This window comes from Bidens hawaiensis, unplaced genomic scaffold (assembly GCF_021521415.1).
Source record: "Bidens hawaiensis isolate Kalapana, Puna unplaced genomic scaffold, B.hawaiensis_p1.1 tig00007455_1, whole genome shotgun sequence".
NCBI lineage: Eukaryota > Viridiplantae > Streptophyta > Magnoliopsida > Asterales > Asteraceae > Bidens > Bidens hawaiensis.
The window spans coordinates 430643-502731 of NW_027491522.1; the positions used below are offsets into that span (position 1 = coordinate 430643).

The 72089-nt window shown below is 35.6% G+C and overlaps 4 protein-coding genes and 2 pseudogenes across 6 annotated transcripts; 4 read left to right on the forward strand and 2 right to left on the reverse strand.

The window, feature by feature from the left end:
- The first annotated feature begins 9812 nt into the window (after positions 1-9812).
- On the forward strand, positions 9813-11503 carry LOC143635359 (upstream activation factor subunit spp27-like; annotated as a pseudogene). Its single transcript, XR_013154042.1, has 2 exons — positions 9813-9995; positions 11305-11503. The product of XR_013154042.1 is annotated as an upstream activation factor subunit spp27-like (transcript).
- Positions 11504-11977: 474 nt separating this feature from the next.
- LOC143635376 (uncharacterized) lies at positions 11978-13219 on the reverse strand. Its single transcript, XM_077103228.1, has 3 exons — positions 13093-13219; positions 12381-13025; positions 11978-12018 (listed from the first exon to the last, which is right to left on the reverse strand). Exons 1-3 carry the CDS (start codon positions 13217-13219, stop codon positions 11978-11980), a joined length of 813 nt encoding a protein of 270 aa, XP_076959343.1.
- Positions 13220-22931: 9712 nt separating this feature from the next.
- Positions 22932-44808, forward strand: LOC143635377 (nudix hydrolase 3-like; annotated as a pseudogene). Its single transcript, XR_013154047.1, has 20 exons — positions 22932-22976; positions 23117-23256; positions 23413-23485; positions 23569-23642; positions 23735-23840; positions 23932-24103; positions 24757-24834; positions 25219-25337; positions 25453-25534; positions 29737-29802; positions 42124-42201; positions 42270-42365; positions 42431-42537; positions 42621-42753; positions 43187-43221; positions 43806-43889; positions 43969-44063; positions 44138-44228; positions 44315-44459; positions 44692-44808. The product of XR_013154047.1 is annotated as a nudix hydrolase 3-like (transcript).
- Positions 44809-45645: 837 nt separating this feature from the next.
- On the forward strand, positions 45646-49610 carry LOC143635358 (F-box protein SKIP31-like). The gene is made up of 9 exons (XM_077103213.1): positions 45646-45708; positions 45769-45879; positions 45966-46039; positions 47273-47348; positions 47495-47605; positions 47672-47846; positions 47912-48030; positions 49196-49250; positions 49334-49610. The coding sequence occupies exons 1-9, from the start codon at positions 45646-45648 to the stop codon at positions 49402-49404; spliced, it is 855 nt and encodes a 284-aa protein (XP_076959328.1). The 3' UTR covers positions 49405-49610.
- A 2547-nt stretch (positions 49611-52157) lies between these two features.
- Positions 52158-56024, forward strand: LOC143635364 (ABC transporter E family member 2-like). The gene is made up of 6 exons (XM_077103217.1): positions 52158-52398; positions 53901-54096; positions 54181-54366; positions 54438-54707; positions 54787-55032; positions 55741-56024. The coding sequence occupies exons 1-6, from the start codon at positions 52313-52315 to the stop codon at positions 55858-55860; spliced, it is 1104 nt and encodes a 367-aa protein (XP_076959332.1). The 5' UTR covers positions 52158-52312; the 3' UTR covers positions 55861-56024.
- Positions 56025-56473: 449 nt separating this feature from the next.
- On the reverse strand, positions 56474-58407 carry LOC143635360 (protein MODIFYING WALL LIGNIN-1-like). The gene is made up of 4 exons (XM_077103215.1): positions 58288-58407; positions 58002-58195; positions 56906-57303; positions 56474-56535 (listed from the first exon to the last, which is right to left on the reverse strand). The coding sequence occupies exons 1-3, from the start codon at positions 58405-58407 to the stop codon at positions 57084-57086; spliced, it is 534 nt and encodes a 177-aa protein (XP_076959330.1). The 3' UTR covers positions 56474-56535; positions 56906-57083.
- Between the last annotated feature and the right edge of the window lie 13682 nt (positions 58408-72089).

The following is a 72089-nucleotide window of genomic DNA, read 5'->3' on the forward strand; positions in this document are numbered from 1 at the left end:
TAATGACAAATTAAATTGTAAAAGACTAGTAGGGATGTTAAACTAACCTTGAATTGGGATTTCACACCTTAAACTTGGCTGGAAAAAAGAAAAAATGGTGCCTAGGCTACTGCTACCTGCTGCGATCGGCCAAAGGGGGAGAAAGGGTTAGGGTTTTGTTATAATATAGAAATATTACACTCTAGCCCCTTAAGTTTGAAGGATGGAGCAACTTGGAAAAAAGTTAATTAATTAAACTTATGGGAGTGACAAGGAGTTCCTCGAAGCAAGTTGGATCAAAAACCGAGAATTATACAAACTCTACATAGCTTCTACCGTTAAACCGAAATTAACAGGCGTTACACATTATTAGCTCAAAATAAACATGGGATTTTCCGGGATGTTACATCCTCCCCACCTTGAAATGAATATTGTCCTCGAGATTCGATGTCTTAGGTATGGATGTTCTTTCTTGATTAGATTCTATCTAATCTAGTTTTCAAGTTTAACCGTGAATGCCGAATGATTAAACTTTCTTTACTATTGCCAACTTTACATCTTAATTGATATAATCAGCCAACAGTTCATTATATCATAAGTAATTGTTAATTGCTAAGCATGGTGGCCATTTATATTTAATTATTTACCTTGCCTTTTGTATTCTAAACATTTACTGATGTTAGCTATATTTCTCCTTAGATTCAATCTATTGAATCTATTCCAATTCTGATCGTGATTATTTGTTTTCTTTGTATTCTGATAATACCTTTGTACTTTTGCTCAATCATATTTGATATGCTATCAATTGTATCTCTTGAATATTCTCGAGCTCTTTTTCTTTAACTTTTTGATCAACTATGTTTGATAGTTTAGAGTTAAGTGCCATTTTAGTATCTGTCCAATTACGCAGCTCTAGTACCGTTTTTGAATTTATTGCAAATAACTACTTCAGTTTTCTAAAACTTGCAATTTTAGTACTTTTTTATAACTCCGTTTATTTTTATCTGTTAAGTCAGTGGTAGTTTGGTAACTTCATTATTGTCCTTATATATTTTATTTTCATTTAATTGGACGAATATAACATGAATATAATTATGCATACTTTTAGCACGAATATAATTATACATACTTTTAGCAAATTTATAACTTCAAGGATCATTAATGTAAATATGAACTTTAATTTAGTTTTTAAAAGACTTTGGAACTAGAGGGACTGGCATTGTAATTTGCCTAAAGTAATAACTATTTTACCAAAACAGCCCAACCCCCCTCCTAGCCAAACCCCGTATTCCCGTTCAAATTCTGGCCGCCAGAATCGGCGCCGGAAAAACGTAAAACCCGGTATTTATTTCCGTTTGACCTGTTTATTTGGTTTAACGATCTTAGACTTTGATTATAAACGTGAGTCAACATATTAATTGCATTATAACGTATTAACCGCCGGTTTAATTTCGCAATATCCGCTGGAAATTCGGCCAAATTAATTAACAACCATTAATCGACTTTCGTTTCAATTTTTAGTATAACTAGCATCCTAAAACGCGTCTAAACTCGCTCACAACTTCAAATCATTATAATACATACTCTAGAACACCAAATTTGTTCGTCTAAGTTTGTCCTCTGATCATCATCGTTCGCCGTCATCCCTTAACCATTGCGGGTAATTTCTATATGCTTTTGATTAGTTTTTAGCCGTAGAACAAAACCCCTTCGTCAATTTCTTCAAACTTGGAACTGAAATGGTAGATTAACCTAGGTTTATGTGGAGAAGACGATGAAATTGAATATTAATATATATAAATATGTTTCTATTTTAACACCAACGAACAAGATAGTTCAACTAGTTAGTTCTTGGATGTGTGGAGATGAAGACCCGGGTTAGGCCATTTTAATGTTTTAATTTTTTAAAAACCGTCTTCTTTTATATTAACCCATTTTAAAACATATTATAAATTGTTTAAAAATTAATTATAAATCAAATTAAATATAATAAGATTTTTTTTTAGTTAAATAAAATACTTTTAAACTAACTTTCCCGATTTCCATCCAAAAACCCAACCTTTACATATTCGTAACGTTATGTGAAAACTAGTTAATAAATTCCGTTAACTTTACAATTCGCTTAAATACTTGTTTTCAAATTTACTTTCTGACAAAATCCCGTAAGCAATGTGATATTCAAATTTAGTCTTAATCTTGCAATTTAAATTAAAATATTAATAAATCTTTAACCGATATTATAAATTCGATCACTTTTAGTAGTTAAACTTTAAATCAATTGTTTTAATTCGATAACAGATATTTCATCGACCGCCAACCCATTAACTTTAAAATTGGCTAGTTTATATTTCGTTGACTGATTTTTAGTTTTTAAGCCGTTAACCTTAACCCGTTAGAATTTTAATTTTCTAGCTTTAAATTCGTTATCTTTTAAATAGTTAACTTTAACTCAAGAACTTAGTAATAATATTGAAATAATATAAACCATTAAAATTTTCGTTAAGACTTAGAATGATATTAGAATAATCCACGCCTTAGAATAATAAGATATATAACATGTCATTTTTAACACCAAATAATTTACCCGTATAATCCCGTTAGCTAGTCTTTAAATTTAAATATTTAATCTTTATTTATAGTTCGAGAAGTTCATTCGTTTCGGTTCCTTTGACGCGTTTCGGTTTTATCTTTATTTCCGCTTCGATTGCAAAGGTGAGGTTACTTTTACATGTTTTGGGGTGTAGCACGTCCAAAATTGGTTTTCTTGTGTCAAACTAAAATTCACATGCTTGTCTTGTATGTATTTGTTTTGTATCATATTGCTTGTAAACTATGTGATTATGTGCTAGTTGTTTACTGTTTTTGTTGGTGGAGACTCATACTCATAGTGGGAGGGTCCAACGGGACGTACCTGCACCGTCCATTTTTAAATGGTGGTATCATTATCATTATTCTATACTCTAAGTAGCTCGACGAATGGGGTTCCTTAGTAGATTTGACTTATGTCAAGCGAACAGGAATATCATGTATTTACTTTTCTTTTGCTTTATGATTGAGACGATGTATCTTGACTTGTGAATTTTTACACTTTTCGTATTATATATATGCAAAACTTTATGAATTCTCACCAACATTATTATTGACAAAATATATTATTTTAAACGTGCTGCAGGTTGAAGTTTAAGGATTGAAGACTAGAGTAGTTTGACCATTAGGTTACTAGAAACGAAATTCAAAGTTTATTGTATTATTATTTGATTGTGTATTTGTGATGTATTGAAATGAAATAAATATAATTATTGTCGCTTTAATAGCGTTACGAGCTTATGAGTGATCTGTACGTCACACTCAGGCGTATTCCGCTTCAGCCGAGGTTTTACATCTCCCATTGCTTCTCTATACATATTCGAAAGAACCCAACTACCGTTCTTCATCATGAGATTCAAATTCAACGACATTAGGGTTTTCTAGTGTTGAGAAGGTGCATATGGTACAAGCCCATTGATATTGTGGGGAAGGGATGGTGGATCTAAATCAAATTTTAGGATTATGGGTAAGTTAGATTATGATCAGATTATAAGGTTATGTCAGGTCTGAGAACACAAATCGAATTCTAGGATTACGGGTTTGGATGGATCTGAACCCCTTCATCTAACAACCAGTTTATGGATGTTGTGGGTGAAGGGGTGGTGGTGATGTTTAGATTTAGGGTTATGAAGATACAGTGAGGGAATGTGATTAAAAGAAAAAGGAAAATAAATAAAATAAATAAAATAAACAAAATAAAGGAAATTATCAAAATACCCTTGATTTAACGGGCACAAATAGACGAGGTAAAAAAAGTACTAAATTTGCAAGATTTAAAAAACTGAAGTAGTCATTTGCAAAAAATCCAAAAACGGTACTAATGTTGCGTAATTATACAAACCACATGTACTAAAATTGCACTTAACTCGACATTTTATCAAACATTTCTTGAATGTCTTGTGGTTGAGCAAAAATTCCTTTCACTGATATATTCTCCTTGTATATTTTGATGTCTACTAACATTTATCTTTTCCTTTCTCCTTATCCTTTGAGATGATAAATTAAATCAATATGATATCTATACTGAGTTTCAGAAACTTTTCAAATTTAGACACTCGATTTTCTTCCTTTTAAGATAATGAATATTAGCATTCTTGTGTACTGACACGATCTGTATGCTAATGTCCCATTTATAACTTAGGGAATTAAAAACCCTTTCTTGGTTTACAAAATTTCTCATTTAATAACGAGTTAAACTAATGTACAAAAGTTAACTAGTCTTTCTGACATTTCCTTTGATATGATCTTGTTTTCTCTTTGACTTAATTGTTGTCAGATATTAGTCTTGACTATTTCTTTTCGGGAAATCTGTGAAGTGGCCCGTTTCTCCATATATAAAACATACTCCTAGTTTTTCCTGCAATCTTCTATTGAGTATCCTGCTCTATTGCAATATACACACTTATCTGTGTCTTTTAGTCAGCACTTTCCAACATGCTTTCTTCCACAAGTTTTACAGGCTAACTTTGGAGTACTTTCTTCTTTTTCTATCTTCTCGTAATCTTTCAGTTTCTTGGTTTCTTTTTCTTCCTTCTTTTCTTCCTCTTGAAAATAATAATTACAACTCTAATTGTCGTTCCTCCAGTACACCCCTGGTTTCCAGTCAAATCTAAATCCTAACCGGGGGCAGGATCAGTCTTTTAGTGGGGATTAGTGTAGTCAAGTTGTGAGTAATGGGCAGGATTTGAATGGTGGAATGGGTAGACTAAAGGAGATGATGAAGCAGATACTTGTTAGAGATCAGGATAATCAGAAAATTTTCACCGATCATTATTTGCTATTGAGGAATCACAGTCCGCACTCTTAGATCTTCAGAGGTCTGTAGTGATATTGCCCGTCGTCTAGATGAGAGACTCCCCGGTTAGTTTTCGGATTCCACTCAGCAAAATCTAGCTGCTCGGTTAAAAGCCATCTCCACTCGTAGTGGTAGGGTTTTAGGTCCGGAGAGAGAGGTTGAGGTAGAAGAGGAAGATGAGTTAGTTGATGAGGAGATAGTGATGGAGACTCCTGGGAGGGTGCAACCTAGGCTACGGCCAGCAAGTACCGCACCAACCAGTGAGCCTATAGTAAAGGGAAGTGTAGAGAATAAACCGAGAGAGGTTAGGCCATCATCGCTTATAGATCATGCTCGTGTCCCATATCCAACCCGTCTTAAGAATCAGAAATTCACTAGAGAGTATGGGAACTTCACTAGAGAGTATAGGAACTTTTTATACATGTTCAGGCAGCATAATATTAATCTTCTTTTTATCGAGGCACTCCAGCATATGCCGAAATATGCCTAGTTTTTGAAAGATCTTCATAAATGAAAGGAAAGTCTAGAGGAGCTTTCGACCGTTCCACTGAAGGAGAGTGTTCTGCGGTAGTTCTCAATAAGCTATCAAAAATTACCCGATCTCGGCGTTTCACTATTTCATGTTTATTCAATATGGACACCACATGTCAAGCATTGGCAGATCTAGGAGCTAGCATAAACTTAGTACCATATTCGTTTATGAGAAGCTAGGCCTAGGAGAACTCACCCTGATCCGTATGTCATTGTCCTTTGCTGACCGCTCGGTGAAGTACCCTAGGGGAATCATAGAAAATTTGCTTGTTAAAGTCAATAATTTGGTTTCCCCATAGATTTTGTTGTTCTAGATATGGAGGCCAACGAGAGAGTTCCTATCATTTTAGGTAGTCCATTCTTGCGTAATTCTAGGGCACTCATCGATGTTTTTGAAGGAAAGATCACTCTTAAAGCCGGCGACGATAGTGTCACGTATATTGCTAAATCCATAAGACATCTGAGTGGTCAAGACGGTCTCATTGATCCATGCCATCCCATTTACTCAACAGATTCTATTATTCCGGGCATGGATCCACGTCTTGATCATTTCCGTTCCATCAGAGTTAGTATGCAGGATGAGGGAGAGGTTGCGAGTTCTCGAGAGAATATGGAGTGTGATAGAGAGAATGGTGGTGGTAAGCAAAAGTTTGTGGAGATTGAAGAGGTTAGAGATAAGAGAAATAGGATTGGTTAGTGGTCAGATCGTGATGCAGTATCTTGGAGGGCACTGGAGTTTTACCAAGGTGGAGGAATCTCCACTCGAACAGCCGAGTAGATCACACAGCAGAGTGTTTTGAGTGAAAACTCAAATGTAGAGTTTGTATATTTATCCCATTTTTATTTTTGAGTCTTGTCGAGTCACTAACGTAGTTTTTTGTAGTTCTTCTTTATTTTCCTGTTTTTGTGTTTTTAAATTTTGTAGGTTTGAAGAAAGATTGAGTGAGCTAAAAGGAGGATCCCCAAGATAAGTATAATGAAAAAGACAAATGTGAGGATGGAACAGCTGAGCCGTATACATTATGTTTATTATTTGCTGCTATCTATTCATGTTTTATTTTATATATATGTTGGTTTGGTAAAATACTTTGAATTCTTAGTATCTATCAAATTGATAAGATATAATTTTAGATATGATTTGATGTATTTTTGCCGCTTCCGTTCGTGTGTTGGAGAATGAGGTACTATTTGCTGAGCACGTTCGAAGATGGAGGGAATTCATGGAAGCAGACTTTTGCATCATATTTCATGCGCATATTATCAGCTAAGTCTTTTCCATTATCTAGCTTGTTTATTTTTATTTTTGTTTTTATTTGTAGGTTTTTAGATTTTTGTAATCCGACTTTATTATTTTTTTTTCGTCCTTATCCTCATATTGAGGACAATGCAAAATTTAAGTGTGGGGAAAGGATATTTGAGTCGTAGTTTATTATTAAAAAAATTGAAAAAGTTGTGAAAAAATGTCTCTTGGAATATGGTTTTTTGCATTAAAATGGAAGATGATGATAATTATCGAGAATTGGTTTTTCAAACTACTAATAATAAGATTATAAAAAGAAAACCCACTTAACTTGAGATGTGTCGGTAGGCTTAGCCTTAAGAATGAAAGGACGGTTTGATAGTTGGTTATAAACGATAAATATGATCTTAGGGGAAACATGTTAGTCCGTGGAAATTATGAGATGAATGGTAGGGCTATGCTCAAGCCTCATTTTTAGTTTGATTATGAAAAATTTATAAATTTTATAGAAATTTGAATACGTTATTATACGGTGCTTGGGTAGGTTTAACGTTAGAGTATGCCAAGTAGCCGGTGATATAAACTAAATCACACACTTCTAGCTTTAGTGGTTAACACTTCATAGGCGTATGATTTTATAACCTTAATTCTTGTATTGATGGGATGCCTTGTGTTCGGAGACCACGGGTCATTTTACGGTTATTTCATCCGGGTATCTTAGGATATTTAAAAATTAAAAGCTTTTAAGCATAAACCCCGCATTTTACTGACTTCACACTCACTTACATCAATTATAGTGAAGTAAAATCTATATGATCCAGTGATCATCCCGCTGTTAGACATACGTGGTCCTATTACTTGCGCCCATACCATTAAGAATAGAATCAACTAGAGACACGACGTATGTAAACCGACAGATGAAAACTTGTAAAATTATGGGTGGTGATGGGTCCGAGGTGTTGCTTGATAACGGGGGTATGTCATGTAGTGGGGAACACTAGCTAGTTAGTTGAAATAATTATACCTTAATCGTATCTAATGGCTTCTTTGGTAGACTTTGATGCTTAAATTTAGGTGGATAAACAATATCCTTGATCGTATTAACTATTCATAAAAAAATTGCAACAAAGTTTTAATCTGTTAATTATGAGGTTTAAGTCAAGTTGGGGTGGCTTGATATTGGGTTTTACTTGTCCTAGTAAAGACAAAGACATAGGTTAATTGGACAACAATATCGGTGATTGCAGTTTTCTAAGCTTTAATATAACCTATATGTTTTTAAGATCATATTTCCGATTTTGATTCCATTGCAATTAAACTTTTTCAGGGACGAAAAAATAGTAAGTGTGGGGATATTTGATATAACGCGAAATATATATCATTCCCTTGTATAGTTTGTATATTATTTTATTAGTTTTTGTTCGGTTTTTATTTAGAATTTGTATGCTACTAACATATTTGTGTAATGTAGGTTCCGAAACTTGATCGTGGTTGAAAAGGGCGAAAAAGAGCTAAAATGAGCTAAAACGGAGAACCGGAAGGATTAGGAATGAACCGAAGCGAACCAAGATTGAACCGGACCGGAACCCCCCCCCCCCCCTATTTGAAGCACGCCGCGCTGCGCGATCTAGGGGGCTAAACCTGGCCGCGCGGCGCCTAGACACCCTTATTCCAGAAAATTCCACGATTTTGTCAGTATTTTGGGCCATGTGCACTATGTAAACACTTTTAACCCTAAACCTTCGACCACTAGCCGTTTTTGGAGCTTCTTGGAGCTTAGGATTGCGTATTTTGGCGATTTTGAAGGTAAGGAATCAGACGGTGAAGTGCTACTTGATCAACAACGAAGACTACAGGTTTTATCGCCTTTAATCTTTCGTTTCTATTGTTTTTCACCATGATTTCTTTTATGATTGTTTTGTTTGATTTTTCGATGCTAGGCTAAACGTTATAGACTGCCTAGGCTATTGATGAACCTTTGCTAAATGTTTTATTTTGATTGGGATTTATTTTTCATTATGGTATTATGAATCAGTAAAGAGTTTAGTTATATTTAATTGATGCATATGTGTGCTTAGGATTGTTTGATGAGATTTACTGTTTCACAGTTTTCTTGGTGATTGTCTGTCATATAATAGGATTCTGTTAGGCACTCTACTGTATGTTTTTGACTAGTTTGTGGTTGATATGCATTAAAACCATAGGAACAATTTAATCAAGTAGACCTAAGCGTGCTGCTAATATAATTAGCTGTAAGGTGATAGATTATTGATAGGTCTTTCTTGATTAAGATTGCTAGATTTAGTTCTTCGTAAGGAGTCCGTCTAGGTTTGATTTGTCAACTTTGTCTATCGAGTCAATTGAATTTATTAAGCTACCTTTGATTTTCGCGATGTAATAGGATTTCATATAAAGGTACTCATTCATAATTAATTAGGTACGCGTAAGAAAGTCTAATATTAAAACTGGTGTTTTTAAGAACTTAATAGAAATCCACAGGTGCCTTCTTAAGAAGGGCAATGGCGGAGGATAGTTAGGGCCCGGGGTGGCCCCGGCCCCCTCGGTTTTTTTACGTAGTAGTGTAAATTTACCCGGTTTTGTCCGAAAATTTTTATACGTAGTGTAAATTTAGCCGTTTTTAGCCGAAATTTTTTATATGCAGTGTAAAATTTAGTCCTTTTCGAGCGAAATTTTTTATTCGTAGTGTAAATTTAGCCGTTTCTGGCCGAAAATTTGAGCACGGCCCCCTTCGTTTGTGAAATTTTGTATACATTTTGAGTCCCCCCCGGTATCTTAGTCCAAGCTTCGCCACTAAAGAAGGATCAGGGGTCATGTTTGGGTGCTTTTTTAAGTGACTATTTTGTACAAAAGAGTGTAGAATAGGGGTCATGTTTGGGTGTTTTTTTAAGTAAATATTTTATTATCCAAATTTCATAACTTAGCATTTTCCTACCATTTAATAATTGACGCATTATACAAGTTACCTGTTTATACCACCGATACCTACTTCCATCACTGTTACTATACCGGAGATGGCATGTATCTGGAGTACTCCATCTTCGTGAAAGACCCGATAGAATAAACATAAACAAGGAACCTCCTAGAAACAGCTTCCCTCCACTGTCATCAAACAAGTGTTTTTAGGGTTGCTTCTTTCTTTCTGTAATGGCGTGGGGTCACAGAGTTCTAATGGCGGCCGCCGTCACGGGCACGGCTAGCGCAGCCAAGCGTGGGCGGCCTGTGGGTATTCTGAAAGTGGTTCCGGTGTCTCCGTCTCTCGGAGAGTTCTTAGGCGTCTCTGAAGCCTCTCGAACAGACGCTGTCAAGAAGGTTTGGGAATACATCAAGCACAATAACCTCCAGGTATTATTATTATTATTACTATTACTATTATTATTTAATTTCATCTATCTGTAGAAAATGAATATAGTTAATAATCAGATGAGTTTGGATTATTTTTAAGTAATCTTCATGGATATGTAAACCTAAGGTCCTGTTTGTTTCAAGAATTTAGAAGGAATTCTAAGGAATGGGATTTTAAATCCCATGAATTGATACGTTCGTTTCATTAAATGAAAGAATGGGAATGGAAATTAAATCCCATCAAATCCCACATTGCATGGGATTTCAAAATCCCTCCTATGTTAAAGGATTGTTATGGAAAATCTTCAAAAAAAATTCAAAAAAATTAATAAAAAAATCGTGACTCAAAATATAAATCAAAAACGAAAAATGTAAAAAAACTAAAATGTTTCCTTCGTTGTCCTCGTTCTTCAAACAAAAAAAAAAACGAGAATGAAGAAGATTCCAATTCCAATACATATTAACCAACCAAACACATGAAAGGGATTCTCAAACATTCCATTCCAATTCCAAATCCTTTAAAAAAAGTCCGTGAAACGAATGGGCCCTAAGGGTAGGGTACAGCAATTGGTTTCACCGGTTTGCCATTTCAGTTTGTAGGACCCAATTGTCACCTGTAAACGAGCCAAACGTTCGTCAACATCAACACATGTCTCGTTCGTTCATTTATGTTCTTTTACATATTAATAGAAAATAGTTCAATATTATCTCTACTTAATTGCTTTATATTTGTCCGTCTTTGTTAATTTAAGTGTGTTCATTCATGTCCGTTGTGTTTGTTTTTGTTCATTTACATTTGTTCATATATGTGCATTTATGTTCGTTTATCTTTGTATCTTTGCTCAGTTATGTTCGTGAACTGTTCGTTTAGATTTTAAACAAACGAGCACGAACATGTACATTTTTTAAATAAACGCACATGAACACAATTATTTGTTCGATTAAGTGTTACGTGTTCGTTTAAAGTTAAATGACCGAACACAAGCATGCCCTTGTTCGTGTTCATTCGGTTCGTTTACAGGCCTACATGTGAGGGTATCCGAGATCGCCTTCATCGGCACGTGTCCTATTTTATTCGGGTACTGCAGCATGCGGCCAGAGTACCCTAACCCTAATTTCTGTATTGGTTTGGGTGAACAAATTTGCTTTTAATATCAACAACATTTTTGCTTCTTAGCCATAATGGCTTTCAATTTAAGTGAGGATATGAGTTTGCTTAGTTAATATGGTTTAATGCTATTATCAATTTATAATGCATGAATAATGTAACCCGTTTTGCGTTTTTATAATAATTATAATTTGTTTGCAGAACCCTTCTAACAAGAAGGAGATTGTGTGTGATGACAAATTAAAAACTATATTCAGCTGAATGAATCGAGTCATGTTTCTGGAGATTGCCAAGTTGATGTCACAGCATTTTGTCAAGTCTAGCTGATTGTGGTAATGAGATGATAGTCTTTTGAACTCGTTGCGTGATTTCTATGTTAGCTTTTGCGTTTGGTAGTCATATAATGTTCACTGTGCACTTGTTTTGTATGGTAATGTTCTACCACTATCGCTTTGATGAAAAATGATGGATCGGTTCTCATAGACCTGGGTTTTTGTTTGCCTTTGTTGACCTTAATGTTTCTAGTGCTGCTTCCAACTATCGTCAGCTTGGACTCCATTGCATTTAAAATACGAGTTCTTATGCGTGGCTGAACCACCTCGTTTGGTTTTAAAAAGCGCGTCTCAGGAGCAAGAGGTTCATCGCTTCTGAATGCTTGAGGCGATGGGCACGCATGAGGGGCAGGTCAATAAGACATGAGGCCCTTGAGCAAATTTAATTTATGTAAATTACACATTTAAATATATCTTGCGCCTTGTGCATTTTAAAACCAAAACCAATATGATGGGATATATGAGTTACTTTGAGAAAACATTAATGTTGACTTTCTTAAAAAATAAAATCCTTCTAGCCTTTGAACCCTAATAAAATCCTTCTAGCCTTGTATTTGCAAGCCTTTAAACCCACCACCTTCATCTTCATTGTGAATGTTAACTATTAACGTCATATTTAGGCTAAGGGTAGTGAGGCTTGATCCAAGCCCAAGTGATCCAATATATTTACGACACGTAGGCGGTGACGTGGCATAGGATCAAGCCCCAGAGGGTGTAGTGGTCCAGGTGATCCGGAGCTTGATTAAATTAATAGTAATATAAAACATTACATTAATAATAATTTAAAATATTACTAGTCTAATACAAGATTATCGGGTCTTCTATCCCAAAAATGCTCGACCAACTCATGCCGAAGGTTGTCGTGTATCTCACGGCTCTTGATGATATTTATGTTGTCGAGTCGTTGTTCATTGGTAATCGTCGATTCTTGTCTTGGAATATCACCTTGGTAGTTTTGACAAATAGCGTGACCCTCGTCTTTTAGTATCATGTTATGTAGGATTACACACATGTAGACGACTTCCGTTATCTTCTCGTTTGTCCAAAATTTTATTGGATTCGCCAATATTGCCCATTTTTTCTTTAGGACTCCAAACACCCTTTCAATATCTTTTCTGGCCGATTCTTGTCTCTTCGTGAAGTACTTTCGTTTGTCAGAAAGTGGAGACACATAAGCTTGAACTAGTGTCCCCCATTCACTGTAAATACCAGCAACGAGGTAGTACCCGTACTTGAAGTGTTCTTCATTTGCAAAAAAAGCCTGAGGGGGTTCAACTCCGTCAATAAGGTCATCGAATATCAGTGATTGATCGATAACATTGAGGTCATTATTTGACCCGGCAACCCCAAAGAACGCATGCCAAAACCAAAGATCCTGTGATGCCACCGCCTCAAGTACAATAGTAGGGCCAGGGTGATCACATTGACCTCGCCAAGCAGTAGGACACATAGCCCAACCAACATGCATACAATCGAGGCTACTGAGCATCCCGGGGAAACCATGCCTTTCACTGTGCACCTCGTATATGCGTTGGATATCATGCATTGTTGGTTTACGTAAGTATCTCCGCTTGTATAGCGATATGACCCCTAAATATAATTATTTAAAATTATATAAATAAATGTAAATAATAAAATTTTAAATAAAACTATATACCTTTACAAAAGTGGTTAAGCGAATCGCGTCTGGTCTTTTTAGCCATTTGTAGATACTCGTCCAACATGTCCGAGCCAACACCATACGCTAGTTGCTGAAGAGCGGCGGTAATTTTTTGAGTAGGCATGAACCCGGGATGACCTCTAGCGTCATCCCTTTATTTAAAATACTCAAAGTGCTCCGGCAAGTCATTTGCTAGACGCATGAATAATCGTCTAGTCATTCGAAAACGGGTTTTAAAACTTTCCTCACCATATGCGGGATCGGGGCTAAAATAGTTACGTATCAAAGTTTCATTAGCAGTCTTTCGATCACGAAGATGTGGTTGCCGGAATAATGGGGCTCGAGGGCGTCTTTGATCGATCAAAAAATTTATCGTCATTTGAACCGCTTGACAAATAAGTTCGTCTTCTTCGAAAGAATTGGAAGACGAAGACGATGAAGACGATGCCATTTATAAAAATGGAGAGAAATATAGTTTTGGTAGAGGGAAAGTATGGTTTTTTAAGAGAATAAGAGAGAATGGGGTGAGAAAATGGAGTGTGTGGATTGGTATTTTATAGGTTAAACAAAAAAAAAACTTTTTTTTAAAAAACCACCAGAACGGCTGTATTTCCCACGCGGACTGCCCCGCGCCAGCCAACCGCGCCCCCATCCGCGCCAAGATGGTAGCGGTGTTCGCGAGCCAGGTGGCCACGCCAGGCCTTCGCGCCCCCCATCCACGAGACCATTACCCTCAGCCTTACAATTAGGTCATGGGTCCTAAATCTATGAATAGGTAATGAGTTCTGGTTTTGTATTGTTACAAGACTCTCTATTTAAAAATTGAATATTCACTCGAATAATTATGTTATCATGATTGAAATCACTTTTATCAATATGAAAAGCTGATAAATCTTACATCAACTTATAACGAGATATAAACTCTATTTCTTGTAAAGATTTAGTTGAAATTGTAATAAAACTGAAAATTACAAATATGAAATTATTAAGAGTTTTCGAGCCGGGGGTCTCACCGGAAGCAGCCTCTCTATCCCTATGGGGTAGAGGTAAGGCTGCCTACATCTTACCCTCCTCAGACCCTACCATAGCTTTGCTATTGGTGTGATATACTGAGTACGATGATGATGATGATGATGAAATTATTAAGAGTTTAGTTGAATTGTAATAACATTTTTGGATGAAGAAAAATGAAATTAGAATAAATCTTTCAAATTCTTCAAATATAATAAATATCTAAAATTCTTTCAAATAAGCAGTTAACGTCATTTGCAAACTAGTAAAAAAAAAGTTAACAACCCACTTGGGGTGTTTAAAGTAGGATATCCGAAGTTTCGGATATTTGAACATTTCGGATAGTAGATTTCACTATTCAAATCCGTATCCGAAATTTCAGATATCTGAATTTTGAAAAATAAATAATTCTATACAAAAAGTTAAAGAACTACTATTAAAAATATTTTGAATATCCGAAAAAATACCCGAAATTTCCCAAAAAAAATTATTTGAAGTATCCGAAATATCCAAAAATTATCCGAAGTATATAAATAATATTTATTATTTAATAATTAAAAAATATTTCAGATAGACCCCAAATTTTTCAAAATCACTATCTGAATCTCGGATATTTCGAATATGGATTTGAATTTGGATTTTTTCCCCTCTACCACCCACTACAACTTTTATTACTCCATATGGCTTGTATTAGTGTCCTTTGTTAGTTTGTGTTCAACGACACAAGCATACAAACCCTTATAGTGTACATGGCCCGGATATTTATATATATTTTTTATTTAAAAAACATTTTAGTAAGGGATATTGGTATTTAATATTCACAATTTTTACCCGTTGGTTGGCAGCACTTCTAACTTTTGATTTATTACACACCACTTTCAACTTTCACCTTATTTGTTTTTGTCACTCCTTCAGTAACGGACGACTAACGTCTTTAGTGGAATCCTGTCGAAACTCATACCAGATTGCCGGATACACTTCACAATCGTTGGAACACCCTTGTATCTTGTCCGGGGTGACGGATGTAGTGTAATACGAGGGGTAGCGGTAGCTTAACTTCTCGTCGGTAGTGTAAAAAAATAATTTTAGGTCAGGTTTCGTGTTTCGTTGCCCCTGAAAAAAAAATAGCGTTACTCCTATGCGTTTTAAGCCCAACCGATTAAAAAATTAAACCCAACTAAAGCCCAAACTAAGGTGTAAAGTCCAAACCAATAGGACCCATTAATCCTTAAAATAATATATGTTACACTTAAAACAAAATTGTCTGTTCTCAATCAATCAAAAACTCCACGTCACCACCGTGACTAGACACCGCCAGATACCACTGCGATGCTGCGGGCTACCCTCTACCGGTTTGCGCTTCCTCTCCAGTCACCTAACCACGCTGTTGCCGAGAAGAGGTGAAATTACGACAGGAAAATGATTGATCCAAGAGGTTTTCCTTGCACGAGCCGGAGACACACGATGGGTTCTCATCGTAGAATAATAATTAGTTTGTTAAAATTATTCCCGGAAGTTGTTGAGGTACTTGCCTTTATTAAAGAAGATGGATAGAGTGTGCAACAACGACCTAATGTGGAAGGTATTCTTAAGTATTTTAAGAGTTTTAATTTTGTGTTTTATATACACTTGTTAGACGATATTTTATGCCTCACAAATGCTCTATCAAAACATCTTCAAAAAAAATCAGGACTTGTTAGATGCGTCTAAGTTGATAAGTGGGACAACCCGAGCTTTGAATAATCTAAGACAAAACGGGTTTGACAAGATGTTGGCTAGAATGACATCTTTTTTTGTGAAAAAAACAAGATTAAGATGTTAGATATGACAGAAAGTTATGGTAATCAACGATACCGAAAGAATATCATTATTAATCGACATCATTTTGAGGTTGAAGTTTTTAATACCGTTTTGGATATGCAAATTCAAGAACTTGGAAATAGATTTAGTGAAGTCTCAACTAGTTTGATATAAAATACATCCGGTTTAGATCCTTGTGATTCGTTTTCTAAGTTTGACATATCGAAAATAGTGGCATTTTCTGATATGTATCCGAATAATTTTAGTAATGAAGAAAGAGGGTGTATTTCAGGTGATCTTACGACCTTTTATCACACTTTAAAAGAAGATGATAAATTTGCAAACTTGGGTGAAATGCGTGACCTTGATCGTGTAGTGGTGGAAACCGGAAAACACACCATTTTTCCTTTGGTTTATTATATATTGAGGCTAGCGTTAGTTTTATCGGTTGCAACTGCAACCATTGAAAAATATTTTTTTCTAAAATGAAGCTTCTCAAGACAGATTTGCGCAATCAAATGGGTGATGAGTATTTGAACAATGTTTAATTTTTGCAGTCGAAAAAGAAACGCTTGATAAAGTAAAAGAAGCGGATGTAATGGCTCGATTTCAAGCTTTCAAAAACAGAATGGGAGAAATATGCAGCCCATGTGTTTAAATTTATTTATCATCGTGCTTCTACTTTTATTTAGTTTACATTGTATGAAATACAGTTAAAAAAAATTTTTTGAGCGTTACCCCTGACATTTGGTTCTAGATCCGCCACTGATCTTGTCGATTGGTTCTCTATTTATGTCAATCGGACATTGGAGTTGCTGCATCTGCCTTCGGTAGATGTTCGAGCCACCCTGAACCAAAGGCCTCTACTGGCTACAATGGAACCCTAGTCATGCCGCCTTCCCCCTCTTTGTTTTTGATTGTCTGCTTCGCCGGGAAATCAGGATTCGCCAGAAACCCTAGTTGCGCTGCCTCCCTCTTCTCTGTTTCCGATCGTCTTCTTCGCCGGAAAATCGGGATTCTCCAGAAACCCTAACGACATTAATCGTCCGTTAGTGAAGGAGTGACAAAAACAAATAGGGTGAAAGTTGGAAGTGGTGGGTAACAAATAGAAAATTAAGAGTGTTACTAGCCAACGGATAAAAGTTGGGAGTATTAAAAACCAATATCTCTTTTAGTAAAATTAAACAACCGATTATTTAATTTTTTAACTTAACTCTTTTAGTTACTTTTGTAATAAAACTAAACAAGTGTGCAAAACTTATCAACTTTTAATTACCTTTTCTTTTAAAGTAAGCAAATTTTGTAACTACATAAATAGAAGGCTCTCGGCTTAAATTTACACATCTGGCTTATTTGAAAAAAGGGTTATTTGTTTTTAATACTCTCAGCTTTCACTCATTGACTGATAACATTTCCGATTAACGATTTGTATCCCACCACTCCTAACTTGTAATTTGTTTTCTTCTATCACTCTTGAACTTAACGACCCCTAACTCTGTTAGTTTCTTTTTTTTCTTTTTGCTGACATGACAACGTGGCATTTTTTTTTGCTAACATGACATGTTTTTATTGATGTGGTAATCAAATGTTGCATTATTTTTAAGAAAGTTGTGGGTTCATACCACCATTTCATCATCTGCACCACCATTCATTCCCCCCCCACCCCCACCCCCCACACCCTTTCTTGACCCTAAACATGATATAATTCCTTCGATTGCATTTTATCTTTTAATTTTGAGCTGCTCATCGAGCCACGCGTGAAATAGCGACTCACACTCATCCCATACTTGCAATTCAATCGTCTGCTTGTCCTCTATGCCACTACAAAATAATGATTTCAGTAGATTTATGGCGAATTTGAAAACCACTAAACCATCATTGTTTAAGGAATTTTTGAGAACCGTAGCGTATCTCCATTCCAAGCGACCTTAGTACCAAATTATGAACCACTACAGTGAGCTTGATTAATATGACTGCGACTTTGCTTCACAATCAAGTAGCAACATGCTCTTTCTTTTGATTTGATTAGTTTTAATTACCCCTGGCACGGTGGTTGTAATTAGGGTTCATGATTTGGGGGAAATAAATGGTGGTACCACGGAGCTGGTGTTACCAACGGTGGTTAGAGGCGATATGGGTGGGTGGGCAGTGGTGGTGGAGGTGCATTTGGCTTTTTGGGTGGTGTTGGGATTAGAGGTTTGGGATTTATGGAGAAAATGATGAAGTGGTGGCATGGGTACACAATTTTTTTTTAAAAAATGCCACATATGATTGCCACATCAGTAAAACATACCACGTCAACAAGAAAACTAATGGAGTTAGTGTTCGTTAAGTTCGGAAGTGATGGAGGAATTCAAGTTACAAGTTAGGAGTGGTGGGAACAAATCGTTAGTCGGGAGTGTTATCAGCCAATGAGTGAAAGTTAAGAGTATTAAAAGCCAATAACCCTTTCAAAAACTTAAAATATGGTAGTTTCTATCTATCTCTGTATGTTGTGACTTCGACGATTTGTTGACTAATTTCAATTAATTCTTAAAATTAAGCAACATTTATTAAAAAATAGAAGGCTGATTTTCATTTTAATACGTCATAAACAACCATGATAAGTAAACAATCAAATAGCGTTTACACAAATTCTTTTTATATTCATACAAAAGGCAAATTAGCAACAAGCTACGCAGCTAACCTTTTTTATGTAGCAAAAGAAAATCTTTTAAAAATAACGTTCATAGAATGTGGGATCATAACATCACTACTATTAATGACCCGCTAGACACGACTAAACCGCTCTATAGCCTTTTGGTCATTTTGTATGAAGCAGCTTTAATGCAGCCTGACCCCGCGTGAGATCTACACATATGTGTTTCTGCCATATCAAGAACAAAATATCAGTTGGTCTAAGAGTTGACATTCCATCCAATGAGTCAGTCAAAAAATTTACAGGTATTTCTTTCTTTACAGAAACCTTGGCGTGCCTAAATTTGTCAAAGAGAACATCTCTAACCAAACTGCGTTGGCAATTCCCCGGAAGCTTTCTACAATGTATTGCATGCTTCCCAAAAAAACTCCAAACCCGCCTTGCGACAAACATGGCATCTCTCAACCCTATTGAAGAAACACGGGTCCGAACTGGATAGTCCAAACTCGGGTTTGCCCCAAATGTGAGTCTACTGAATAATAATGGCGTCAGATCCAAGCTGCTTGCCTGCAAAACAGATCACCGTGAGTCTCGTTACGGGAAGGACAAGGTGGGGGGTCTTCCCGTAACCACCCTCCGGCGTGAGTGTGACATTTGTCAATTTCGGGTTATTTTATACTTGTATTCTTATTGTAAACCCGACCCGTTTTGTATCCCGAACCTTTCGATATTATCAAAATGATGAATTGTATGTTAAATATTTGTTTTATAGTTGTTGGATAAAAAAAACACCCTTTTCGGTTCTTAAAATTCCCCGAAAACGCTCAAAACGAACTCCAGGGACTAAAACTACCAAAATGGAGACTTGAAGGACCCATTTGTAGTTTGTGCTTTCTTGGGTCTATAACCAACCCATTTTCAAGAAACACCCTTTATGAAAGACCCTTTCAACTTACCCTATATATACACACCTATCTTCTTCATTTGTGCTTGCTCATTTCTTCATTTCTCTCTCAAATTCTTGAATTCTAAGGTTGTTCTTCATAAGCTAATCTTTCATTTTAACTAACTTCTCAATACTTAAAGCTTGATGTTACAACATATATATAATATACACTCCTTGTTTACCTTCGGTCTTTCATTTCTCCGGTCTCGGCCGGTTGAAATGTCGGGCTAGTAAGGCAAGGTTACATGGAGGACTTTGTAGTCCTTGTTTATATATTTAACAAATCTAACCATATAACTTGTTATACTTGCTTAACTTCTACATATTTTAGTTTATTATTCATATTTGTCAAGTTCCATGGTATTGGGTATGTGGTGACTAGCCTCGGTTTCATCCCGAGTTGAGAACCGAACCAAAAACCGAACTTTTGTTTAAAAGCATTATTGTTAACTTTTTGAATGTAAAACTTGAGTATTATTATTTATAAGTTATTTTACAAGTTCCATGGTAATTGGGTATGTGGTAACCATCCTCGGTCTTATTCCGAGTCAAGGACCGAACCAAAAACCGAACTTTTGTTTAAAAGCTTTATTATTAACTTTTTGAATGTAAAACTTGAGTATTATTATTTATAAGTTATTTTACAAGTTCCATGGTAATTGGGTATGTGGTAACCATCCTCGGTCTTATTCCGAATCAAGGACCGAACCAAAAACCGAACTAAACCGAGTTCATTCGCTTAAGACACACAAGTGTGTTTTTAGCCACCAAAACTCATATTTTTCTTCAAGATTATATTTTAAATCAATTTTAGTTAATTTCTAAACATACTTGGCATGTCGGTAACCAACTTGATCTTATAACAAGTTCGAACCGATAAGGTTTTATACTCGCTTAACGAACGTTAAGGTTCTTCACAATAGAACTACATACTTGGTTAAGTCTATTTTGATTTTATTGAGTTATCTCATAACATTTATTATTTTGGGAAGTTAACTGTGAGCTTGGTCAATTATCAAGTCTCGAACCGACAAACCCGAACACTCGTTTAAACCTCGTTTTGGTATTCTTATAACCAAGGGTTTTGCAATATCGCATTTTAACCCACGTTATTACTTAACATAGGTTGAGTAAAAAAAAAAGAAAAAAACTAATGAATAGAATACCGAGACCCGGTTTCGAGTAAACTTATTTTACAAAACTCGTTTATTTAATTTCTCAAATATTTACATTTTAAATCCTAAACTTTATTTATTTACTTTATTTGTCATGTATTTTATTTTAAACCCTTCCAAGACTACCTACTAACACAAGACCCGTTTAATATAGGTCTTGCTCGTTAAACCGATCTCTCCGATTATTCACGACACTATCTTTCAAGTTACTTGTTAATGTGAGTACTTTTTCATCCCCCGTTTTCCATCTTTCGTTTTGGGGGTGACATTGCATACTTATTCAAATTCAAATGATTTATACTTGAGTCTTAAACCACAACACGTATTGTATATGTTTACTTAAATAAATGCTCGATTTGGTGTTATATGTTTTACATGATTATGTGCAAATTCTTGAATGCTAAGGCGGGTAGCCTCTTGAATGCTAAGGCGGGTAGCCTCATCAAAGTATGATCATACGTTAATTCCGAGTATATATGGTATCCCCATATAGAAAGGTGTCGTCAATGTATTCTTATTGACGATTTCATTATTGTCGTCAATGTATTCTTATTGAAGGTTCGTCAATGTATTCTTATTGACGGTTTTATTATCTAAATTGTTGCTATTATTTATTGTTTTCATATACTAGTTGTGGATTTCATACTATATACTTATTGTCCAAAACTATGAAAATTGCTCATCAACCTTCGTGTTGACAAACTCTATTTTATGCAATGTTACAGGTTTGATGTTAGCTTGATTGGATTACTTGAAGAAACTTATTATCTTGGCTTTAGGATATTAGAAAATAAAAGAACAAGTTATTTGTTTATCTATCTATTTGGCATTTTGTATGAACAATTGTTGTGTTATTTATGATGATATGGATTTAAATGAGTTGTTTAAATATTGTAACTTTATAGTGTCATTGTGCAATGAGCAATCATGTCGCGCCTCGACGTTTCCGCCTTCATTGGTCGGGGCGTGACAGTGAGAATAAGTACCGTCCTGATCGGAGTAATCAAAGAGAGTATGAGTATATTGCGTAAGGCTTGAGAGTGTGAGTGAATACCTGTAAGTGGTGTACTTGGTATTTATAGCCGAAAGTGGGGGAAGATGATTGGTGGAGTTGTCACTATCGTAATATTCCTTTTCTACCTGAAAGGACACGTGCCAATCTTTTATTGGTTGTGACAGCCTGGCCGTGGCCGTTACGTGCGAAACGTGGTGTGGCCATTACGTGCCTAGGTGTCACTTTTCCATTGGTCGATGTCGCTATCAGGGAATGTTTGGGAAATTTTATAGAAGTATTTTGTTACAACTACTCTTCCATATCACGTGGGGATAATGTGCGTAATGAATCCCTTGTGTTGCTTGCGGGTTCATCCCGCGGATGCTCATTGGTAATCTGCGGATTACGATGGGTACCCGCGAAGCATGTTTTCGAAACTATGGATCCTTAGCTGGTCTTGTGCTGACTGCGAGTGTTTGTCCATGTGTTCCTCTCGCGGATGTTTATTGACGATCTGTGGGTTAAATGAGGGTCCGCGGATTAGATTAGGAACCCGCAGGTATCTTTTCCTACCCTACCTCTATACCTACGAAACAGCTTCCTTTCTACCTTTATACCATTGCCTAATGCCATGTCACTATCAATTCATTTTGGCATTTGAATTTGAATCGATTGTGAATTTATTTAAAAATCCCAACTCAAGGAATAGATTGAAAGTAAACCGAAACAAAACGAAACTATTAGTTAATTATATTTTAAATAGAAAAGAATATAATAGAATAAAATATAGACAAATGTGGTTTTCATCGATATGGTTTGATCAAATATACGGTTTTAATCAGATAGTTTTGACGTTGAAATGAGGCAATCAGCTGAAGAGCACTTTGACGTCCTCACCAGTTGGGGTGACAAAACCGGATTCTCCAAACCTAGGTCTCATTTCTTCCTTACTTAGGGTTTCCTGAATTCTTTTCTTGACACAACTGCTTAATGGTTGTTTGTATAAATATCATCGTCTGTCTGTCTGTCTGTCTAACCTTACTAGATAGTTAGATATTGTTTGCTTGTTAATTGATTTAGAATACCAATTGTTGGTAGGAGAGAGCTTCGGCCTCACACTCCCAGAAGATGCTTTTGAGTTTTCCTGCAAAACAGCCAACACAATATTATTCACTCTATTTTTATTTATTTGCAACACAACCAAAGATCTTTCTACAGAGTTTTCATAATAAACATTGCAGTGTCACAAATAACGCCACATGAATTCGATGATTTACATCACTTGCTCCAATTCCTTTCGAGGCTTTTACTCTTCAGGTCATTTTCAGAATTTACAAACACCATTATCCTTTTCATATTCATAATTCTTTTCTCTGAAACTGATATCGGAATACATATTTTGTTTAACCCTTGCGTTCTAAAACTTATCTAAACATATGCACTTACTTTTCTTCTAGGAATCTGAAGTTTCTGCAGTTAAATATATCTCCATTGAGGGGTATAAACAGGCACTCACTAAAAAAGATCCTCAATATGTTCCAAACACTATAGATGGGCAATACGGTCAACTTTTTGACATTATTAATATTAACAGAAGGTAAGCATGCGACCAATATGCTTTTATCAGGTTAAAAAATTTTTAGATGGTAATACATGAATGAAAAATGTGGCTATTAAAGAGAAATGTTATGTAGATGTCTGTAAGTCTGAATACCCTTTATGGAAATTATTATTTTGCTGGGAACGTTTGTAGGTATCAATGTGATGTGCAAGCACGGAGTTTGGATATTCAAAAGAAGATCAATCGTTTTTCACTTAGTGCCGAGGTGATTCATGATTGATTTTCTTATAACATGAATATTATTTTCTTGGGGTGTATTTGGTATTTAATCAAAATCTTTTGACACAGTTGACCGGTTTGACTGAGGAAGACAAGGAAACTCTGGTTTTACTCATTCAGGGGATGATATATTTCATCAGCAGGTTTGTCTTGATTAATATTACGGCCCATTTGTTTAATCCATCTTATTCTCATTGCATTTTATAGAATTCTTTTCTATTGAATGAAAAATCAGGTTTGGTGCTGCAATCCATCTCTACGCGAATGGTTAAAGGGGCGTGCTCAAATGTCTGAATTTGATAAGCTAAAATGGATTATTATTCAATAAACAAAACTCCATGGTAAGAATTAACATAACAGTCAACATAAACAATATGCTTCTGAACAATATTATATGTTTATTTGAACCTGTTTTTGAACATGGTTTTGTAGGTCATGTCTTGATGAAAATGAAGCGTTTTTGACGACTGCAGACTCTGCCATTAAATTAGTTCCTGAAGCAGCAAAACCAGTTGCTGGCTGGAAAGGTGTCGAATACAAGGCTGCTTTTCCCTTGCAGAAACCGGCCGGAGCCAATTTCTACCCTCCAGACATGGATAAAATGGTATAAGCTTCTTTTATGTTTAATTGTAAAGATAAATTGGAATTAATAATTCCAACTTAATGTCATTGGCTGATAATCCTAACTGAGAATATTTCCGCTGGTGGTCTAAACTTTTAAAAAATTTACTCTCATTGGACCTTCGTTAAACCGTTAAGTTTTATCCCAATGACCCAATTTCAAACTAATATTTTAAGGCTTCTGATCGGAAGGAGGATACGAGTCGATTGATGTAAAACTTACCTCTAAATGATGCTCCAAACGACAAAACGGTGCTTCAATTTGGGTGTTTGAACTTCCGGTTAACAAGCCGTTTCGAGATAAGTTTGGCATCAATCTCGTATCCTCCTTCCTATCAAAAGCCCTAAAACATTAGTTTGAAATTCGGATAAAACTTAATGCCGAAGTTTTTTTTATCGGAGGTCCAATGAGAGTAAATTTTTTAAAAGTCCGGACCACCAACGGGGATATTCTAGGTTGGGATTATTATCGGCCAATTACATTAAGTTGGGATTATTAAAATCCAATCTGCCAATTGTAAATTATCAGGTCAAATATTCAGTCAATATTGTGATTGGAGATAAAATACTCATATCAAGTTATTGGTTGAAATTATTACATCTAATTGGGATCAAGAGTTCTGTTTCTTGTGTTAGGAATTTGAGTTGTGGACAAAAGGGCTTTCGGGTGATGAAAAACAGGATGCAGCTGGATTTTTTAGTGTTATTAAGGGGGTGTTTGGGATTCCTTATTTTCATCAACTTATAACTTATAAACTTTTTGAAGAGTTTATAAGGTGTTTAAGGTGTTTGGCAAACCATAAGGCCTTATGGATTTTAACTTATGGAGAAGGCAAAATAAAGGGGTTTTGAAAAGTTAGGAATTTGTAACTTATTAACTTAATGGGTTTGATTTACCTATTACACCCCTCTAAACCTCAAACCCATTACACTCCTTTTAAAAAAGAGTGTCCTTTTTAGTCATTTTGGCTTTCCCCAACACATAAGCTAACCCAAACATTTTTTTCAAAACTTATTTTAAAATATTCATAAGTTAATAAGTCCTTTTAACAAAAAGTCCTTTTTCTCTTAAATAAGCAATCCCAAACACACCCTAAGAGGAAAAATGATCCTTCTAGTGATCTCTATGGCATCCCATATTCTCAAGAATATTCTTCATTTCTCACAAAAGCTTCTGAATTATTGCATAAAGCAGGCAATTTGACAAGTTCACCTAGGTAAGAGTTTTTTTTTACATTCTCTCTTTATATTTAATTTTATTAATCCATGAGGCTTTGTTAAATAATGTAGCTTCCGTGTTTAAAGAAGGTATGAAATTTCATGTTTGTATAGTTTGAAGAGATTGCTACATAGCAAGGCTGATGCTTTCCTTTCGAATGACTACAATGACTCTGATATAGCCTGGATGGAACTGGTTAGTGCTCACTTCATACTTCATTTTTCTATATATTCTTTCATTTATATTTCCCTATTTTCTGAAGTCTTTTAAAACAAGAACACACACACGCACATGCAGAAGCTAGTGTTTTTTTTTGGGTGTGTTTTATTTATGAACGAACAAATTAGTAGTGCTATCATCTGTTACTTTTGACACTATGATACAAACCCGTCTTAAGCTAAAGGGTCAAGGGAGAAAAATGGGCGAGGATGTTGAAGGGTCTAAGTAACCGCAACATTTATTTATAAAATTGTGTGTATTTATAGGTTCTTGTTTTAGTTTCTAGGATGCGAATGTTTATGTTGATCAAAATTAAGGTTTATATACCTTTTTAATCGGAGATCTAATCCTTCTCGAATCGGATTAACCGGAGACTAGCCCCTCTCGAATCGGGCCAACTATCCTTGTTCTTGTTTATCTCTATCAATTAAATATTTTATTTTCGGGGTTCTTATCATTTGGATACGAACCCGTATTCTCCACGGGTACGCATTAGGGCTAGATTCAATGAAGCTAAAGAGTTCAAGAGAGATTGATAGAACCCCTAAACTTAAAACAATAAATTAAAGGATAGTTGACCCGATTCGAGATGGGTTAGTCTCCGGTTAGCCGATTTGAGATGGCAATTCTCCAAATACAAGGTTAACAAACCCCAATATTTTTAATATATAAAACATGGATATCTAGAAACTAAAACAAGAACATATAAATAGACCTGACTGGGATAATAATCGCAACATTTATTTCTCTAAACTTTTGCTTTTCATCTTCCCACTTAATTAACTGCCTTGGCCCACCCATATTGGAGTCGGGTATGTATCAATACATCCAGCCCGAAAATAAGACTTGTCCTCAAGTCGGATGCAGTTATCTCGATCTGTTCCATTTGTCTGATGTTCCTCAAATGGCTCCATGGTGAGATGATGAAAAGCTGCAGAATTTTGACTCTTTTGCTTAAGACCTTGCTCAATTCTCAGAAACGCTGTCATCATTCTTGGAACTTCGTCCGACCACCTGTGATATAGGTGGTAGATCCAATCATCTAGATCGGATTGGCGTAAGATAAAACAGCCGTCGCAGCTGGGAGTGCTTTGATCTGAAGGGACCTTGAGAGGCCTTTGCATTATCAGCCTTGGATTTTGATCATTTGCAAATTGGATTTGATCCCGTTTATCCCGGCACGGAAATTCATGCATGTTCCCATTCTATTGATTTTCTCTTGGGCTCTCTTTGGTAAATTCTTCTCCATTTATTTCAAGAGAAATATCCTCACGAATTGTTTCTTCGACTCATGGTATGGAATTATCACAAGTTTTCTTCTCTTTAACCAGAAGTGCTAGTGGACTGTGAAGGTCATCCTCCGCCACCATGTCCTTTTCATCATCATCATTTGCTTCTTTACAGTTACAGTCATCTCCTAGCACCTCATCACCCTTCAAACAGATCCCATCAGCTTCCATATCCAGATTGGATCTGATATGGTCCCCCTTGTGAAGCCAATCATGGTTACTAGTAATCAGCACTTCTAACTTTATAGGAATGGCTTCATATTTGTGGCACCTGGAGGGTGTTCCGTACATTCGACCCTTGATTGCTTCAACATCATCCTTCAAGGTTCCAAAAATAACATCTAATCTTGCTGCAATTTCTGCTAATTGGACAGCAATCAGATCTTGTTTTGAACCTCCCATTTTGATTTGACTATTCCGGGTATGAGCCATCTTCGCCTCGTTTCCCGGCAATGGAACCAATGATAGAACCCCTAAACTTAAACAATAAATTAAAGGATAGTTGACCCGATTCGAGATGGGTTAGTCTCCGGTTAGCCGATTCGAGATGGCAATTCTCCAAATACAAGGTTAACAAACCCCAATATTTTTAATATATAAAACATGGATATCTAAAAACTAAAACAAGAACATATAAATAGACCTGACTGGGATAATAATTGCAACATTTATTTCTCTAAACTTTTGCTTTTCATCTTCCCACTTAATTAACTGCCTTGGCCCGCCCATATTGGAGTCGGGTATGTATCAGAGATAAATGGGTGGGATGCTAAAGGTCTAAGTAACCGCAACATTATTAATGCAGCTAGGCCTATTTATATGTTCATGCATTAGTTTATGTATCATCCATGTTTTATATATTTAAAATATATACTAGGGTTTGTTAACCTTGTATTTGTAGAATTGCCATCTCGAATCGGCTAACCGGAGACTAGCCCATCTCGAATTGGGTCAACTATCCTTGTCCTTGTTTATTTTAATCAATCTAATTTAAGGGTTCTATCATTTGGTTCCATTGCCGGGAATCATGGCGCTTGCTACCCGGAGTAATGCCACCATCAATGCCAACCCTATCGCCGCCCAGTTAGCCGTCATCGCTGCCAAGCTTGATGCTATAGAGTCGCGATTGAGGAGTGACATTACAACGCTCAAGACCGTGATGTTTGGAACACCCCTCTGGTGTAACAATCACATGGAATTCAGTTCAGGAAGGGGCTCAACGGCAACCTTTGGTATCGAGCCTCTTTCATATGCCAGTGAGACGGTTGAAAACACAACCCCTTGTTCATTTGTTCTTCTAAAACCAGCCATCAACCAAGCCCCACCTTCGTCACCATCTACACCTACACCAACAATAACACCAAAACTGGATATGTTACTTGACCATTTCATGCCTCCTTTGGCATGCACTGTCAAACTTCAACCCAATCAGCGCTAAGCTTTTACTACACCAACAGATTCATCGATTGTAGAAGCTATAGAGTCATGGAAGGCTGTAGGCAACTTAAAATGGTCAGTAAATGGTGACCATTTTCTGATAACTAATTTTGTGGACCCACAAGAAGTTAAGAGCCATGCTGACCTACCTCTTCCATGTTGGGTTGTAACTAGGGGTGTTCATCGAATCGAATAACGAATTTTCAAGTTAAATCGAATCGAATAATCCGAATAATTGTTTTTTTTGCCGGTACTCGTATTCGATAAAAAGTTGAACTATTCGAGTCGTATTCGTATTATATGCCCAATTCGAAATTCGATTCGAATAAATACAATCTAACTCAAGTTTACCTATGCCAACCATAATCATAATTGCAAAAGAAACATATAAATTTAAAGTAGCCACAATACCACATGATAATAAATTCAAAACTAAACTACAAATAGTATAAATTCAAAATATTCAAAACGAGAAGTAAATAATACCCATATTAGTATAGGCTAGGAAACAATAATATGGCATATTGGGTTTAATAATTTGTAATGGACATTTATTATTTATGGATTTGACACAAATAAAAAAAATATTATATATATGCATATATGTATATATAATTTGAATTCGAATCGAATAATAAATCATAAATTCGTATTCGATTAATATACTCGAATACGAATCAAATCGAATTCAAATTTTTTTAAAACCGAATTCGAATCTTAATAATTGAATATACTCGAATACGAATCGAATTCGAATTTTTTAAAACCGAATTCGAATCTTAATAATCAAATTCGAATTGAATCGAATTTCGAATGTTTCGAATGCGAATCGAAATCTGAACACCCCTAGTTGTAACAGTTACAGTAGGTCGTAACCGTCACCCGACACATCAGTCGCTGATGGCACAATGTTGGGTTTTTGACACCGGTCAGCAAGGTTTTACTCGAAGCGCTTTATCTCGACTTGAGGACAAGTCGATTCTTCGCGAGGGAAGTAATGATACGAACCCGTATTCTCCACGGGTACGCATTAGGGCCAGATTCAATGAAGCTAAAGAGTTCTAGGGAGATAAATGGGTGGGATGCTAAAGGTCTAAGTAACAGCAACATTATTAATGCATCTAGGCCTATTTATATGTTCATGCATTAGTTTATGTATCATCCATGTTTATATATTAAAAATATATACTAGGGTTTGTTAACCTTGTATTTGGAGAATTGCCATCTCGAATCGGCTAACCGGAGACTAGCACATCTCGAACTGGGTCAACTATCCTTGTCCTTGTTTTTATTTTAATCAATCTAATTTAAGGGTTCTATCACACTATTCTTGCGTCAAATGTTTATCAAAATCAAGTTTAAATCTTAATTTACTAGAACTGCAAATGTCATTTTGTTTTGTTCTTTTTGTTAAATGTTGTTACATGTTTTGCATATTTTCTTTTTTCTAAGGACTCTAAGGTGGATGTTACTATTGGCCCATACGAGACTTATGAAGATGAACTATTTGGATACAAGGTATTATATTCTTAAATAGTTTACATCCATTTCTGTCACACCCCGAAAACCTTAACTTAACACAGCGGTAGTCTTAACTTTAATTCATTCGGGTTATGACAGATGCCGATAGTCAACAATAATAACCATTTAATAATAAAAGCATCATCTTTTATTATAAGAAATATTTTACAAAATCAGAGTTTACTACACGTGCTAATGCACGGTTTACAACACATCACTTTTGTTCAAACACCCCACGCTCTCGTTTCCATGCCACCTCGAAACCTTCACTTTCCTGCAAAGCATATTTAAATAATATTTGGGTCAACACGAATGTTGGTGAGTTATTCCTGAGAAGAAAAACTTATTATATAAATATAAACAATTTATATATAAACAACACATGAATATAATGGTGTACGGCCATTATACTCCCAATAAAACCGATCATAACACGGTATAACACAATAACGAAACCCGCATTTTACCTTTAAGCACAAAAAGCGTTAGTTGTAAACTAGCTAAGAATACAACGCGTGTATGACTACCAATTTGATAACTCGAAACGTACCATACTAGAAATATTCCAACTTTTAACCCAACGCGAATGGAAGTGGGGGGCGTCACCCCGATAGATCTACCAACATTTCTGTGCCCTCAATTCGGTTAACAGTTATTTAACCAAATTGATTCATCCCACAATAACGACAATTTGTAGTATAATGCGTTTTCAAAACATATATATATATAAATACGAATATAGATATACAATATGCTTTTCGGAGGAAGAACTCACCTTTGATTTCAGTGTTCGAATAAATGCTCGTTCCTATATTAGTACACGTTCGTTAATTTTAGGTTTGACTAAAATATATATATTCTTATTCTAAAAATCCACACAAGCATATAACACATAAAGTTTACTACTTATAATCTTATAATTCTATACTTAAAAATATAAACAAGTAATAATCAACTAATAATTGTTTTATTTAATAATTTAATTTAATTATTAAAATTTATAAAAATTATTACCTTTAGTTGCTGGAGTGTTTTGGAAAAATTCAAGTTATTATTTTATTTAAAATTTTGACTCTATTATAATCGGTTTTGTCGGTTTTGCCGGTTTCATTGATTTTGAGCTTAGAAACGAACCGGTTGTCATTTTTATGAAACTTTTAGTTTTAAATTATCTAGAACACTTTTTATATAGTTTTTAGTCAAGTTTTTTTGGTTTTTCAATAAAAATGTTTTGGTTCTTATTTTGTTGCCAATTTCTTAAAAATGTCAATTTTTAACGTTTTCGTGTCGGTTTTCGCGACACGAACCGTGTTGGTTTAAGTTTTGCTATTCTTGACTTTTCTTATACTTTAACTTATGTTAAATATAAGAATATTATGACTTTGGGAGCTGTTTTAATTCAGTTCCAAAAACTCATGTCGGATCACCTTAAAAGTCGAACTTTCCGACCGTTAAAGTCACCGACAAGCTATTTAAGTCACAATGTCAAAACCAAACCATTTGGTACAACAAATATACATATAATAACAAGTAATATATCATCACATCCATGTTTGATCATCTAGCACCAAGTATGCACACAAAACAAATTTTTAACTACACATGCTCAAGCCTTAGCTTAAGTTTTCAACTATACAATATACATGTTATTTCTACAATCTCTACAAGGTGTTTATGTACCAAAATTTCCAGATCTTATTAACCCATATTAACATCTTATTTCATCCCATTGTTATCCTTTAACAAACACATTCTTGATTTCTTTAACAACAAAGTTTCTATTACTAGTAAGTAGCAATTTTTAATAACCTTATTATCATACTAACAATCTTTACAATAGAGTTTACTAAAGCAATCCTAACCACAAGTCTTTAATCATTCACACAAGATTATGTTCACTTATCAAATCATTTTGCAAAACATCTTGTACAATTTACAAAGTTTCCTTTATTAGTAAGTTTAACACAAACTCTTGTTTATCTAAGTTATCATGTTTCATGCATCCTAGTACTTCTAGTAGATTTTATTCCTTTCCATATGTCCCATTCAATCACTTAGTTTGTCATTTTCAATCCATATAAGACAAGTATGAGCTTTATGATCAAAATCAAATTTTTGTATTACTTGCATGTGTAAGTAACTTTCCAACAAAGTCAAATCCCTACACTTTTGTCAACCCTTTTCCAAGATCCTTTCAAAACCATTATTATTATTACTTACAACTTTTTCAAGTAATCAAGTATGTGGGTTTTCAAAATTATCATTCTTTCTTTAACCATTTTACCATTTACAAGCTTACAACTTCAATCCAATACCAAAATCAAAACTCACGGCCTAACATGGGTATTTTTACTCATTATCCATCTTTGATCTTTTGGCCATTTACACATTTACTTCCAATATTAAAACAATACCTAAACCCATTTGTTAAACAAACTCAAGTAACATCAATATGGACAATCTATACAAGCTAAAATGCAACCATAACAAGTCCTATAATCAACAAAACCCATCTTATACATTCCTATGTAAACTCACGGTTCACACATATGCATGTATATATCCATATTATACCTACATGTACACTACCAAGCATACTAAAATCAAGCTTTAAACATCAAATAGCAACTAATATACACAAATCTTGAAGTGGGTTACCTTGGGTTTCGGATTTGGTGTCTAAGGAGGTGATAATGTGACCTTGTGTTGGCTATAATCCTTCCTTTGGCTTCCTACTTCTTGTTATTAGCTTAACCTTCCACCAAAGATCTCCTAATCAAGTGTTGTGTGTATAAAAATTTGAAAGTGTGAGATGGTAAGGTGGTGGTGGGGTGGCCGGTTATATGAAGGGAGAAAGAGAGGTATAGGGTTGTGAGTTGGATGGTATAGGGTGTGCATGTGTCCAAGTGTGTAGCTTCCAAGTAATCTATCAATCATTGCATACCTATATGTAAGCTTTTCATTGGTGGGTTTGGGAGGTGGGTTGGGTTGTGTGTAAGTGGCGGCCGAGAGAGATGGGAGAGGGAGAGGGAGAGGTGGTTTTGAATAATGACATGTGATAATACCTAGGTGTTAAAGTTTAACGTATCTCGTAATTTATCTAGCCAAACGACTTCCGTTTCTAATAATTTTTATCACACTTTGAGCGAAATTAGATTACAGTCAATGTCTGCCTAAAAACAAAATTTTCTGATAAACTTAATGTCGGGCTCTTACGGTGTCCTCTACTGGCTTTCGGTTACTTATTTTCTAATTTTTGCGATTCGAACCTTCTAAAATTAAGTTTATACACTATCTCTAATATCCTAACATAAAATTTTATTTTTCGAGGTCATCTTGACACGTTTATGAATTTATCCGTTTTGAGATATTACCCGGTGTCAATCTGTACAGTGTCAGCTACACGACAAAATTGAACTTTTTCGGGTTCCATATTTTAAAATTCAACTAAAGTCAAAAACTTTGACTAAAAATATTATTCCTATGTATTTATTTTACTAATTAATACACGATTACGGTTAAGATAATTACCAGATTAGTCTAAGTTTTGGCGGTTGTCACATTCATCCATCCTTTTAGAAATTTCGTCCCGAAATTTAGGATGTAGTGCTGGTTTCGGTTTCTTCTGGGAAGAGTTGAGGGTACTTCGCCTTCATTTGATCCTGACGTTCCCACGTGAACTCGGGACCAAGTCTTGAATTCCGGCGAACCTTGATAAGCTTAATCCTGTTACGCCTTAGCTTCTGGATTTTTCCAGTCCATGACTTCAAAAGGTTCTTCTACAAATCGAAGCTTACCATCAACCCTTATGTCTTCAATAGGAACAATCAGCGATTCGTCAGATAGACATTTCTTCAGATTGGATATGTGAAACACGTCGTGTATTTCACTGAGTTCTGAAGGTAGGTCGAGTCGATAGGCTACCGACCCTACTCGTTCGGTAATTTTGAACGGTCTAACGTATCGTGGACTAAGTTTTCCTCTTTTACCAAATCTGACTATGCCTTTCCAATGTTTGGATAGTTCTCTCGCTTTGACCGTCTGTCTGGGGGTGATAGGCGGTGCTCATATCTAAGCGAGTTCCTAGGGATTCGTGAAGAGATTGCCAAAAACGAGAAACAAATCGACCATCTCTGTCAGAAATGATTGAGACCGGTATTCCATGTTTGGCTACGATCTCTTTCAGATACAGCTGAGTTAACTTCTCCATTCTGTCTTTTTCTCTAATGGGTATAAAATGAGCGGATTTAGTTAATCTATCCACAATTACCCAAATCGCATTATAACTTCGCGGCGTAACTGGCAGTTTGGTTATGAAGTCCATGGTAATATTATCCCATTTCCACTGAGGGATCTCTGGTTGTTGCAGTAGTCCAGGCGGTCTTCTATGTTCAGCTTTCACTTTGGAACATGTCAGGCACTTGCTAACATACACAGCTATGTCTCTTTTCAAGTTAGGCCACCAATAATGTTCTTGGAGATCTTTATACATCTTGGTTGATCCTGGGTGGATCGAATATCCAGACTTATGCGCTTCGTCTAGAACAAGATTACGCAGATTTCCATAGAGTGGTACCCAAACTCGATCAAGTAGGTATAGTGTCCCATCAGACTTTGTGACAAATTCATTTTCAAGTCCTCGCAATTTCTCAAACCTTACATTTTGCGGTTTCAAAGCTTCACGCTGTGCATCACGAATTCGAGTAGTAAGACTCGTTTGAATCAACCCTAATGCACGAACACGCAGAGGCTTTTCTCTTTCCTTTCGACTCAACGCATCAGCCACAACATTCGCTTTACCCTTGTGGTAACGAATCTCACAGTCGTAATCATTGAGTAATTCTACCCATCGACGTTGCCTCATATTTAGCTCTTTCTGATCAAAGATATGCTGGAGACTCTTGTGATCAGTAAATATTGTACATTTGGTTCCATACAGATAATGCCTCCAAATCTTAAGAGCAAACACAACAGCTCCCAATTCCAAATCATGCGTCGCGTAGTTCTTTTCATGCACCTTGAGTTGTCTGGACGCGTAAGCTATCACCTTGTCTTGTTGCATAAGCACACAGCCAAGACCTAAACGAGACGCATCACAATATACTACAAATCCATTGGTATCTTCTGGTAAGGACAAGATTGGTGCACTACACAACTTTTGTTTAAGCAATTAGAAGGCTCCTTCTTGTTTTTCTGTCCACTCATATTTCTTGTCTTTTTGGGTTAATTGGGTTAAGGGTTGAGCTATAGAAGAAAAATTTTCAATGAATCTACGATAGTAGCCAGCTAATCTAAAAATTGTCGCACTCCAGTGGGTGATCTTGGTGTCTCCCAATTCTTAATTGCTTCAATTTTTGTTGGATCAACTAGGATACCATTCTCATTGATTACATGCCCTAAAAAGTGGACTTCTCGAAGCCAGAAATCGCACTTGGAAAATTTGGCATATAACTTCTCTTCTTTTAGTAATTCTAGAATCAGTTTTAAGTGTTGTTCATGTTCTTTCTTGGTTCGTGAGTAGATAAGTATGTCATCGATGAATACTATCACGAATTTATCCAAGTATGGCTTACAAACTCTGTTCATAAGATCCATGAACACAGCCGGTGCATTCGTTAGGCCAAAAGGCATGACCAGGAATTCATAATGGCCATAACGAGTTCTGAAAGCGGTTTTAGGAATATCCTTTTCTGCAACACGTAACTGATGATACCCGGACCGCAAGTCGATTTTTGAGTAATAGCTTGATCCTTGCAACTGATCAAACAAATCATCAATTCTCGGTAGTGGGTACCGATTCTTAATAGTAAGTTTGTTCAGTTCTCTGTAATCGATACACATTCGAAAAGAACCGTCCTTCTTTTTCACAAATAAGACTGGAGCTCCCCAAGGTGAGAAACTTGGTCTTATGAATCCTTTGTCTAGTAATTCCTGGAGCTGATTAGATAACTCCTGCATTTCTGATGGTGCTAATCTGTACGGAGATCGAGCTATCGGAGCGGCATCTTGAACCAGATCGATTCTGAATTCGACTTGACGCTGAGGAGGTAATCTTCAGGGAAAACTTCTGGAAAATCCCGTACTACAGGAATATCCTCTATCTTTCGCTCTTTAGCCTTTGTGTCGACTACATTGACAAGAAAAGCGGGACATCCTTTCCTACAATTTTGCGAGTTTTTGTGATACTAGAGAGTTTTAACTCGGTGTTACTCTGGTCACCTCGAATGCTCAGAAATTGACCGGTTGGGGTTGGTAAACGAACTAGCTTTTCAGAGCATATGATTTCAGCACCATTTTTGGATAACCAATCCATTCCTACTACTATATCAAAACTGCCTAACTCTACGGATAGAAGATCGATTGGAAACCTAAGGTTTTCTAACAGAATATTGCAGTTTCGGACAATTTTACTGGTTTCAATTAGCTTCCCGTTGGCTAATTCTATTGAGTAATTATTGTCTAACTTGCTTGGTTCAATACCGAGAAGGGGTTCAAATTGGTCAGAAACAAAGCTTAAATCTGCTCCAGTATCAAATAGTACATAAGCATAATGATTATTAACGAGAAAACGTACCGGTGACTACGGATGAGTCTTTCCGGGCCTTTTTCGCGTTCATCTCGAATGCCTTGCTCTTAGCATTTTGTACCTTGAGTTTGGGACAATCATTTCTGAAATGCCCGATGACACCGCACTCGAAACATTCGAAAGTTCGGTTTCCTGAACCGGACGGAGAGTCCTTACTGAAACAGTACTGAGTCTGGTGTCCAAATCGATTGCACTTCTGACATTTCCAACATTCCCCATTGTGACTCTTTCCACACCTGTTACAAGTGAATCCTTGTCCTGATCCTCTTGCGTTTGCTGCAAACATTCTTCGTGCTCCTTGGTTTCGTTTGAACTGTCCTCCTGAGTTACCATTCCACTTTCGTTTGAGTTCTCCGGTTCTCTGATTATCGGTAACTGTTTTTCATTCATGTTCGGCGGTAGTCGCTTTCTCACCGAAGTCTTTCAGAGTTCCCATACGAATTGCATTATCAGTTAAAGATTTTGCCAGCTCTCGGGCTGACTGGATAGTGGTTGGTTTGGAGGAGGTAACCAATCCTCGGATCTCGGGAGCTAAGCCCCAAATGTACCTCTCGATTCTTGCATATTCAGGCGTAACCAGTCGGGGTACTAGCCGTGCCAAAGCGTTGAATCGGGAAGTATATCCTCCAATGTCAGCACCTTCCATCTTTAACTGCCAGAATTCGTATTCGATTTCTGAAGTTCGTTTCGGGGACAGTACTCCTTTAACAACATTTCTTTTAGTTCTTCCCAGGTTAGACGGTAAGCGGCATCTTCTCCAAGATTTTGAATTATGGAGTTCCACCAGTCGAGTGCCTCATCACGGAATGAGCACACTCCGTATTTTATTCGTTCGAGAGGAGTGCAATCACTGCTTTTCATTACAGATTCCATTTTCTCGATCCACCGGATAATTTCCAAAGGTCCTTCGGCACCGGTAAATTCTTTCGGTCCGCAACCTTGGAAAATTTTGTATGAGCACCCGCGTACCGTGCTACCTGAGGGGTTTTCGTTTAGATTTTCGGTTCTAGGTGCTTCTCCATTTGAAGTATTAGTTGTATTTAGGGGGTTTTGGCTTGCGTTGCGATTAGCCTCATGTTGCTCGAGTGCCGTATTTACATGTTGAGCGATTAGCTGAGCTAACTCGTCTTGAGAGGAAGGTAATCCGGTTGCTTGATTATTAGTGGATCGTCTTGTTTTTGGCGCCATGTTCTTTTTAGAAAAAATATAGTTTTGGAAAAAGTGATATTTTTCTAAGTTGTAAAGAATCAAATAGCATCATTAATAATACAAACATAAATATAATCATCAAAGAGTGGGATTTCATAATGTACCAAAATACCAAAATTTGGTGTACTTACCTACACCTTGGTCACCCACCATATTTCTAGTTCTTACCACAACCACACAAAAAAAACAACAAGTTTCAAAGTTAAGTTACATCACAATTACCATACTAGACATATTACCCAAAACACCCTACTACGTCTAGTGAAGGCTCATCAAGTAGCCTACGCATGGCTCTATCATCTCATTCCTCATCTCGAGAACTCCTACCCTGGCGTCTGTCATCAGTCCCTGGTTCCTCAGTTCGTTCACAAACTGGTGCATCACATCACGGGTTTGGTCATCAAGACCTTGTTTATGCTCGATTGCAAGCACACGGTCCACCATGTTATGAACGATGTTCTCATAAGCTGAGAACTTGGCAAGAAGAACCATAAGTAGCTTGTGATCAGAGGGTTCCTCGACCACAGGCTCCGGTGCGGGAGGCGGTGGTGGAGAGGGTGGGATCACAGCTAATGGGAGTGCAATGACAGGGGCCGATGCATCATGGTTTGCCCTGGTCCTTTTTCGAGTGTACACCTTCAAGGGTGTAGCTCTCGAAGTAGACCCGGCATCTGATGCAACTACCGGACGCCACTCCACCGGTGATAGTGGAGTACCGCTGCTACTAGAGTCGGAGTCAGATACGATCGCCACAGAGTTCGTCATCTGAATAAACATATTAATTCAAGTTAGTAATAAACAATTATATATATATCTTTGTTACCTTTTCGTTTCGAGAGGCGGGAAAGGAGCGCGTGTTTGAACATACCGTTATAGTTTAGAAAACTTTATATTTTCTAATTCTCTATAACTGTTGACTCTGATACCAACTTCTGTCACACCCCGAAAACCTTAACTTAACACAGCGGAAGTCTTAACTTTAATTCATTCGGGTTATGACAGATGCCGATAGTCAACAATAATAACCATTTAATAATAAAAGCATCATCTTTTATTATAAGAAATATTTTACAAAATCAGAGTTTACTACACGTGCTAATGCACGGTTTACAACACATCACTTTTGTTCAAACACCCCACGCTCTCGTTTCCATGCCACCTCGAAACCTTCACTTTCCTGCAAAGCATATTTAAATAATATTTGGGTCAACACGAATGTTGGTGAGTTATTCCTGAGAAGAAAAACTTATTATATAAATATAAACAATTTATATATAAACAACACATGAATATAATGGTGTACGGCCATTATACTCCCAATAAAACCGATCATAACACGGTATAACACAATAACGAAACCCGCATTTTACCTTTAAGCACAAAAAGCGTTAGTTGTAAACTAGCTAAGAATACAACGCGTGTATGACTACCAATTTGATAACTCGAAACGTACCATACTCGAAATATTCCCACTTTTAACCCAACGCGAATGGAAGTGGGGGGCGTCACCCCGATAGATCTACCAACATTTCTGTGCCCTCAATTCGGTTAACAGTTATTTAACCAAATTGATTCATCCCACAATAACAACAATTTGTAGTATAATGCGTTTTCAAAACATATATATATAAATACTAATATAGATATACAATATGCTTTTCGGAGGAAGAACTCACCTTTGATTTCAGTGTTCGAATAAATGCTCGTTCCTATATTAGTACACGTTCGTTAATTTTAGGTTTGACTAAAATATATATATTCTTATTCTAAAAATCCACACAAGCATATAACACATAAAGTTTACTACTTATAATCTTATAATTCTATACTTAAAAATATAAACAAGTAATAATCAACTAATAATTGTTTTATTTAATAATTTAATTTAATTATTAAAATTTATAAAAATTATTACCTTTAGTTGCTGGAGTGTTTTGGAAAAATTCAAGTTATTATTTTATTTAAAATTTTGACTCTATTATAATCGGTTTTGTCGGTTTTGCCGGTTTCATTGATTTTGAGCTTAGAAACGAACCGGTTGTCATTTTTATGAAACTTTTAGTTTTAAATTATCTAGAACACTTTTTATATAGTTTTTAGTCAAGTTTTTTTGGTTTTTCAATAAAAATGTTTTGGTTCTTATTTTGTTGCCAATTTCTTAAAAATGTCAATTTTTAACGTTTTCGTGTCGGTTTTCGCGACACGAACCGTGTTGGTTTAAGTTTTGCTATTCTTGACTTTTCTTATACTTTAACTTATGTTAAATATAAGAATATTATGACTTTGGGAGCTGTTTTAATTCAGTTCCAAAAACTCATGTCGGATCACCTTAAAAGTCGAACTTTCCGACCGTTAAAGTCAACGACAAGCTATTTAAGTCACAATGTCAAAACCAAACCATTTGGTACAACAAATATACATATAATAACAAGTAATATATCATCACATCCATGTTTGATCATCTAGCACCAAGTATGCACACAAAACAAATTTTTAACTACACATGCTCAAGCCTTAGCTTAAGTTTTCAACTATACAATATACATGTTATTTCTACAATCTCTACAAGGTGTTTATGTACCAAAATTTCCAGATCTTATTAACCCATATTAACATCTTATTTCATCCCATTGTTATCCTTTAACAAACACATTCTTGATTTCTTTAACAACAAAGTTTCTATTACTAGTAAGTAGCAATTTTTAATAACCTTATTATCATACTAACAATCTTTACAATAGAGTTTACTAAAGCAATCCTAACCACAAGTCTTTAATCATTCACACAAGATTATGTTCACTTATCAAATCATTTTGCAAAACATCTTGTACAATTTACAAAGTTTCCTTTATTAGTAAGTTTAACACAAACTCTTGTTTATCTAAGTTATCATGTTTCATGCATCCTAGTACTTCTAGTAGATTTTATTCCTTTCCATATGTCCCATTCAATCACTTAGTTTGTCATTTTCAATCCATATAAGACAAGTATGAGCTTTATGATCAAAATCAAATTTTTGTATTACTTGCATGTGTAAGTAACTTTCCAACAAAGTCAAATCCCTACACTTTTGTCAACCCTTTTCCAAGATCCTTTCAAAACCATTATTATTATTACTTACAACTTTTTCAAGTAATCAAGTATGTGGGTTTTCAAAATTATCATTCTTTCTTTAACCATTTTACCATTTACAAGCTTACAACTTCAATCCAATACCAAAATCAAAACTCACGGCCTAACATGGGTATTTTTACTCATTATCCATCTTTGATCTTTTGGCCATTTACACATTTACTTCCAATATTAAAACAATACCTAAACCCATTTGTTAAACAAACTCAAGTAACATCAATATGGACAATCTATACAAGCTAAAATGCAACCATAACAAGTCCTATAATCAACAAAACCCATCTTATACATTCCTATGTAAACTCACGGTTCACACATATGCATGTATATATCCATATTATACCTACATGTACACTACCAAGCATACTAAAATCAAGCTTTAAACATCAAATAGCAACTAATATACACAAATCTTGAAGTGGGTTACCTTGGGTTTCGGATTTGGTGTCTAAGGAGGTGATAATGTGACCTTGTGTTGGCTATAATCCTTCCTTTGGCTTCCTACTTCTTGTTATTAGCTTAACCTTCCACCAAAGATCTCCTAATCAAGTGTTGTGTGTATAAAAATTTGAAAGTGTGAGATGGTAAGGTGGTGGTGGGGTGGCCGGTTATATGAAGGGAGAAAGAGAGGTATAGGGTTGTGAGTTGGATGGTATAGGGTGTGCATGTGTCCAAGTGTGTAGCTTCCAAGTAATCTATCAATCATTGCATACCTATATGTAAGCTTTTCATTGGTGGGTTTGGGAGGTGGGTTGGGTTGTGTGTAAGTGGCGGCCGAGAGAGATGGGAGAGGGAGAGGGAGAGGGAGAGGTGGTTTTGAATAATGACATGTGATAATACCTAGGTGTTAAAGTTTAACGTATCTCGTAATTTATCTAGCCAAACGACTTCCGTTTCTAATAATTTTTATCAGACTTTGAGCGAAATTAGATTACAGTCAATGTCTGCCTAAAAACAAAATTTTCTGATAAACTTAATGTCGGGCTCTTACGGTGTCCTCTACTGGCTTTCGGTTACTTATTTTCTAATTTTTGCGATTCGAACCTTCTAAAATTAAGTTTATACACTATCTCTAATATCCTAACATAAAATTTTATTTTTCGAGGTCATCTCGACACGTTTATGAATTTATCCGTTTTGAGATATTACCCGGTGTCAATCTGTACAGTGTCAGCTACACGACAAAATTGAACTTTTTCGGGTTCCATATTTTAAAATTCAACTAAAGTCAAAAACTTTGACTAAAAATATTATTCCTATGTATTTATTTTACTAATTAATACACGATTACGGTTAAGATAATTACCAGATTAGTCTAATTTTTGGCGGTTGTCACAATTTCTGTGTTACACCAACCCTTATTTGAATTATTATTGCATATATCAATGCAGGCTACTTTTGAGGCATTTATTGGAGTTCGGGATGAAAAAGCTACTGCTTAAGTTAAACTATTTGGGGATCATTTGCAGGTGAAGTTTTAGATCTCATTTTTACTTACGTTCAACTCCAACTATATTATTAATCTAATTATATGAAGGTCTTGGAGCAAAATCATCCAATGGACTCTATTTATAAATCATCAGAAGTGATATCCGCACCTATTCGTGTCGTGCAACTTGTTTATACTTCAGAGGTAAGTTCTTTATATAAAACGAACCTTTCAAGTGTTATTGTTGTATCTAATTATTGCTAGTGAAGGATGTGAAAGGCCCACAAATCGTTGCATTCAATCTTCCAAACGATGAGCGTATAGTCAAAGATCGTGGAACATCAATGGTGATGCTGAAGAATGTGCCTGAGGCCAAGTATATAATTATAAATTATCCCATGATTTTACAAATTGTGTATTTTATATGAACTAACCAAGCTTGGAAAAATGATTTGATAGGTTCAAACTTATTCTTCAGCCTATAGTGGATGTATGCATAAAGAATGAACAGCGGAATTGGTTGACTTTGACTCATTTGTTAATCACACAATTTGCCATGAATGCTGTCATGGGATAGGACCACATACCACATGTTACAAGCCAAACAGAAGAACTCAACCCAAAAGACTAGTCTGATAGGTGAGGGAACCCATTTGGCTTATAAAGCCCACATTAGTTGCCCATACAATTGATGTGGGACAAGTTCCATACCTTGCAATGGTTTCAGTCCGTAACAATACACCCTCCTTAAGGGCCAACGTCCTCGTTGTCCACCACTCTGTGGGCCACCACTCCGAGTCCTCGTTGGTCACGGCTGACTTCTTTCAGGCCACCACTCCGCGGGCCACCACTCCGAGGTTGGCTCTGATACCAATGTTACAAGCCAAACAGAAGAACTCAACCCAAAAGACTAGTCTGATAGGTGAGGGAACCCATTTGGCTTATAAAGCCCACATCAGTTGCCCATACAACTGATGTGGGACAAGTCCCATAGCTTGCAATGGTTTCAATCCGTAACACCATAGCACTTCCAAGCGGTCAAAAGTCAACAGTCAGATTGGTCAGTTGCTTTACTATTTTACTATCAACTTAACAGTAAATTGCACAAAAATGGTCCTTGTGGTTGGACTAAACTGCAAGTTTGGTCCCCAGATTTTATATATTGCAAACTTAGTCCAAACATTTGTGAGAGGATTGCATGTTTAGTCCCTACCGTTCATGTGAGGGGAACTGCTTTTTCAAATTTTGAAACCCTAATAAAATAGCCTTTCAAAATCCAGAACTCCTAGCGTCGACTTCATCAACTATGGTTTTTAAAACAGACTTTTGATTTTATTAGGGTTTCAAATAAAATGGGATTAACCTCATATGAAAGACTATTTTATTAGGTTTCATTGAAAAGACACAATTACCCTCACATGACATCACTTTTTCGTTAAAAAACTAGTTGGGATTAACGGTGGGGACTAAACGTGCAACCCTCTCACAAGTGATTGGACTAAGTTTGCAATTTATAAAATCTGGGGACCAAATATGCAGTTTGGCCAAACCGCAGGAACTATTTATTATGCTATTTCCTCTGAATTTTATTTAATGCTTCTTATTTGTAATTAACATAATTTCTTTTGTTGTGTGATAACACAGGAACTACACGAACTCCATTCGGCTTTGGAAGAAGCTAAAGCTGACATTGTTGGCCTCTGGGCCCTAAAGTTTTTAATCGATAAGGTGAGTTTATTGGTATACTATCTGTTATTTTAACCTATCTATTGGTTTTGACTTTGACCATATTTTTTGGGTTGACCAGGGTTTGCTTTCAAAGAGCCTGGTCAAATCCATGTATGTTTCCTTTCTTGCAGGATGCTTTCGCTCTGTTCGTTTCGGGTTAGAGGAAGCTCATGGGTAAGCTTTAGTTTTTCTACATCATTTAAAAATAATAATAATACTAATAATTGATTTTCATGAACTGATATCAGAAAAGGACAAGCAATGCAGTTTAACTGGTTATCTAAGAAAGGGGCCTTTGTTTTACATCCTGATGAAACATTCTCTGTTGACATTGACAAGGCATGTTCATAAATGCCTGTTTTGTGAATTATTTTTATAAAAAATGAATTATTATATTATTAAATATTTTAATTCATCTTTTGTAGATTGAAGATGCGGTGGAGGGTTTAAGTAGGGCTATTCTAACAACACAAGCAAAAGGTGACAAAGATGCAGCACAAAATTCTTGCTAACTACTGTGTGATGACAAAACCTTTGAAAGTTGCTTTGGTGAAACTGGAAATGGCTCAGGTAAATTACAATTTCTGCAATTCTTGAGGTTTATGGTTTTTTCATCATTTCTCGTCATGATTTTGTTCCACAAATTGCCATGTTTTTGTTGGTATGAAATGCGTTTTCAACGCTGGTCACATGCGTTTTGTTGAAATCATGATGGGATGATTATAGTATGTTATGTGCGTGCGTCAGTTATCTAAAATTATGTTTGCTCCCCAAATAATGTGCATTCTGGCAATTCTTGCAGGTTCCAGTGGATATAGCACCTGAATTCCCCATTGTTAATAAGCTGTTTCAGGAGAAGAAGTATCATAAACATAAGCTTTTCTTTTTTATGATTCTGAATGTTGGAACTAACTATTGATTACATGCTGATATCATAGAACTCTTGATACTATGTTTATTCTTCTTGTTAATTTAACCACCTACTATTTGTGATCATTTCAAGTCTGCAACATTAGCCACATGAGGTCATTACCACTTTAGACAACACACTTGCAAGTTTGGCCATAAGCAACAAATAATATAGTTATGTCAAATTGGTCCACAAAATGAGGTGGACTAGGCATACTAACACGTGTATATTCTTAAAACAGACAATTTGGTGTATGTCCATCCCTATATGAAAAACTTTATCATGCACAATAATGTGTTCCAACCCTCCTTGTTGCTGACGTGTGCATAATAAGCAGGCGTGCGAACGAACCAAACAACAAACATGAATTATGTTTGTTTGTGTTTGCTCAGTTACCTTTAACTGTAAACGAGTTCACTTAAACGGGTCAATTTTTTGTTTATGTTCATTTGTTAAGAAAGCGAACGTGCTCGTATTCATTTATGTTTGTTCGTTAATGATTTAAACAAACGATCAACAGACATAAATGAACACAAACAAACATTAATGAATACATACTAAAAGTCTAAAATAGCATGATAATTACATTCAATATTTAAACTAAACAAATATGTCTTATAGAAGTAATCTTAATTTAGTAAAAGTAAACTAGGATGTCTAATGAATGGATATAAACGAATGAATATAAACCAACAACGAAGAGAACATGTTTATGAATTAATTAATACATAACATTTTAATCAGATACCGTTATAAATGTCGGGTAGGGTAAACGGATACGGATAGGGATCATCGGGTCACAACACAATTTTGTTTCTGAAATCGAAATTCCATCTGCATCGTATCATGACTTGGGAAGACGAAGACGAGAGTCTGGCTCAGTTTCTGGAATCCGAGGTCCTTTCAGAGGTAGGTAACACACTTTTCGTTAATAATTGCCCAGATCTGAGCTTGTATGAATGAATTCAGGAAGAAGAAGAAGATGCGAAGAAGAAGGCTCGGGTGGATGACGACGAAGGCGTCTTCAGCCTCGTTCCGCCGGAGCTTTTCCCTCATATCCTTAAGTTCCTTTCATCGGAGGTCTTAATCTTAATAATTATATTATTATTATTATTATTATTATTATTATTATTATTATGAAATGAACTGCTCAAATTCCATCGCAGGATCTTGTTTCTTGCTCCCTCGTCTGTAGGTTCCTCAATTTTGCATCTTCTGATGAATCCTTGTGGCGTCGCCTGTCAGTATTTTAGCATCTTTCTTTTAATATATGCATTCTTGTATGTATCAGTTTGACTTTTTAGCATCTTCACTGTGAGGTCTTCTACCACCTCTATGAAGAAGCCATGCTGATAGGGCTGTAAATGAACCGAACGAACATGAACAAGGAAATTAATGTGTTTTGTTCATGTTCGTTCGTTAAGAAAATAATGTGCTCACGAACACTTACCGAACGGAATTTTATGTTCGTGTTCGTTCATTAAGGAAATTAATGTGTTCACAAACACAAATAAAATCGGCAGAGCCTAGAGATTGAGACTAATGCATTCATCAATGTGAATAATGAAAGTCTGTAAATGAATCGAATGAACACGAACAAGGGCATGTTCGTGTTCGTTCATTTAACCTTAAAAGAACACAGACACTTAATCGAACAAAGATTTATGTTCATTTTTTAAAAATGGGCATTTGTGTTTGTTTATGTTCGTTTGTTTAAAATCTAAACGAACATAACTGAACAAAGATAAACGAACATATTTGAACAAATGTAAATGAACAAAAACAAACATAAACAAACTTGAATGAAAACACTTAAATGAACACAAATTAACAAATATAAAACCTTTAAGCAGATGACATATCTAGATAATATTTAATTATTTTCTATTATATTAATATATAAACGAACATAAATAAACAGATATAAACGAACATAAACGAACGTTCATGAACATAAATGAACAAACAGAACATGTGTTCATGTTTGTTCATTTAATTAAACAAACACAAATTTTTTGTTCATGTTCGTTCGTTTATTAATTAAACGAACATAAACAAACTTCCCGCCGAACGGTTCACGAATAGTTCACCGAACGTTCGGTTCGTTTACAGGCCTAGCCATGCACATTCATTATATATATGTGTGTATGCATAGCTTATATAAGTATGCCTTTTGTTGGTTCACTTTTGTATAAGCAAAAGCGCTGATTGTAAACTGAAGTTTTGTCTTCTTATTTACTTGAAAATTTGGATTTGATTAATGTCTAAATGGTAGGTACTGTATGCGATGGGGTATCCTGCCGCCAACAGGCCTAGCCATGCACATTCATTATATATATGTGTGTATGCATAGCTTATATAAGTATGCCTTTTGTTGGTTCACTTTTGTATAAGCAAAAGCGCTGATTGTAAACTGAAGTTTTGTCTTCTTATTTACTTGAAAATTTGGATTTGATTAATGTCTAAATGGTAGGTACTGTATGCGATGGGGTATCCTGCCGCCAACAGGAAAGCTGCGTGATCGTGCTTGGAAGAAGATGTATATTCAGGTAGTTAACAACACTTTCATATATATAGCCTTATGCTCAGAAACTAAAACCATATATTATTATCTTGACATGCAAATCATCACAATGAAACTATGCTTTTGGTATATTATTTTGTACCTAAGAAATCAACAATTTTTGACGTGTAGCGTGATGAAGAGGACATGGTTGAGTTTGTTAGAAATTGCCCTACCGAGTTCAAAGAGTATTACATCCAGATGCAAGTAGCCAAAAGAAGCCAAGCACCTCTTCCTTCACAGGTGAATACCATTTATATAATATCCTTTACTGGTGGGTAGTAATATATATATTTATACTGACTTTAGTTGAAAGATGACTGGATGATTCTGGACAAGTCTGTTGCCGATCAAGTGTCCATATGGAAGAAAAGCAAAGGACTGACTGATAAGGTGTTCTCTGATCATGATTGTTCTGGAGAAAGATGCTCTTACCATCAAATTGGAGATGTTTTTGTCTGTGAAAACACTGGATATGTTCATGGTATGCCTCGCTCGCATTCTCTTCTTCGTTATGTTGTTTATAAATACATTTTGTTGCATGTGAAGTGTGTGACGATGCTTGCAAGGAGGTTGTTCTTGATCCGGATAATGAGCTCTTGGTGTGTACAATTTCTGGGCATTGTTTTGATCGGCTGCTTTCTCCATCTGAGATTGGAGGAGGCATGGTACATGTTGCATCTCTTCTCATGTTGTTTCAGATGTTTTCTTCTTTCGAAATATTAAAAGAAACTTCATCTTTTTGGTACAAGACGAATCAAACTACTTTCTTATAAATTGAGGAAAATATCATGAAACTTGTGAAGCATCTTGAGAGGTGTCCAATTGGCGGGTTGACACGAAACACTTTTTGTTCTAAATTTTCTTTACGAATAGTTACACGTTTTAAATAAGATTTTACTAAATCATATCATTTTAGTGATTATCAAAGTTTTAAACACTTCTGTTTTAAAAACAAATTAGGTTTTTGTAAACATTCAGCGTGTCAAGTATGATTACATTACTATAAATACATTATTTCAGTAGCTGTCTAGTTTTGTGAAAAAAATGATTTAGGAGGTTTTATGAATTATGAATACACTTTGGGCGTGAAGGTTTATCGACCCATTCATGGTTTAAGTTGTTAATATGGCTACTTATATTCTTGAATATAGTAGCCCTGCTTGCGGTGCGCACATATGATGTATATATGTGTGAACCCTCGGGTGGGCAAAAGTGAAATTGCACTAATTTTGACGTTATTTTACTAATCTCGTGAAAATAACGTTAAAAGTGACGGACGGTTAATCAGGCATCATGTAGTGGCGTTGATAGCTGAAAGATAAGGGTACATGCACCGATCAGCCGGTGTCCTGATGATTGAGTGCTATGTGCCTTATGTCCAAGGCTTGATGCAAAACTACTATCGAGCCGGGGGTCTCACCGGAAGCAGCCTCTCTATCCCTATGGGGTAGAGGTAAGGCTGCCTACATCTTACCCTCCTCAGACCCTACCATAGCTTTGCTATTGGTGGGATATACTGAGTACGATGATGATGATGATGATGATGATGATGATATTCTTTAATATAGTCATGTTTGCTTGTTATTACTATATTGTGGTTTAGTCTGTGGTATGTTGGCTTGACACATAATGTTTTTCGTTTATAGTTATCAATCAGTTATAAGTAATTAGTGTGTCAATTGATTACAGAAATTGTTTTATGTGAATACTAATCTTTTTCTGAAAATAATTTAGGTGGTTTTATGCACTCAAGTATCATTCAGAACAGGAACACGGTGATGATTTGCAAGTGCTAATTTTTTTTATTTGGTTGAAAATTAGGAGGACCAGCAGCAAGCGGGTGTGACTGATGAAGCAGAACCGTTCATGGGATCTGGCCGTTTTGGTATGAGTTTTAGTTTACTTTCGTGGTTTCGTCCTTTTGTGTTAAAAAAATATTTAATAATTTTTTATAAATATGTGATGTAGCTCGGGCATATCAGTTGGGCTATAACTGTGAAGATGAGAAAGAGCTGGAAGCTTGCCTGAGGTTCTGCTAAACCCCGTCTTCCCCTACCCCTACTACTGGAATTTGACATATTACTTTTATTAAATAATTAAATTCCAAGAATTTAAAGAGGCTGTAGATTATTAAATATAAATTTAGTTTGTTCAACCTTAAAAAGCTTATTCAGTTGCCTCACTTTGTGATGTCTTGTTGATATCAGTAGTGTGTTTTCGGTTGGTATTTGAAGACATAGGTCAGGGCAGGGTTCTGGTTTCATGTTCTTGGTTCACCAGGGGTGTGCAAATTCGGTCCAGGTTATGGTTTTGGTTAACGGTTTGATATGTTTTCGAAAAGTCTGTTCTCTCGGTTGAACAAGAGGCATCAAACTTTATTAAAGGGGGACTACTCGCTCTCACAGTTAGAACCCCTATTAGGTCGTAAACCCACATGATTCGCTGATCTTTCTCGAACCCAACTTAGAACCCTTAGGTAGTGTTTGGTATGCACAAATGGGAGACGAAATGGACCAATGTGAGGGAATGAAGAAAAAATGATGTTTGGTTGGTCGGACAGAAATCACATGTTACCTTGCCTCTAATTCAATCCAACCACCTACTTGTTTTTTTTCTTCCCCCTCCCCCTCTCTCCCTATATCACCTTCACCGTTGTTCACCCACTACCACCTACCCACCCACCACATGCCTCTGCTTGCCACCACCACACTCCCATCCACCGTCGCCAATCAAGTTGTTGAAATATTAACTTTTTAATATTTATTTAATCTTAAATATGATGACGGGCTAAAACGCTTAATCACTATACAATCCAGATATGATCAAATAAGTTAAACAAGTTAGCTAAACATGACCTAATTCTCCAATGTAATTGTTCTTCTACCTCGGCGTGCATAGTTCTTTTCCGTTCCCTCCGTTTCTAGCATCTTGCTAGGGTTGGTTTTTTTATTTTTTATTTATTGCTAGGTACACAACCTGCTGCTGGTAGTCAGTAAAAAAATAAATTATTCAATTCCCGGGTACAACAAAGTAACATGATAAAAAAAACACTTGTTTGTTCGATCGGTAAAACTAGTAGACGCGAATTCGTAAGTTACATTTCTTTCAATTAGAAAGTAAATGGTTGGTAAAAGTTAGAGCGTTGTGGTGGCATATTCAGCCAGTAGGGAAGAGATCGGTACTGTACCGGTACCGATATCGAAAGTACCGATACCGCATTTGAAGAAAAATAGGAACCGAATACCGTACCGAATACATCGGTTCGGTACCGGTACAGTATCAGTATTGGTACCGGTATCTCGGTAATTTACCGCTTAGATACCGGTTTAGCATTTTTTTAGCATTTAACTAGTCCAAAATGGCTTCTGTTTTTTTAGTTGCAAAAAAAAAATGGTTTTTAGTTAATTCTATGTTGAAAATAACTTCAAATTATTATATATCGTTTATTATCATTAACATACACAACTATTTAAACCTACTATGATATAATGGAAATCACAAAGTGAAAAGTTTTTTTTTTCATAAAATACTTACAAAATCATAACATTGTTTCTTGGTCTGCACAAAAGCAATATTTCATATCAAAAGGCACATTAAAAAATAAAAACTATTACTTCAAGTAAATAATGGTGTTAAGTAATTCATCGTTTCATACCACTAACTTCAGATTGTTCTTTGTGGAGATGGTGTTTGGAAATTTTGAATAAAGATAATGGTTTGATCAGTAGGTTTTCAAGAAAAAAAAAAAATTGAATTGATATATAAAACTTCTTACGAATGCAATATAGATCGCTTAAAATTCGCACAAAAAAGGTAAACATAATCAGTGATATCCTTAAAAGTTTAAATAGGATCCTCTAAAAAAAATCTTGATTTATCTTATATAAATTCGGTACCAATATCAATTTTTACCGCAAAGTACCGATACCGATATCGAATTTAAGAAAAAGGAATGCCGAAACTGGTACCGCTTACGATCGGTCGGTACGGTATTAGTACGGTACCGGTACGGTTTCGGTATTCTGGAAAAAAAAGCTCATCCCTATCTGCCAGTATCATTTATTAGAACCGTAGCTCTGTGCGTGCTTGCTTACTACGTCGTCTTGTTCTTGTTGGTGTTGGCTGCATCAACAAAATTGAATGGCGGATCGATTGACTCGTATCGCCATCCTGAAAGAAGACCGTTGCAAGCCCAAGAAGTGCCGTCAGGAATGCAAGAAGAGCTGTTAAAACTGGTATTGTATTAGTATTAATTAAGTAGTAGTCTAGGATGGATGGCTTACTACCAATCTATCTTATCTTCTTGTTTACTGTTAGATTTAGATAGATAGAAGAAGCAGGCGTAATCAGTAGTTTTAAGGCTCAAAGGGCTTGTGGCCTAGGTAAAGAGGTTGATGGACAAAGCTGTTAGATCTAGGAGTAGGCATAAACAACAAGACATGCAGTTTTAGAATCATCAACTAGCATTGATGGCATGGCATGGCATGTAGCTCCTTTACACCCATACATTTTTAACACCAATGCTTCTTTTTTATTACCTTCGCTTACTTATAACTAATGCTTCATTATTTCTTTCCAGAATCCTCCAGACTGGCAAGAAATTTTAACCTACTTCAGAGGATCCGAGTTGCAAAACTACTTTACTCGTATTCTAGAAGATAATCTGAAGGTACATACATTTTACGCACATGTAGTTTTTAGTAACTTTTTTTTTCCCTGTGAAAATAGGCGATTATAAAGCCACAATATGTTGATCATATTCCAAAAGCGGTTCAAGGGAATGTTGGACAAGTACTTGAACAAAAAGACGAGAGAGATGTGAAAGCAGAGCTTTGTGTGGATCTTGAGCTGAATCAGGTTATTGACCGTAATGTTGGAGATTTATCTGGTGGAGAGCTTCAAAGGTTTGCGATTGCTGTTGTCGCCATACAGAATGCTGAGATTTATATGTTTGATGAGCCTTCGAGTTATCTTGATGTCAAACAAAGGCTTAAAGCTGCTCAAGTTATCAGATCTTTGCTTAGACCGAACAGGTTATTGTACTGTTTATGTTTTTGCAATTTTTAAGTTTGGCCTATATTTGTAGGTGGCAAGATGACTGGTAGGGCTGTCAAAAAGCTAGTGGCTTTCTCTTGAACATTGCTTGAAAAAAGCTTGGCTCAAAAAATGCTCGTTTGTAAACGAGTTGAACTGAGCCAGATCGACTTGTAAATGGGCCAATCCCGAGCCAGGGATGGCTCGGCTTGTGGCTCGCTTGATAACTGGCTTTTTGGCTGGCTCACTTGATTGGCTCGTTTAAATTAAACCCCAAATTTTAGTATCTATTAATAATAAATAACATATTAAAATATTGAAAAATAACGAAAGCAAGACAAAGTCATTTTGAATCTATCTCTTGACCTTTATAAATTGATAAAAAAACAAAAGTAAAACAAATAATGGTATAAATTCTCTAGTTTATAGTTTTGGTATTATGTGTATGTTTAAATATATATATATTTTTGTTTCTTTATATATCAACATGTGTAAAAGTTAAATAAAAAATAAAATAAACCTGCCGGATTATCGAGTCACGAGCGAGCTTGAGCTTTTTACGAGTCGAGTTCGAATTTTTAGCTCGCTAAAATAAACAAACTAAGCCGAGTAGGGTCGTTTAAGTATGAGCTCGAGCTTGAGCCCGAGCTCAACCTAGTTAGGCTCGGCTTGGCTTGTTTACGGTTCTAATGATGGGTGATAGCAATTCAAAAACGGGCTCCAGTTGATAATGCGGGGCATTTTTGGTATGGCTGTTATCAGGTTTGCCTGACAACCAAACACTTTCTTTTGGTTTGCTTTAATGTTATTTATAAATAATTAGTGTGTAATTACGATCACAGAAACAATATGTTTACAATGGTAATCTGGTTCTTTGAATGAAAGTCATATAGGATGTAGGCATTAGAAATAGACTTTGGGTGACTTAAACCGGTATGACCTGTTATTAGGCTTGTAAACGAACTGAATGTACACGCACGAAGGGTTTTCGTGTTTGTTTGTTTGCCTTCAACCGAACAACGATCAAACACAAGCAATTAAATGATCTGCGCTTTTTTTCTTAATTTTCATTCGTTAACAGTATAAAGGAACGGTTCATGAACATAAACACGCAAGCATAATTGGACATAGATGCATGAACATAAGCTAAAACCAGTTAAAAGTAATCTGAAGAACAATGTGTTGGGCCTAAAAAGCTATTAAAACTAGACAAAGTTGTAATGGGCCAAAAAATTCAAATGAAAACGAACATAAATGAATGCGAAGAATGAACGAATGAGACGTGTTCCTGCCAAACAGTTAATGAACTGTTCACTGAACGTTCGCTATGTTTACAAGCCTACCTGTTATCCTTTTAGCCAGAGTTTTTGATTTGACTAATTCGACTTGTTTGAGATAGAACCCAATGGATTCGGTCACAAGTGTTGTTTCCCTTATTTTGGATTTAAAGATGCTTAATATACTAATAATACAATTTCATTTATGACATTTGAATTTCCAGCTATGTGATTGTCGTGGAGCATGATTTAAGTGTGCTTGATTACCTATCAGACTTCATTTGCTGCCTTTATGGGAAGCCTGGTGCATATGGTGTTGTGACACTGCCCTTTTCTGTTAGAGAAGGAATTAATATCTTTTTGGAAGGGTACGTGCCCACAGAGAATCTTCGTTTTCGTGACGAATCTCTCACGTTTAAGGTAAAACTCTCATGTTTTATCATTATCATCATTAATTCAGCAACAATATTTATTAATATGTTTATAATCTCTATGGGAAAAAAGGTAGCTGAGACACCACAGGAGAGTGCTGAAGAAATTGAAACGTATGCACGTTATAGATACCCAACAATGTCTAAAACGCAAGGTGGTTTTAAACTTAAAGTGGTTGAGGGTGAATTCACAGACTCTCAGATTATAGTAATGCTTGGTGAAAATGGAACTGGGAAGACAACCTTTATTCGTATGCTGGTGAGATATTTTTGAGAATTGATATTCGTTTATATTGAGTTTTTAAAGTGTGTTTATTTTGAATTTTGTAGGCTGGTATATTGAAGCCTGACACCATAGAAGGCAATGAGACAGAGATACCTGAGTTTAATGTTTCTTACAAACCTCAAAAGATCAGTCCCAAGTTTGCTAATTCAGTCAGACATTTGTTACATCAAAAGATTCGTGACTCGTATATGCACCCTCAATTTGTTTCTGATGTCATGAAGCCTCTTCAAATTGAGCAGTTAATGGATCAAGAAGTTGTTAATCTTTCTGGTGGTGAGTTGCAAAGAGTTGCGTTGTGCTTGTGTCTTGGAAAGGTAATTAATTTTCTTGTTTATTAATTATTTTCTGAAAAACTATTATTTTGATTTCTGATTATTTGTGCTTTATTTCCAGCCTGCTGATATATACCTGATAGATGAACCAAGTGCATACCTTGATTCTGAGCAGCGTATTGTGGCTTCAAAAGTTATAAAGAGATTTATACTACATGCTAAAAAGACTGCATTTGTGGTTGAACATGATTTCATAATGGCAACTTATTTAGCAGATCGGGTGATTGTTTATGAAGGGACACCGTCTGTTGATTGTGTTGCAAATGCACCTCAATCTTTATTAATGGGAATGAATCTCTTCTTATCAGTAAGTCTTACTAACTGCTTTTTCGCATTTGTCTTGTTTCTTGCTATTTTTTATTGTTTTCATCGTTTCATCTGTTAAGAGATAAATATAATCTGTATTAACAATTTATATTGATCTCATCTTTTCTGGATGTTCATTCTTATGTTATTTTGAAAATATATAGTGGGTGAACCCAGTTTGAGACTTTGAGTTTTTCTAAAATGGCCCGTTTCAACACAAGCCTATTTTGACCTGTTAGTCATGTATATTAGTCAAGCTGCTTGTGAGCTACTTGAGATCGGCTCGCTAAAACCCTAAATTGATCTGAGTTTAAATGGGCCCGAGCCTAATAAATAAACATTATTGTTTATAAAATGTTTATTTATTATGTTGAATATTTATCTACATAATAATTAATTTTAAATAAATAATGATAAAATAACTAAACAATGCATATTAGCTTATATTTAAAAACTATTAGTTAAAATATCAAAATATCAAAAATGTATATAATTTAATTAATAAGTAATAAACGAGCCGAGCTCAAGCTTGAAGAACCACTCATGAACTGAGCTCGGGGTTTGTACGTATAGCTTGAAATGAGCCAAGCTTGAGCTCCGTCTCATACGCTAAAAGAGCTGAGCTCTAGTTCGGCTGGGCTTGTTTACACCCCTAGCTAGGCCTACTCTTTATTCACTTCTCAAGTCTCTTGAAACTGTTGTGGTGCAGCATCTGACAATTACATTCAGGCGGGACCCAACCAATTATCGACCAAGGATTAACAAGCTTAATTCTACAAAGGACAGGGAGCAGAAACTTGCTGGATCTTACTATTACTTGGATGACTAAATAATGGGTTCCTGTTTTTTATGCTACCCCACATGACTTTTGGGGTATGGTGTATGAGCAGAGTTACTCTGTTCTAGATGCTTTCGGTTAATCCGCCATCAAGACCAGCATGTTCTGCCCCAATCAGTGTTTGGTACTTATTATATGTTTGAAATGCTTGTACTTTTTCTTTTTTCTTTTTCTCATTTGGAGGCGGTATCCCTTGTTTCTAGTTGTTATTTCCGGCTCATGATTACTGACCATACGAGCGTAATGATGTTGAGTAGGCGTGTGTTTGTGATGTTTTTCATGATATGACATGAATTAAAGATTAAGATTTTGATTGCGTTTACAATGGTTTCACTTTGTTGCTTGAAGCTGGACTGGCCTAAAAAGCCTCGAGCCGGATAGGTTAACTGGTCACGAGAACTTCCAGCGTTTGTCCTGCTTTTGGAGAGAACATGTCTAGAATTAAGACGTTTCGATAAAAGCATAATCTATGATCATGGAGTGCTTTTTGGTGGTCCAAACCATTTTTCCTTTTCATGTTCCGGCTAAAGGTCCCCGCTTATTATACGAGTTAGACACGGCAACCCAAAGCCTATTTTCATGTTGAATGACTGGATCTGTGTCATGTCAACTTAAAAAACAATGATGAAGTCGGTAATAAAATAGTTTGATTGAGAATTTTTGTATCTAAACCTAGAGGTGCACAAAACAACTGGGTGTAGACCCGATCCGGCGGTTCTTACCCGGAACCGGACCCGACTCTACCCTACCTGCCGGTATGGACCGGGTCTTGGGTTTCCTTCTGAAAGTGAAACCGGAACCAGAACCAACCCGGACCCGGTGGAACCGGTTCCGCCAATACCCGGTTAAAACCCGGCTGTACCCGAAACCTGAAAAAAACCCGATGGAACCGGTCAAAACCCGGTCAAATACCCGACTATATCCGGAACCGGTTCCTACCCGGACCCGATTTTGACTTTTGTTGACTATTCCCGGTTCCGGTTCCGGTTCCTACCCGGTTCCGGTTCCGGTTCCTGAGAATACCCGGTTTGTGCACCTCTTAAACCTGAGAAAAAAAAGAAAAAATTATCAAAATCAATTTTATTGAAATTGATGGTGATTTGAAATTATTTTTTGTTCAAAGATATATCCAAAAATATAACCATAGCAACGTTCTATCTGTATATAATCTTTTGTATGACTACATATAGACAAGAAACTGAAAATAAGTTCTCTCATTTCACTTGTGCATGCACCGCTCGGCTCTTATTGATCATCAAGTAACACGACGCAAGTGTTGAAGTCATGGCTGTAAGGACAAGTATTCCCGAGCCAACATATACACTGTTCTTCACAAGGTAACACACGCCGTCTACCCACCCTTCTCCAACCGCCTGCCTTCGGTTCATGCTTGTTGCTGTTCCGGTTAATATCATCATAATAAAAAAACTAGCCCTGAGAATTGAATAAGATACATTTTAGAAATTTCTTTTTAAAAATTACCAATATTAATGTTTGATACACACAAAATTCATAGTTTTGTTTCTACTTTTATCAAAATAATATTCTCTACAACTAAAAGGGGTAATTAGGGAATTAGAATCAAATGATTAGTAACTTTATGATCACTAATCTCCTCAACTAGCAAATATTCTACGATATTAATATTAAAATATTCCACGATAATAAGAGTATCATATTTACGAAATTAATACTTAAAATCAATGGTTTACTGTATAGTTTTTTTTTTATATTATATGCATTTTGATACAAGTTATACTAAAATGTGTATTTTCCAACATAAAGCCTCTAAAAAAAAATAAATTATTGTATCTTTCTTTATGTAAACTCAGTTTTAGATAAATGTCTATAATATTAAAAGTAAGGATCACATACAAATATAACCGATCATAGTCGAACCAAACTATTCAATTTTCTTAACAACAAATGAGACATAAGTATTTACTGACGAACTATGACGTATGCTCGCTTAAGTCCGTGAACAAAATTCAAAACAATTTAATCGATATCTCAATTGTTAAAAGTAGAAAGCTGTCATTTTTTTTTAGAATTTGTATGTAATGTGCATGAAATTAATACATTTGAATTTACTTAAATTTATAATGGAAAATTCAATAAAACATTGTACTCACCACGAAAGAAGCAAAAGAATACATGCAACAGAAGTCCTTGAAGACTTGAAATCAATTGATCGCCTACACGATATAAAGAATCCGGTCCCTAGGATTTGGGCAATAGAAGAACACACCGAAGCTGTAATCCCATAACCAAATGCCTGGCTTTGTGGCAAATAGCATAGCTCGCCATCAACTCGTAGCTCCTTCTTCTGCAAAACTCCTAATTAAGTTGAAAACCGATCGACTAAAAATAATTAATTAGCATGTGGATGTGAAGTATACATGAATGACATGAACATACCTTTGATTTCTTTAGCTCACACATGATGCATAAAACAAAAGATGCAACGGAAAGGGAGATGATGAAGGTGGTGGCCAAAAGGTGAAGAATTTTTGTTTTGGTTTTGTGTTGTTTTTCCATATGTATTTTAGGTGTTTGGTTATATGGTTTTAGTTTAAAGTTGAAAAGAAAGAGAGCTTGGAGGTTACTCAAAGGGAAAAGGAAGGGAAAAGTGGTTAGTTAAAATGATTCCATCATTGCTTTAGTTGGGACTTGGGGGGTTGGGGGCAGGAAGCAGGGGGCTGTTGCTTGGAAGGAAGGTAAGTATACCTTCCCTGGTTGAATGTTTTTCAACCTTCGAATATGGTCAATGATTGAGCTGGTCAATATATATAAAAGAAACAAGAGACAAATGTGTAGTTGTTTCATCGTGGGTTGACTAGGAGAGGAGAAGTGACTGACTTGTTTATATCAATTTTCATAATTTGCATCTTTCTGATCTTATTATTATAATGGGATTTTTATATATATCCGTTTTTTAAGCCTTTTAATTATATATTTCTTTAATGTTAAAACCTTAATTACATATTTCTCCTTTTAACATGCAATTACCCTTATCAATTTACTAAACCTAAAACCAAAAGTTGTTCCAATCGTCCCATTCACACTCTACAGAAACAAAGAACGAACTTCTGCTACTATTCATGCCGGCATCTGACATCCGGCACCGGACCTCCAGTGTCTATCCTTCGGTGTCGGCCTCCTAACCTCAGGTAAGTTCACTTTCTAGTATATTATAAAACCTAACTTTTACATGTTATAATCTAAGAATCTTTTGAAACTCGAGATGCTCCGTTTGTTGATTTTCCATATAGAAGGGGAACTTGAATGCATTGCTCATTAAATGGATAGTACGATGTGTTATCCAGTTCTTCCTAGTGTCAAAAGTATGCTGTAGTGGCATGTTTTATCCATTGCTTCCTAGGAACTTTGAATGTCTTGTTATAAAAGGGTAACATGTTGAAGTAGCTTTTAAGGTAAATATATCACTCTTTGGCCATTCACCGTAAAAGTATGTTGCACCTTATATTTCCAGCATCAAATTAGTAAACAAATAGTGCACTTATAACATACTATGTTTAAGATACTTTTATTTTTCTTAAGAAATATATAATAAACATTTATTTAGGTTTATTCACATTAGTTTGTTATGAAAAACGAAAACATGGATTTTATGGGAGACCAATCATTTACACCAACATTGGAGAATATAGATCAATCACCAACAATAGAGAATGCAAGTGTCCAAGTATTTTCTAAGTACACAACAAAACTAAAATATGGGGCTACATTCAATTAGCTAGGAACTTATCTAAAAAACGCTATTGTTTTGGATCTCAAAAATGCATTTACATTGACACGTGCATATACGACTTTCATAATTTGATGGAAGTGGTTGCCACTCATTATCCTTCTGACAGAGAGCTCATTTTCTCACTTTATAACATTGATAAATATGCTAGTGTGCAATCATATATTAAGGTTGATTCTCATGATAAAATTCAACTAATGCTTAGTATGTATGAGGTGGAAAAAGAGTTAACCGTTTATGTGATGACGGATAATAATGTTAAGATATGTTCGATGCAACAAAGGTAATTGTATGCTTGGTAAACTTTTAATATCTTGTAAAATTAGTCTTTATTAGGGTTGTACATCGTTTGCAGGGGTCAGGATGGAGAACACAGTGAAGAACGTGGTGAAGAACATGATGAGGAAGAATTCGAGTATTCATTAAGTAATAACAGTTACTATTGAGAAGTTTAAATTAGCTAATGCTTTAGAAGTTGCTTCAATGCCTACAAAGGATCAATGTGTGCATATAGACATCGAGGAGAAGATACAGCCATCTACAATTAAACGTCCACCTGAAAGACCAAGAAATAATATGATCAAACCACACGACGAGACTAAAAAGAGAAAAATATACACGTTGTGGTAAGTATGGACACCGTGCAAAGACATGCAAATATGCAGAAAATCAAGATCAACACTCATCAAGTAAAACAAAACGAGGAAAACGTGCATAATTTTCTCATGTCTTGTATTTTTTTTTGTGTTTTATAATGTTGGTTTGACCATTTTGGAATATTGGTTTGATCATTTTGAAATATTTGGAAGCAACCGTTGGGATAATGTAAACATGTTACTTCTTTTTTAGTTTTCTTTTCTTAATCTAGTGCATACATATTGCTTTATATTATGACAGAAATACAAATTTTGTCCTTTAAACATGTCTGATTTACGGATCCACGCCTTTAAAAAGTTTACTTTCAGGCGCTGTCCTTTATATGATATCTTTCCTCGATTTTCGTCCTTTACACTAACGAACGTTAAGTTTTTCCGTTAAATCATCTCATGTGCACTGCACATGAGGGTATTTTAGTCTTTTTACCAATACTCATATTTATGATTAAAAATAAATTAGAAAATATTAAAAACTATTATTTTATATAAAAACTATATAATGTTGGTTTGACCATTTTGGAATATTGGTTTGATCATTTTGAAATATTTGGAAGCAACCGTTGGGATAATGTAAACATGTTACTTCTTTTTTAGTTTTCTTTTCTTAATCTAGTGCATACATATTGCTTTATATTATGACAGAAATACAAATTTTGTCCTTTAAACATGTCTGATTTACGGATCCACGCCTTTAAAAAGTTTACTTTCAGGCGCTGTCCTTTATATGATATCTTTCCTCGATTTTCGTCCTTTACACTAACGAACGTTAAGTTTTTCCGTTAAATCATCTCATGTGCACTGCACATGAGGGTATTTTAGTCTTTTTACCAATACTCATATTTATGATTAAAAATAAATTAGAAAATATTAAAAACTATTATTTTATATAAAAACTATATATTTCATAAATATAGATATCAAACTAATAACAACACTAATAATCTCTTTCTAGTCATATCTTCTTTCTCTCAATGTCATAAGTCATAACCACAGCAGCACCACCACCACCACAACACCACCCGACCACCGTCGCCATCAACTCCGGCTACACAAACTCACCGCCTCATTACCCTTTTTACATCCCAATCAGAAGACCTCGGATCCGGAGGCGTCTCCGGTTCATTTCTAGGAACAAAATTTCGGTTCAAGAAACAAATAATCAACATTGGTTGTTTTTTGAAGATATTAGCACTAGAATTGAAGTGGGTCAAAATGTTTTGTGGTGAAAAGATCGAATCTTGAAATTATGAATTTTTCAGAGGGGTGACGAAGTGCCAACCTGGTGGCGGTGGCGTAGTGCGGTACTGGTGGTGTGGCTGTGGGTTGCGGTAGTGTTGGTGTCGGTGACAATGGCGGTTGCCGGAATCACAGCAGCGGTCCTAGCTTAACAGTTAGTAGTGGCCGGTGGTTTTGTTGGTGATGGTTGAGGTTCTCTTGAATAGGTGTGGAGAAGATGATAGATTTGATGGTGGGTCTTATATTATTATATTTATTTTCATTTATTAGATTTTTTAATGATATATATTTACAAGCAAAATAACTTTAATGCCCTCATGTGCCTAGGCTTAACTGAAAACATAGATGACCGTTAGTGAAAAGGACTAAAAATGAAACACTTTGTCATATAAAGGACAACGACTGAAAGTAAACTTTTTAAATGACTTGATCCATAAATTGACTATGTTTAAAGGACAAAATTTGTAATTTTGTCTTATATTATTGTTAAAGTAATCATTTTTATGCAATATTATGTGATATAATTTGTTGATATGCCACTCATGTTAGAAATATTGAACCTATAAACTATGTAAAAAATAATTTTTTTTGTATTTTCTAACGATTAAAAAAATTCGACTCAAATTGAATTTATTAGCTTCGATATGGTCGCCTTAAAACCGACTCAGTTTGGGGTTAAAATGGGGATATATGTAATTGCTACTATTAAGAAGGGATATTTGTAAATTAGTTCGTTAAGGTAAAATGGTTATTTAGTTAATTAATTTTAATGAAATGGGATGATATGTAATATGTGTGGTTTAGAAAGGAGAAATATGTAATTAAATGTTTAGCATTGAGGAAATATATAATAAGAGAAGTTATAGAGGGATATATGTAAATGCCCCAATTAAAGCCATATATATAGTTTGCAAAGATTAGTATACAAGTAAATCTGTGGATTTTTTCTTAAAAAATAGTGTATATTTGAGATTCTTAATCACTTGTGAGGTTGACTTTTTTTTTTAATCACAAATAGGGTAATAGTTTTTAATATTGATAAATAAGAAATTTAGGTTTAGATGTGTAAGAGATTGTCAGAGAATATAAGAGGCGTGTCAGATCAAAATCAAAAACTCTTATTTGCACTTGGTACTGGCTAATAAGCTTAATAGGTTTTGATAGTGACGAATAACAGATGATCAATGTTATTTGTCATTGATAATGGCGAATAAGCCTAATATCATTTAATATTGACGAATGAAGCTACTATTATCATTATATTTATGAATAAAATCTTTATAAATTAACTATTGATACGTAAGTCCATACTTGATTCTCTAACATATGAAAAGAAATTCATAAACAAAAAAAAACAATTCACATGATTGGACTTGCTCAATCTTTATGGAAAATCTTGGCAGATAAAATAACACGCACCCACAAAAATTCACTAATCAAATGAATCTTTAAAAACTCTCATTTTATCGTATTCTCATAGAACCTATTAATAGATCAACAGCATGCAATTTTAAAATCAATCATAAAGAACATAAGGATGATTTAAGCTTCCCACATCAAATAATTATTTTGCATTGCATATTTGTACTAGCTTATTTTTTAAACAAATTTTAAATTTTTAAACATATTTGTATGTTCTAAATTATGTTGATTCGGATATTTACAAAGGAATATTGGAATCTTCTCAACCTCCTCAAGAAATTGCTAAGTATGGACTTCGAGCAAGCTTGGACCTTCGAGCAAGGATTTACTACCTCGAGCATGATGCCTTATGCTCATAAGACTATCTTATGGAAATTCTTCTAAGTGTTGAAAGCTTCAAGCAAGCTACACTTCGTCAAGCAAGGATGTTTTTCATCGAGTATTGATTGCTACTCGAGCAAGCAACTTGACCTATCCAGCTTAAACCAAGTCTTTCGAGCATATTGGTGGGTCGAGCATAAATACAATAAAAGAAGATCTCAAATGTTCTAAGTATAATCTTCGAGCATGGTTCAATCTCAAGCAAGGTTCAGTACTCAAGCACGCTGGAGTTGTTCACAATAAATCCTAAGGAAAGATTGAAGAGATCAAGGAGAACATGTTTGCTTGTAGAACCTATTCGAGAAAAGCTTGAACAAGTTGTGAAGATTGAAGTCTGCTGGAGAAGAATATTTTCTAGTGAAAATATTCTAAGTAAAGTCTGCTCGAAGACATGTTTCGAGCACTACAAGGTTTGGTCGACAAGGTTTATCATACTCGAAGACCAGTTTTACACTTGTAATTATTTTTCATTCAATATGTAATCATTAGGGTTTTTAGAAGGAATGTCTAGGTGACTATAAATAGAATCCTAGGTTTTACGCACAAAAGACGGAGAATGTACGGAATATAAGAGCATAACAGTTAGAGCGATTATTCCTCATTAATGCTACCTCGTACTGCCGTCACGAAACTCTAGACATTCCATGTGAACCTAATCAACTGTTTCACTGCTCATCAATGATATATTAAATATAGTGAATATTTTGTTTATTTCTCGTGTTTGCTTTTTTATTCTAATCTTCATTCATAACCTCTGTTTATACTGATTACGCCGGTATAATCAGAAGGTCTTCAGTTTCTTAGATCTGGTGTGTTCTTGTCGACTACTATTAGTTTTGGACCAGATCCGGTCCTGACAAGTGGTATCAGAGCTAAGTAAGCTCTCTGAAGACCACGGGTTTGAAGTTTGAGTATTAAAGGTTGAATCTTTAGGGTATAAAAGGTGTTTGCTTCCAGATATGAAGAGATTGAAGTTATGGACGAACAAGAGGTATCTACAAACAAGATCCCAAGGCTTTTGCAAAAAGAAAACTATATCAAATGGAAGGTTCCGTTCAAAGCTGCTGTAAACTACAATGATACAGAGCTATGGAACTCTATCAGAGATGGTCCTTTCAAATGATATAACAAGAAATAATCAAGTGCTTGAGAGGCAAATGAAGAAAAGGGATGATAAAGCCTTGTCTATGTTAAAGCAAGGATTATCTTGGGAGATTCTAACTAGGGTGAATCATCACACTAATGCCAAAGCCATGTATGATGCAGTAGTAGAAATGTTTGAAGGTAATGTTGAGCTACAAGACATCAAAAAGGACAGATTGAAACAACAGCTTGACAGATTCAAGTTCAAAGATGGTGAGAGACTAAAATCAGTGCTACAGAGGTTTATGGCAATTGTGAACGAAATCAGAACAACAGATTTACAAATCTCTGATTTTAACTTGAACAAAAAGTTACTCACATCTCTATCATGAGAATGGTATGCTACTAGCAAATTCATCAAAGAGAAAGAAAATTTTCCCAACTTTAAGTTGGACGATGTGATCTCATTTCTACAAGCTGCAAAACGTAAGATGATTGAGAATCACATGATAAAAGAAGAAAGACCCAGTTTTCCAGTGATAAATGCATTAGTGGCTTCTATGGGAAATTTATCCACAAGATCTCAACAATTGCATCCAATAATTGAAGAATCATCAGACACAAATTCAGTAACTTCAGAGACTCCTAGAGTGTATGGTGCTGGTAAGCAGAGATTCAATGTTCAAATGATTGAAGACAATGACAGTACATCAACAGCAAGTGGACATCCTCCATATGTTCAGAATTCAGGTCAAGGAACTGACTATCGGCTCTGTTCTCCATGTTCACAACTCTTACAATGCTTTTGTGGCAAAGAATCTGATTCATACAAGTGTTGTGCAAGAAGACTTAGAACAAATTGATACAAATGACTTGGAAGACATGGATCTCAAATGGCAGGCTGCTATGTTGGCTGCAAGGAGTAAGAGGCTATATAATAGGACAGGAAGATCAACCTTCTCTGGACCTAATGAAAGAATTAAATTTGATAAGTCAAAAGCCATCTTCTATAACTGCCAACAGCCAGGACACTTTGCCAGGGAATGCAATCTTCCTAGGCAGTTTGGAAACCAAGGAAATCAAGCCCAGTTCTACCAAAATCAAAATCAAAATCAGTAGAACTATCAGTAAAGGAACCAGCATTTGAATCAAATTCCTTACCAACAGAATAGGCAACAACAGCAGACCCAACAACAACAAAGAAATAATCAATTGCAGATTCAAACAAATCAGAACAGGGGAACTACTGATGCTAATAATCAAAACAGGGATCAAGGAATGTTGATATGATAATGATTCCTCAAGATGGTGACTTTGATTGGAGTAATCATTGTTGATACACGACTTGGGCGTCTCGGTCTTTATTATATTATTATTATATTGTTTGATAATGTAAGGGGTATTTTGGTAAATAACCCCATTCGCTCTATTGTAAGGCCATTCGTTACTCCGTAACAAATGAGCCACATTCATTATAATTTAAGCCACATTCGTTAACCTTGTCTAACTAATGTGACAAACGAATGAAGGGCTATTCGTTAGGTATATGTAATACGAATGAGTATGTTCATTCGTTATAGTTAATGTAACGAATGACACATTTGTTAAGTCTTAAGTTAACGAATGTGTCATCCCCTATATATATGCTTAACATATTCAGTATTGATATAGAAGTTTTTATGAATATGTTTGTGAGTCGTTACTCTGCCGAAATTCTCTCTGATTACACACACAAACACACATTAAACGTATAGACTTTGGATTAATCATATCACAATGATGAACATCACGTTGTAATCAACGATCTATATCCACACGAGGTTCTTTAAGTGGTTTCAGATCTTGGGAATCGGATCTACATGTTGTTCATCTTCATTTTGTATCAGTTTATCTCTGAATGATTATATTCACTCATGAATTGATATGTTAAGTGTTTAATTGAGGTTCTGTGAAACAGAGGAACATCAGTTAATCGTAATTGAGCTTGAATAATGGTAATTGGACTTAGTATTAAGATAACTGAAAGGTTTTATGGCGGATTGAATCAGGTTTGATTATTAATTAGACTGAATTAGTTGAGTTTGAGTTGTGATTTGCATTTGTGTTAATGTCGGTAAACTGGTTAATTTGATTGAGGTCTGTGTTGGTTTGTTTGTGAGTTCGGATTGGTTGAGCGAGGTTCGTATTTGAATTCCGAGTGTTTTGGTGTATATTTTAGGTGATTTGGACAAATTTGGACTTAGGTTTGAATTTCAAAATGGTTTGAAGGTTTGAAGATTAATTCATTACTATTTGAAAACTGATTCGTTAGTATTGAAGACTGATTCGTTAACTTTATAACTGATCATTTGTTTGTTATGGATCATTCGTAAATCTTCATTCGTTAACCTTCATTTGTTAAAACAGTGGTTCATCATTCGCTAATTCATCATTCATTAACCAAACATTCGCTAGTCACATTTGCTACCCTGTCCCATTCGTTACTCAATCACATACACTACCCCTCATTCGTTAACCTTACACATTTGTGTATTCCCATTCGTTTAAACAGTACACATTCATGAACAGTGATTGTAAGTCTTATCATTTGACAAGTTTAGCCCCTTGATTGTTAGACATTGTTAAATCTTGGCTTCTCAAAAAATCAAGCCTTGCATTATGCTTTAGCCTCACAAAACGCCTTAATGCAGCAAATGTTATCAATGGACAATGAGATTGGTTCTCATAATAAATGTCCCAAACTGCTGAAATTGTCCGACTTCTCACGTTGGGAGCCAAGGTTTCGTGCTCATGTTGGATCCATACATCCAAGTAGTGTGAGATATCTGGATGTTGTTTATAAGGCACCACTTGTTGGGAGTGAATCACTTGGCTGGACTGAAAAGGCTCATCACTGTTATGAAGCTCATGAGATCAAGGAAGCTGAGAGCGAGACCAAAGCCTACTTAACTCTCACTATGGCGTTACCTGAGCACATATTTCATCAATACAGCAATATCAAGACTTGTGCTTCTTTATTTGTTTCCTTGAAAACTCGAAGCCTAGGAAACACACTCGAGAGCAAGAAGACTCTAGTGAAATTTCAATTCAGAAATTTTACTCTATTGATGAATGAAACTGTGGAAGAAATGATCAGTCATTTTTGTCATCTTGTGGCGGAAATGTCTGCTGTTAAACTGGAACCAACTGAGGTGGACAAGATTGATACTTTGAAGAATGCATTACCACCTTCATACTCAACATTCTTACTTGTGCTGAAAGAGAATGGTTATTTTCGTAATGATCAACTTACTTTGGTACAGTTTATTAACAAGTTAGAAGAGAGAGAGAGAGAGAGAGAGAGAGAGTACGACTTGAAATGTCAAAACTCACTAACGGGTAATCAAAATCCTACTCTTTATGGTGGTTCGTTACCAGCAAGCAATGCTTCAAGTTTTGTTCTGATCACGGCTTTCTTCACACAGAATTCTCAAGAAGAGTCACCTAACATTAATGCCGGGCCTAATGTATGTTTCACGGCGTCAGGAACCAACACGGGTTCAGGTTCAAGTTCATCAAGCTCTTTGCCTAATGTAAATCTGAAAGAATTTTAAGTGCGTTTATGTTATCTTACGAACAACTGGTTGGAAGTAAGATTGCGACCAACGAACTCACTGATGAGGATTATGACCAGATCGACCCTGATGATCTAGAGCTCATGGACCTGAAATGGAACATGGCTATGATAGTCCGTAAGGTAAAACGGTTTATGCAACGAACCGGAAAGGACCTACCTACTCTGAACAAAAAGGTTGGGTTCAATAAGTTAAAAGTCAATTTGTTGATACATGTTTTGGACGTCTCGGTCTTTATTAGTTAATTATTATAATTACTTGATAATATAAGAGCTATTTTGGTAAATATGCCCATTTTGCTCTATTATAAAGCTACTCGTTACTCAGTAACGAATAAGCTACATTCGTTAAATGTGTAAGTCACATTCGTTAACCCTGCTTAATGAATGTGACAACGAATGAAGGGCATTCGTTAAATGTTAATGTAAGACAAATGAGGATGTTCATTCGTTATGTTTAATGTAACGAATGACACATTCGTTAAGGATAAGTTAAACGAATGTGTCATCGTCACTATATATACCTGTAAGTTTATTGTTAAAGTAATCAGTTCGTTATTTTATCAATTATGAGTCGTTACTCTGTCCGATTTCTCTCTCAACACACACAGTTCACACACTAACTGTATTCATCGTAATTGTATCAATCAGTCAATGAATAACATGATGTCAATGTAGATCTAGATCCATACGAGCTCTATCAAGTGGAATCAGAGACAATTTGATCGGATCTTCATGATTATTCATTGAGATATCTCATTCATTCGTCTAATTTTGGTTCTAATTCATCTAGAATTGATATGAATCAGTGAGTGAAATGTTTCAGTGAAAACAGAGGTTTCTAATAAAGTGTATTGAACTAGTATAACAGTAATTAGGTGTGATATTAAGGTAATTGAGATTGGTTATGGAGAATTGAGTGCAAATTGAGTGGTAATTTGGCTGAATTGAGACTTAATTGAGCTGTGACAGTAATGGTACTTAACGTAAAAGTTTGAATTAGACAATTGAGTCTGGATTTGAGTGTTTGTTTGGAACGGACTAGTATATTAAGGTTCGAATTTGGATTATGAGTTGTTTGATATAGGTTTTGTTGATTATAGACAAGTCTGGACTAAGAATTGAATGTTTGAAGGTATGAAGACTGATTCGTTAACTGGTTGAAGATTGATTCGTTAACTGATCATTCGTTACTTCTAACTGATCATTCGTTCAATCTCATTCGTTAATCACATTCGCATCCTTATACGTTCAGTTCTCATTCGTTAACCACATTCATTCCAACTCACATTTGTTACTCATTCGTTACTCATTCATTTCAGATCTTCATTCGCATAAACAATATCACATTTGTAACACATTCGTTAGATGGAGTAATTCACATTTGTTACTCTTTTGCATACTTGTCATTTGCTAACCAGTATTCATTCGTTATCCTACTCATTCGTGTTATCTCATTTGTTCTTCCACTTTCGTTTAAACAGTACACAGGACCTAATTTTTTAAAAGTTGACAAGTTTAGTTCTTTGACTTTTCAAACTTGTGATAACATGGCTTCTCAAAATGTCACCTATTATGCGTTAGCATCCCAGAATGCGTTAATGCAGCAGATGTTGACTATGGACAACGAAATTGGTACACACAATAAATGTCCGAAACTTCTGAAGTTGTCTGAATTTGCTAATTGGAAACCAAGGTTTCGAGCTCATCTGGGTTCGGTACATCTGAGTAGTGCACATTTTTTGGATGTAGTTTATAAGGAACCTCTTGTAGGAAGTGACACACTGGGTTGGACTACGAAAGATCATGATCATTATGAAGCTCAGGAGATTAAGGATTTTGAAAGTGAGACCAAAGCTTATTCTACTCTCACATTAGCATTGCCCGAGCAAATATTTCATCAGTATAGCACTATAAAGACTTTTGCATCTTTATTTGCTACTTTGAAGACTAGAAGCTTGGGAAACACACTCGAGAGTAAAAAGACTCTAGTGAAATTTCAGTTTCGAAATTTTACTTTGTTGAAAAACGAAACTGTGGAAGAGATGATAAGTCGGTTTTGTCATCTAGTTGTGGAAATGACTACTATGAATCTTGAACCGACTGAGGTGGACAAGATTGACACTTTGAAGAATGCATTACCACCCTCTTATTCTACTTTCTTACTGGTGTTGAAGGAAAATGGTTATTTTCGTAACGACCAACTCACTGCTGAGCAATTCATTAATAAACTTGAAGAAAGAGAATATGATTTGAAATGCCAAACTTCTTTGAAGGATAATCAGAATCAAAATCCTTCTCTTTATGGTGGTTCAATGCATGCTAATAATTCTTCAAGCTCAGTCCCAATCACAGCATTCTTCACACAAACACAAGAAGAGTCTGCTAATGGTAATGATTCTCCTAATGTATGTTTTATGGCGTCTGGTGCCAATTCAGGGTCAAATGCAAGTTCCTCAAGCTCTTTGCCTAACGTAAATCTTAAAGAAGCAGAGCAGCAATTTGCTTTTGTTTGTGCTTTCATGACATCTTACGAACAACTCATTGGGAGTAAGATTGCTACAAGTGAATTGACTGATGAGGATTATGATCAAATTGACCCCGATGATCTTGAGTTGATGGATCTTAAGTGGAATATGGCATGATATGATCTCGAGTTGATGGATCTTAAGTGGAATATGGCATGATAGTCAGAAAAGTGAAAAGAATCATGAAACGAACGGGAAAAGATCTACCGACTCTAAACAAGAGAGTTGGGTTTGACAAACTGAAAGTCAAATGTTATAATTGTGGAGATTTTGGTCATTTCGCCAAGGAATGTGATAAGCCGACGAAGGAATTTTTGGGTCCATGTAATTCTGAAAGAATTTCGGGAAAGAATTCATCTGGAACTGATCAGAATAAGAAGAGTTCTTCAGAAGGGGATCAGAGTAAACCGGCTAATTCACAAGCTCTTGTTGCCAATGAAAGTGTGGACTGGTCTCAACGACTACTAGGAAATCAAGCCAACCTTGCTTTGGTTGAACCGGTTGGAAAGTTTGAAGATGCAAGTGGTGATAATCTATCTGAAGAAAGTGATACGTCTGATTCTGAAACTGATTCAGAGGATTCAGCATCTGAGCAAACTGAGTCCTTTGGTTGTATGACGATGATTGAAGAGGTAAGCACCAAATCTTCATTTAAAGTATCTGTAAATGAATCAAAAGTGATAGTAACTTCTCAAGTTGTTACTGAGTGTACTGATTGTGTAGAACTCAAAGTCAAACTTGAGTCAGCATTACAACAGAACACTAATCTCACAAAAGAGCTTTTCATGGTAAATGAATGCTACAGAGAAAAATCTAAATTATTGGAGCAATCGACCCTGAAAATAAAAAATTTGTCTGCTAGCAATCATGACCTAAAAACTGAAGTTAATTGTAAAATTGTGGTAGTTGAACAACATTTCAAGGAGATTCTCAGGCTCCGAACCTGCATTACCAACTTAGAAAATGAAATTTTGGAATTAAAAATAAACTTGGAAAATTCAGAGATTCTTCATTTCTCCTAAACGAGATTATTGAAGTCAATAATAGTCACAAGAAAAATGGTAAAGTAGGATTGGGTTATGTTGAGATTCCTCTTCCTTTCAAAGGAGATTAAAGTAGCATTCTAGTTGTGGAGCAATCTCCAAACTTAGAATTGCGTGTTGTTGACTCAGTCAACTCCGAAAATGTTGAAACAACTAAAGCAACAACTCAAGAATCGATTCATAATACAAGTAAATCAGTTTTTGCTAAAAATGAATTGGATGGTTCAATTGAGGAATTGACAGAACCAGATGTGATTGTCAAAAATGATAACATACCTTCTGCAAATCACATTCTTGTGAACCCGAGGAGTTTGAACAAGCTGTATATGGTTTAAAGCCCTTGGGTGATTCATTGAAAAAGTCTAAGGTATCTTCAAAAGTCAAGAAATCAGACAGCCTTTAGTGTCTGATGAGGATTTGATGAAGTTTATTAATCCTCAACCTGAATCTTTCAATGGGAAAGTCTTTAACATAAAAGGGTTATCTAAA

Bases quoted from the DNA above. Each gene is read 5' to 3' on its own strand.
- LOC143635376 (XM_077103228.1), bottom strand. From the start codon at position 13,219: ATGCCTACTCAAAAAATTACCGCCGCTCTTCAGCAACTAGCGTATGGT. The intron at 13,026-13,092 runs GTATATAGTTTT...AATTATATTTAG, and splicing joins GCTTAACCACTTTTGTAAAG to GGGTCATATCGCTATACAAG. The intron at 12,019-12,380 runs GTGATATTCCAA...TTCACAATGAAG, and splicing joins TATTTGTCAAAACTACCAAG to ATGAAGGTGGTGGGTTTAAA.
- LOC143635360 (XM_077103215.1), bottom strand. From the start codon at position 58,407: ATGGAAAAACAACACAAAACCAAAACAAAAATTCTTCACCTTTTGGCC. The intron at 58,196-58,287 runs GTATGTTCATGT...GGAGTTTTGCAG, and splicing joins GTGAGCTAAAGAAATCAAAG to AAGAAGGAGCTACGAGTTGA. The intron at 57,304-58,001 runs GTGAGTACAATG...TTCAATTCTCAG, and splicing joins ATTCTTTTGCTTCTTTCGTG to GGCTAGTTTTTTTATTATGA.
- LOC143635364 (XM_077103217.1), top strand. From the start codon at position 52,313: ATGTTTGATGAGCCTTCGAGTTATCTTGATGTCAAACAAAGGCTTAAA. The intron at 52,399-53,900 runs GTTATTGTACTG...TTGAATTTCCAG, and splicing joins TCTTTGCTTAGACCGAACAG to CTATGTGATTGTCGTGGAGC. The intron at 55,033-55,740 runs GTAAGTCTTACT...GTTGTGGTGCAG, and splicing joins GAATGAATCTCTTCTTATCA to CATCTGACAATTACATTCAG.
- LOC143635358 (XM_077103213.1), top strand. From the start codon at position 45,646: ATGACTTGGGAAGACGAAGACGAGAGTCTGGCTCAGTTTCTGGAATCC. The intron at 46,040-47,272 runs GTCAGTATTTTA...TCTAAATGGTAG, and splicing joins GAATCCTTGTGGCGTCGCCT to GTACTGTATGCGATGGGGTA. The intron at 47,349-47,494 runs GTAGTTAACAAC...TTTGACGTGTAG, and splicing joins GGAAGAAGATGTATATTCAG to CGTGATGAAGAGGACATGGT.